Source organism: Colossoma macropomum, unplaced genomic scaffold (assembly GCF_904425465.1).
Source record: "Colossoma macropomum unplaced genomic scaffold, Colossoma_macropomum, whole genome shotgun sequence".
NCBI classification, from domain to species: domain Eukaryota; kingdom Metazoa; phylum Chordata; class Actinopteri; order Characiformes; family Serrasalmidae; genus Colossoma; species Colossoma macropomum.
The window spans coordinates 32120137-32181084 of record NW_023494799.1 but is presented as its reverse complement, the minus strand read 5'-3'; the positions used below and the strand labels follow the sequence as shown (position 1 = coordinate 32181084).

General features: G+C 39.0%; 2 protein-coding genes and 1 non-coding gene across 3 annotated transcripts; 1 reads left to right on the top strand and 2 right to left on the bottom strand.

Moving 5' to 3' along the window:
* Positions 1-8788: 8788 nt before the first annotated feature.
* trnar-ccg lies at positions 8789-8861 on the bottom strand. The gene has a single exon. It is a non-coding gene; the product is annotated as a tRNA-Arg (tRNA).
* Positions 8862-11617: 2756 nt separating this feature from the next.
* On the bottom strand, positions 11618-18706 carry ralbb (v-ral simian leukemia viral oncogene homolog Bb (ras related)). The gene is made up of 5 exons (XM_036586523.1): positions 18582-18706; positions 17395-17559; positions 15804-16012; positions 14400-14577; positions 11618-13204 (listed from the first exon to the last, which is right to left on the bottom strand). Exons 2-5 carry the CDS (start codon positions 17506-17508, stop codon positions 13088-13090), a joined length of 618 nt encoding a protein of 205 aa, XP_036442416.1. The 5' UTR covers positions 17509-17559; positions 18582-18706; the 3' UTR covers positions 11618-13087.
* A 4252-nt stretch (positions 18707-22958) lies between these two features.
* On the top strand, positions 22959-36203 carry LOC118819023 (inhibin beta B chain-like). The gene is made up of 2 exons (XM_036586619.1): positions 22959-24095; positions 34691-36203. Exons 1-2 carry the CDS (start codon positions 23705-23707, stop codon positions 35467-35469), a joined length of 1170 nt encoding a protein of 389 aa, XP_036442512.1. The 5' UTR covers positions 22959-23704; the 3' UTR covers positions 35470-36203.
* The last annotated feature ends 24745 nt before the right edge of the window (positions 36204-60948 follow it).

Sequence of the window (60948 nt, the reverse complement as noted above, 5' to 3'; positions counted from 1 at the left end):
GACCACTGATTCAGAAACTATTTTTTTGAGAAATGAAATATTTTTTTCCCCTAAACAGAAAAACACATTTTCTTACAGTGGTATGTATTCATGACAGGGTACAGCAGTAGATGCATTTGCTTTCTAATGGTTAGAGATCAGGCATCCCTCACAGTACTTCTCAAATTAATTATTTGTAATGAGTGTAAAGCTTTTACTCTCTGCAGCAGTTCTTATATTACCTATTACATTGGATGATCCCGAATTAGAAACACTGATGGCTCCCAAAGAGACCTGCTACTTCGATTTAGCTTTAATACTAATGGGTTTATTAATGGGTCTTAATGGAACCAAACAGAACTGCATAAAAATCATTTCCACATGCCAGTCCACTCTCTTTCACTGACCGCCACTGGAGCATGCCAAATTTAGTGTAACTTGATTCCAAGACAAGCTTGAGAAAAACAGTGCAGTATTCAGTGTATTCTCTTTCTAATTAGGTTAATCTTGTTCTTGCAGGCAAACAGTGAACATGTACTAAGCATAGCCTTTGAATAACGTTCCGATACAGAGCCCTGCTGGTGACGGCCCATTTAAATAAAAATAATGTGTGGCCACGACTTAGTAAGGCATGAGAACGAGATCATTAAGTCACGGCCACAACTTAGTAAGGCAGGGAAACGAGATCGCAATGCAAAGCCACGGCTTAGTAAGGTGTGGGAAAGAGATCATGTCTTATTAAGCTGTGGTCATGGCCATGACTTAATTATTTCATTCCCATGCGTTACTAAGTCGTGGCCACACATTAGAATCTTGTTCCCATGCCTTACTAAGTTGTGGCCAAGACTTAATTATCCCATTCCCACACCTTACTCAGTCATGGCCATGCATTATTTTTATTTATACGGGATGTCATCAGCGGGGCTCTGTAGGGTCCAATGATCAACAAATGATCAATATATTTCACCATATTTCTTTCCTCTCGACGTAAACTGGGCAGTCCTACTCTTGGGTAAAGCCATAGCCGGTTTATGAGGACCCTGGCCACTTCCTATTCCCCCGTTATATCAAAAACAGGACTGCTGAACAGCAGAGGGCGCCCGCGAGTGAGTCCTCAATGAATGGGAGTAAAAGGAGCTCAATGGCTAAAAACGAAAAGTTAAAATAGTTTCTAATCACACGCCCAGAACGTTTCTTTAATTTTAGAAAGTAGAAGGATGTATTTCACTAAAAGAGCAAAGAAAACTCACCTATATGTTTCCTTTTTTCTACAGCAAATGGGTTTTGGGCAGCAGAAGGCAGGATTACTGCTAGAGAGGGATGATTGATTAGCAAGTGGAGCAGCTCATTGGCTGTTCGCACTCACTGACTTCATAGACATACATGAGGTGCAGTTTTAAACTCCTATAACTCGAGTTTAAAATCTCTAAAAAATATAACAGCGGTGTTAAAACGTTTTATGATATTCTGTGTTCAGGAAATGATTGTATTCTTTTACATTAAAAATGTTTAAGCATTTATAGACTATGATTTTGCTCAAATGCTCCATATCAACGCATTCATTTTGGGCTCGCTCGGGAGTGCCCTCTAGTGTTTGAGAAAACCGGAAGACATTGGAGAGTGATAATTCTCCCCTCTACAAGTTCTCTGGTAAAGCTTCCATGAGCATTCCTCTGACCAATCACAAGGCTGGTGTCTCTTGCCCCGCCCACACAAGACAGTTTCAGAGTCCGAGAAACTAAGCTAACGCAGCACAACCAGACCAGCTGTCTGTAGCTACGCGTTCATTCGTTTATCCGTACACGAACACTGTTATTTCATTCACGTGTTGCTTCGTCCGTTCATCTGCACATTTGTTCTTCCGTGACTTTATTCGTCCAGTTAAGGTCACATAAAACTGAATAATGATTTTAGTTCTCTATCAGTGAGCAGGCTAGGAGTGTTGGGCGAAGAGCTGTCAATCAAGCTGCTCATTAGCCAATAATGTTGGGCTTGTCTCCATTGTACAGACTAATGTTAATAACGAAGTATAATACAAAGTGCAATTAAGTATTTTCCACTAATATGTCACCCCCATTATAATCGACTGTCCGCACTGTCAGATTATCCTAGCTTGTTGAACACATTTAGTTCCCTACATAAAACCATAGTATATGTTAGCCTAAATGACTGTATCAGAAAATGCTACGAACATTAAAACTATGTTGATGCTCTAAATCAGAGTAATAACTATAAGCTGAGTTTGTATAATACACCTGAAGTAAGGTGTAACACAAAAAATACGTTAAAACGTTAGAAAAACTACTTTACTATGTTAGACTAACTATCTGCGCATGCTCTTTCCACGGAGACCAAGCGCTGTAAACAAGCTTGAATTCAAACTCTGGAGTCTCACTGTGACGCAGTGAAATGGAACACTAGACGCTCCATCATCGCTCTAAACAGGTGGAAAAGAACGTTGATCTTCAGTCGTTCATCGACACCACAACAGACGAGCTGATTTATCCTGAGCTCCGACATCGATCTTCATCCGGACTAATGCAGCGTTTCGCTTTTTGCAGCCGTCTTCCATCTACCATCAGGTGGCGCCCCCTGCTGTGTGTAGCCGGGGCTGCCGCCGCCGCGGCGACCATTTATTATTTTTCCAGACGGAGAAATCGGCAGAGGAGCAGAGAGGAGGCAGAAGAGCTGACCGTCATCGAAGGTACACACAGACACAAAAACAGCCTAAAATAGTTACTAATAAACAGTGTTTACATCAACAGAACCGCTCAAATAGCAGAATTATTCCAGCTAGACACCTAATATTTGAGTTATTAGCATAAGTAGCTAGGTTAAATAGCTAACTTAGCTAGTTGAGCGCTAAAGTTGTTAATTTCCTATATTCTCAAGTTAGATATGAGTCTGAAATATAGACTTGTTTTAATATTCAATTTCTTCATTTTTATGGTCTGGAACCGGAGCTAGATAAACGTTAACTCTGAAATTCGCTAGATACTCGGTTAACTAGATGCTAACCTAACCTAGGTTAACTTACTGAAGGAAAGTCAGCCTCTGTTTACGTTCTAAACTGAGGTTAAAGGGAAATTCCATTGTTTTGTTTTTTTTCTAAATTTCTGCACACCTACATCATTTAAATGTAAACAAAATTCACTCTCAGTGTTTTGATATGAAATGCGCCATTGTAGAGAAACTTGCCGAGTCAGAATTGGTCACAACAGTAGTGATAGGAACCAAACGTCTTAAGTCTTTAAAGGGCTCACATCATAACAACGAATTTGAAGTAATACGTAAGCACTGTTAACAAAACGGCCCGTTTTTGAAGTATTCTGTCTGTGTGGTCACGAGAACATACTGATTTGCATATATCCACTAATTCAGCCAACAGCAGTTTAGCCCCGCCCATTCACACTGAAGTTCTAAGAAGAGTCAGTACTTTTGAATGAAGCACAGCGTAACCAATCAGAACAGAGCTCACATATCGTAAGGCATCAATCTTAAAGGCACAAAGACAGGGTAAAAATGGTCTTGTAAAATGATCATTTTTGGTACATAAAGCCACCCAAATATTTTAAGCAGACACAAAGGGAAAATATTATCATTTTGGATAACAAATAAAATAGCTATATTTGAGTTGCAGAAATTGTGATCCCTGGTTCCTATCACCACCATTGTAAAGAAATCATCACATGCTCTGAATTACTTTGTTTACGTCTGAGTCATTAAATTGTGTAGAAATTGTGGAATTCCCCTTTAAAAATTAATTGGAGGTGATGTCCATTACAGGTTGTACAGGTTGTCACTGTTATATTAAGTATATCTAATACTATGTAAACAAATTCAAATTATAGCAAATTACAGAAACACAATTTTACTCAGTGTCACATGTGATGTCATAGTCACACATTTCATGAAAAGGTGCTGGCATTTTGTTTAATTGTATTTCAATCCTTTTATTGCATTCATAGCTACTGCGCCTCAACATGAGCCTAGTGCGGCTCACCAGAGTCCTCTGATGCTACCTTCTCCATCTGAACTGCCTCCTAGTATTCCATCAAACCTAGCCTCCTCCAGTCATTGTGCTCCTGAGGTAAGACTATGTACACAGCTTTTATTAATTCTAATGACATTTTCAAAGTTTTATTTACCAGTAATAAATACTGCATATTTGGTATCATAGGCAACAGCAGATGCTGAATCTTCTCAGTCCCAGCCATCAGCACCTTCCCCACCAGTGCCATTGCCCGAGCCTCAACCTGATGAAGAGTCTTCTAGTACTCCTAAGGTAAGAATATACAGTTTACTTTTAGCAATTATAACTGTGATTTTTCAGTGTTTGGCATCATTAGATTCACGCTGTCATGTATCTGCACTCTCTGTAGTCCTGTGTAATGAGGTACTGTTGTGTGTTGCACCATGGGGCCTGAAGAGCAACATTTTGTTCTAATATACAACAGTTATATTGAGGAATGGCAATAAAGACCACTTCACTTGACTTGATTATAGGCATCTGGAGATGATGCAGCCTCTCAGAGCGAATCACCAGTGCCACTGCCTGAGCCTCAACCTGACCAGGAGTTTTCAAGCTCGAGTGCTCCTGAGGTAAGGCTATACCGATCTCGCAGTTCCAACTTTCAAAGTTTTATCAATCAGTAATAAGTACTGTACATTTGGCATTATAGGCAACTGGTGATTCATTTCCTGAGAGCCAGCCTGCATCACCTTCACAGGCTCCACCAGTGGCATCTTCTACATCTCAGCCACCACCTGAGCCTGAAGCAGACCCAGCATTTTCAGGCCAGAGTACGTCTGAGGTAACACTATGCACACTGGTCTTATCAACTGATCTTTTTTAAATGAACAATGATTTTGCTACTTAAATAGCATAAAATAATGGCTTTGATATTCATATCTTACAACCTATATGTCTTACATAAACCACCACACTATCCCATTTTATTATTACTGACACTACTGCATAATTGGTGTAATAGGCATCTGGAGGTTTGGCATCTCCTCAGAGCCGACCAACATCACCTCCCCAGGCTCCCTCGCTTGCACCCTTTCCACCGCAGCCAGCACTCAAGCTGCCTTCCTCCACCCAGAGTGCTTCTGGGGTAAGCCTACACACATTGCTCTTATCAGTTCTGACTACATTTTCAGCAGTTGCATTTATCAGGTAGTAAGAATTTCATATATGATGTTATAGGCAGCTGCAGATCTCACTGTGCCTCCTGAAGCTTATCAGGTGCCCGCTTTATAGTAAGTGTTCTAGTTTTAATCATTTTGCTCTGTTGGCTATGTGTATTTTATATTTGCAAAATGTCCACATATATGAAATTTGTTCTGTCGCTGCAGTAACTACTTTGGCATAAGGAGTTCCAACTTTCCTCTCAGGCTCTCAGCATTGCGCCAGGCGTTCAATGTAAGTCTATCAGATGAAATTCTTTCTCAATACTCAGTAACTCTGTATTTATCAATGCCTCTTCAGTTGATCTTTTCTGACAGCCATTTTCTTGGTTTCATTCTACAGCTTGTTCTGAGCAACAGCCATCATGCAAAATACATCAGCATAGCAGGCAGAGTCCTTCTTGGTGGACTGGCTGCCCGAAATGCCAGGGTAACAAAACACTGTCATCTAAACCAAATCTGAACTGTGTAATCTGAATGATCTCATCAATAAACAACAAACGTATCTCTTTCTTCTGCAGGACCGTACAACCTTCCAGGAGGCATATGCTACCCTGGTGGCCTTTGCTCAGGATGCTTCACATCGTGAAGCTGTTTGCACTGAGCTGGCACAGGTTGGGGTGAGTTCATGCTCTCTTGGCCTCAGTTCTCAACATGATCACTGTTTTACTACAGTGAGTAAGACTGTAACACTAATGTTTCTTATCCTGTTAGATTCAGCACTTCAACTTCCTAGATGTTGTCTATGAGTTGGTGCTTTTGGGAGTGCTGCAGGGAGCGAGGCCTCCAATCTATCCAGTAAGAGACCTTGCTCACAGTCAAGTGTGATATTGTGTTGTGTACTATTATGAAGCATCTCAGAGCTGTAATGACCAGCTCTCCATAAAGATGCAGTCAGTTCAGTGTAAAATGTGCTACTTGGTCTTTGATAAAGACTCTTATTCTGGTACTTTTATCATATACTTATGATTAGAATGACAGCAAAATTATCTACTCACATTTTTCTTTTCTGTTCCAGACACCAGAAGGTTTCCTTGGGCACCTGATGGATATGCTTTTATGTATCTGTCCTGTCAGCACGCAGAGGAGACCCAGGGCTGAACAGTACTTGTTCCTGCTGCAGGTAAGTAGCACATCAACCGCATTAATAGCACAAGTGAGCATCAGTAGAATTCTTTTCTTACTGTTTGAATTAACCATAATATTGTTTTCTTTTGCATGTTTTATTTCTCTCATTGGAAACCTTGTTCCTTCTCTCAGGATGAGGCAATGCTCCTGCTGGAGGAGATCTTTGGCAGAGAGGAGCATGTTTATATGGACCCTGGATCCCTGGCCCTCACTCTGTGGGACTCTCTGCAGACACATGTCAAGCAGCTGTTGGCAAGACTGCAGGGCGTTTAACATCTCTGCCTTCCTTCAATCACACACCACTTCTGATTTAATTTTACATTTTTTTTGATTGCAGCAGTTTCATATTTGTCATTTTAATTATAGCATTGAGTGCACTGTATACTGAGTTGCCAGCTATTAGGTTCATCTACTTTGAATCTACACTTGTTGGCCAGTTTGTTGTGTATGCCTACACACAAAAGGTGGTTCCTCAAGGGTTCTTTAGTAAAGCAAATGGTTCTATATAGAACCATACATACTCAAAGAACCCTTTGCAGGATTAAAAGGTTCTTTGCATCATGAAAAGGATCTTCACATTGACGGAAAATGTGCTGTAGATGGTTCTATGTAGAAGCTTTTTGAAAAGGGTTCTATATAGCACCAAAAAGTGGTCTTTTATTGTTACCAGCTTGAAATTGTACCAATAAAAGAACACTTTTTGGTGCGATATAGAACGATTTTCTAAAAGGTTCTGTATAGAACCATCTACAGCACATTCTCCATCAATCTGAAGATCCCTTTCATGATGCAAAGAACCTTTTAATCCTGCAAAGGGAGTATTCATGGCTCTATATAGAACCATTTTCTTCATTAAAGAAACCTGGAGAAGCCATCATTTTTAAGAGTGTACAGTATAGGTTCAATTTATAGGTATACAGTTAAAGACTAAAGGCTGTCTGTTGTTGTGCAAGTCAGCTGCCCTCTACTCTGTCCAGGGACCTCCATAGAACCACCTTGGAACAGATATTATTTGAGTGGGGGACCATTCTCTGTATAGCTGTGACACCAGCCTGGTAGTGGCATTAAATTATTGTGAGGTGTTGGTTGAAGTGTATTAGACATAGTGGCGTTAAACACTGTACACTTACTCGCCAATTTATTAGACACACATTCATGTAGGCATACATTTAGAGACTATAGTATTTTTTATGCATAATTTGTGTTACACATCCTCTGACTCATCTTCAACCCTGAGGACCCTCTGCCCTCTACATTTAAAGTATTACCTTTCACAACACACACTGCCATGTCAGTGGCTCTGCTTTGCTCATAATGGTCCACTCCCTGAATAATATCTGGTCAGAGGTGGTCCTATAGTGGTTCCTTTCCACTGATTGATGGGGAAGCAGGGCAGCTGATAAATTATTCAGCAACAGACATGATATACTTTGTAATTCTGTATCTACTTCCAAGTGTGTTTATATGTTAATAAACTGGCAACTTAGTGTATAGTGTGCTTAAATGTACTCAGTGTATACTCTTGCCATATTTTCTATTAATTTTCTTAATATTTGGTTATTAAAGCTGCACTCCAGCCAAAATGAAAAATATAGCCATTGTTATATCTGTTGTAAACATGTCTACTTGCATGTTTCAACTGTGCCCCAATAGTTATTAGAGGGAGTTTTCCCCCTTTCTGCTAACTGGCATAGGCCAAAGGAAGCTAGATAGCTGACATTACTGCAAAAAAACTGAATACCAAGTTTGTATTTTTTAGCTTCTACATCCCTGCATTCATTTATTACCTGGGTGGGAGGTGAGGAGGGGTTCTTGATGGTTATGTAATATTACATAACATGACAAATAACATAGTAAATGATAGTTTTGGGCCGATGTGTCCCTTTCAGGCAACATAAGGTAAAAATATACAGTGGGTCATTTTAGCCTTGTTATTAAATAGTACACAATTGTATAGTCGATATTAGATATATTTTTATTATTAAAGTCTCTATTATAGTCTCTCTTTCGCTCGCACTCTCTCTCCCCCTCTCTCTCTCTTTTTCTCTCTCACTCTCCCTCTTGCCTTTCTTCTTTTTCCTTCTCTACAGGCAATCTTAATGGAACTTTCTGGTCCTGGTATTTCTGTGTCTTTGTGGTCCCACTTTAGTCGTTCAGTCCATCATGAAGGACATTGTGAAGACTCCAATACAGGTAACAAAAAGTCACTGTAAACAATGGAATATGTTGTTCATTGTTCTTTTTTGGTCTGCATGTTGTCTGATTGGAATAAAACTATCTGTAATGTTTGCCTGTTCTTTTAGGTGTAAAGTGAAATGCTACATGAATTGGTGGATCATCAGAGTGTGGCCCAAGAGCCTCTGTGCACAGTTGTCCTGCCCAGTCAGTAACAGAGGCTACAGCATTTTGCAGATTTATCTTATTATTACAACATAAACAGCCAGTTTTTCTTTTACTTGCCAAATAACATTTCGTTGTTTTGGAAATGTAACGACCCAGATGGGACTCGAACCCACAATCCCCAGCTCCGGAGGCTGATGCCTTATCCATTAGGCCACTGGGCCACGAAAGATGATGTAGACTGCTCTCAACATGGCCAGCTAAATCAGCATGTGAATGCACATTTGGTGGGTGGTTTTGTACAAGCAGTAACGCTACTGCTAGCTCACTAAGAGTACTGTATAATTCTGCTGTTTAAATGAGATAACTTGATTACTTGGACAATAAAAAAATAAGCACAACTGATTTAATGTATAGGCCTCAACATGTATTTTCAGCTGAAATAAACAGGCAAATAAATGGTTAAATAATTAACTAAATAGAATAAATCAAAAAACTCATGTTAATGTACATAAACATTAGAGGTAAAAAAAAACAAAAAAAACAAAATTGATGTGATGAAAAACAGGAAATCAGAAATTAGCACATAGTGTTGTTAACATGTTTGGCAGTGTGGTTTATGCACTGTGTGAATTAGGTCACATTTCTGCAATATGGACCTCACTAAAATTCTGATACAGGTTACAGCCCTGTCTGTAAACATTATGCCTCATTCACCAACCGTTCTTAAGAAGAAATTTCTTCTTAAAACCCACTTACACAGTTCAGTTCACAAGATCCTGACATTCAGTGTTTTCTTACTTGGGACTTGTTCTTAGGTAAGAACAGAATCTACACACACTCAGGAGCACAAAGGTGCAAACAGTTCTGGGGTTTAAGAACACGTCATGAATCTGACGTAGACTTTTTCTTAGAACCTTTCTCAAGAACAAAGTTAAGAAAAAACTTAGGAAGAAATTGCTAAATGAGGCCCATTAAGCCTAACTACCTAGGTAAAACTTTATTTCATGTTAGGATCTTGCAGTGCGTGCGCCATGAAGTGCTCTATACAGTAAATTAATGGAATCCCTGCTGGAGAAGTATTTGTATAGAATACATGCGTAAAATTTGTGAAACCCAAAGTGGGTAGTGACTAATTCTGTCTACTCGGTTATACATGTTTAAGTAACATATAAACGAATTTGTACTTCTAAGTAGTTTCAAAAGATAATACTTTTATTTCTACTTGGATATATTAGTTGATTAAGGAATCTGCTTTTTACTTGGTTACATTATCATCACTAACATTTAGTTACTATATCCTTTTTTGTGTTTAATTTCATTATGTCACATTGCAGACAGCATCTGAAACATAGCAGTTAGAATTCTTTTTTAAAGGGCTCAGTTTTGTCATTACCGTTATAGCGGTATACAAATAAATGCAGATAAGGCGACGTATAAACAGTGCAAAACATGGTGATTCCCTCACTTCTTGTGTGGTAAGCTTCAGCCTGAGGTAAGTTAGTTCAGTCTATTGTCAAAGAAGCAGACATCAGAGGAAAAGCCAGTCTCTTGGGGTTAGCTGTTAGCCATTAGCCTAGCATGGAGACTAGCTGGCTTCTTCAGCGCTCCTCACTCAGCCAGCTGCTTTAGGTGATGCCGTTGTCTCTGCCTACAAGCTGCGATTCTAGACAGCTTCTCAGCTACTCATAGTGTGAACGGCTCATAGTGTGAACTCATAGTGTGAACTATGCCAGCAGCGTCGACTGCTTGTAGACTAAAGCTCAAGTGTAAGAGACGCATATATGACTGTTTTTACAAGGCTGATTTGGCTTCTTACTCACCTTAAATAGTGCAGTGGTGACATTCTGGTGCATCAACAAAAAGCTGGCACAAAAAAAGCTGAATCTGGCATCGTACCGTTCAGAGAAGCCGCTGTGGGCTTTACATGAACTCGCCTTTATCTTGTTAGGGTTAGAAAGCAGTATTGATGTCTGTCTATATATTGTTCATTTCTGTTTTTACTATTTTGCCCAATAAAAATATTTTAGGTTTACTTCAGTCGTTAAACACGGTTCTTATTAAAAGTAAAGGAACATCCAGAATAATACATCATTGTTAATCTACAAATGAGGTTTACTTAAGCATCCAATATTGTTTCAGGAAAAATATATACATAAAAAACACTATACTGTGATACATACTGAATATGTCAGTAATCTTAATCATACTGTATTTATTTATGCCCATACCGCCCACTACTATTCTTACTATTGAGTTTCCTACTTTCATACTTAGTTTAAATGAAAAATGTATCCAAAAGAGAAAAGTACCACTAAAAAAGCTTTACCCCTTTGCTTATAGATGCTTTGTGTACTAAGACGTTGTGCTGCAGTTCTATCAAGTATTCAGTACTATAGTTTTCTTCACCTGGTGTTTTTGTTGGTTAAGCTTGTGCACAAGCAGGACAAAGTCTTTCACAGTGTTAAATGTGCACTGGAGGCTTCTTGCAGTTCATGTTGTAGTAGATGCCTTTGATTTATAACAGCCTTCTTTCAAGGAACAAGAGCTCAAGTCAGAACTATCAAGCATAAATATGTCTGACCTGATCTAAAACAGTTCAGGGTACTGAGACTTTTGAACAATTAAGCAACCAATGATCTAATCCTTTGATTTGCTCTAAAGCCAAATGAAACCGAGTAGACATTTAATGCCCTAAGTAAATAGTTCCTAATTCCTAAGTAAATAGTTAGGGCTGATATACTCGGAAGATGACCGTTTTGAATTGCTTGTTTTTTTACCCTTGAGCTGTAGACACAACCACCTGTGTTATGTCTAAGACTACGACTTGTTGAGATCGAGTCTAAAGGAGAGAGAGCTGGACCAGAGTACTTTGCCCGTAATAGCTGTTCTGAGAACTTAAACCTTCTAAATGAAAATACCTTCAAAAAATGTACATCTAAACTGAACTAAATGGCTGTACACATCGCAGACTTTGACCTTAAGTATAGATACACTTTATTTGGTCTGTCATCAACAGGTATTCATACAAAAAGTGGTTTCATTACAAAAATATGGTTACCACAATTTTATGACTCGTGGTTTATACTAAAAGCAGTACATTTGGTGGACTTGCATAGTGACATCTGTGAAAACACTACTACAGGATTGGGCAGGTTCACACCAAAACAGACGTTCTCAGTTAGCTGGATAACTTCATTCAACATCATCTAATTGGAATGTGTGTAAATTCTTAATATACTGGACATCCTTGATATTTTTGTCATCAAGATAATTGAGAAGCCCCTCCCTCCCCCCAGCCAGCACTCCAGATAGAATCCTAGTGTTAAGAGTGTGTTCAGTGCTGCTCTTTCTACCACAACAACTTGATGTTTGTGCTATGAGACTGAGACACAGTATGTCCAAAAGCATCCAGACAGCCTGTCTAATTAGTATATTCAGCTAACGTAATGTGAGCCCTTTGCCGATACCGGTGCTCTATTGAGCACACATACCTAGTATTACCTTGTATAAACTACTGCCAGCTCAACTGGGCTGTGGAGCAGTGGTACTGCATCAGCTCCATCCTGTATCTCTGGGGTGAGTTGGAGTGACATTTGTGATCCAGAACTAATCATCAAACATCAGTACATGACCTCACTAATGCTCTTGTGGCTGAATGCAATCAAATCCTCACAGCAAATGTTCCCACACCAAGTGTAAAGCCATCCCAGAAGAATAGAGGCAGTCACTGCAGCAAACAGGGGAATCTCCCTATTAATACCCTTGATCTCAGAAGACAGGTGTCTGTAAACTTTTGGACATAGTCTGAAGCCTCTGATTGTTTCTCTAAAGGTTCTGTAGCACTCATCAAGATCACTGTCTAATCAAAACACCTTTAACATAATATGGCTCATTGCTAAACTATGTATGGCTCATTTATAGAAAATGTAAGATTTATCTTAATGGTGGTATGGACTCCAAAAACAGAGAGCTCATACAAAATATGAAATAAAAACCACAGTGGTGGTACATATTAATGCACTGCTGACAAACTACAAAGTACTGAAGGACAGTCATCGCAGCATAAGGAGTATTTTCTCATGTGTATATGTGTACATGCCAGCACTGGAAGCTGTCATCCATTTCTAAACCTGATAGTGGAATGCAAGTCATTAGGATATAACCCCTCTGGGTCAAATGCCCCAATGACAGTTGCCCTGCTAGTTTTCTACGATGGCACCCATTTGATGGCAGAAAAAAAAAAACATGGATAAAGTATCAAAAGCACTTGAGAAATTCTTAAACTGTTTAACAGACGCGAGTTCCATGCTGAATACAGCAAAGAGGGCATCTATCCACAGCCGGTTCACAGTTTTCATGTATGACCGAGTTTGGCGAAGCTAACCACAGCAGTGGAAGCACAGCTTTCAGGTTTTCTGTGTCCATCAGAAAGGCTCCATCTAGTGGCTCAGAGTAGCGTGCAGCGCTCTTTCAGGCTTTTCTTCTTCTTGCCACTTTTCCCATTTTTGTCTTTGTTCTCGGCCATCTTTTTAGCTCGCACCTCCCTCATTAAGTCAAAGAAGACCTGGAAACAGCATTGACATCTCAGCAGGTACATCATGATGTCATGGTTATACTTAACAAGATTAGCTCTGATGAAAACCACTTATTAACATGTGAAGAGTTACAGATTATAGTAATTGTTGAAATCTTATGTTGAAATTTTAGTAAGTGCTGAATAATAAATCATTTGCACTACTACAATAACCGCTGCTGCATACTACATACATAGTGTACTATTCAAAAGTTTGGAATTAATGTTTTTGAATAATATACTGTCGCTGTCCAAAGAAAAACAAAATAGTATGTTTACAGGAGAGAGCAAAAACGCTCTGACCTTTACATTAGTAGTATTATGCAAAAGCCATATACTTAATGTAAAGAGGTTTTATTTCAAGTAATTTTGGAGCTGGTGTGTTGAAATCATGCAGAAAAATAAAAATGGACAAAAATGGGAATACATGGTTTTCTTTGGACAGTGACGATATAACCAATATGGGCGCACATAATATAAAATGATTTTCATATGTTAGTACTGTGCAACTTCACTGGTTCGAAATTATAAATTTAAATGCAGGAATTTTAGAGAAAGCTGTATAAAATCAAGAATGAAGTTAGAATAAAATTAACATCCAGAACGTCACATATTTCATATGCAAGTTGTTAAAATGATTGTGAATCGATAATTACAGTACATTGTTTATCCTTTATGTCATTTTGTTCACAGAATAATCAGAATATTGCACAGAACAACTAAAATCAACATAATATCTTAAGTTAGTAAGTTAGTATTGTGCTGTACGTGCAAAAGTCAGTTTAAAGTCAAAATAGCCATTTAGTATATGTTATTAATTTTTAGCATCAGGGGAAAACAAAACAGTTGTTAGGAGTCTTATTTTATCTATATCTATTTTATTTTTTGGATTTCCAGTTTTGGGCATTCCTGTTTTCACTTATTTCCCTTTGACTTCCTCCTTCCTAATGCAAGTGGATTATCTCATATCTAGTCTTAGAAATTTCTTAGAAATAACAGGAATAACTTGCACTTAATGGCTGTTTTGACTGGAAGTTAAATAAATGCTGGGTGGTCTCTGACTTTTGCACAATACTACTAATACATATATAAAAAAGTAATATTTATTAATATGACAACTGATTCCAAACTTCTGAAGAGTACTGTAGAAGCACAGTTACTATATGGAGATGTCACAGTATGGTACCTTATCGACGTTGGCGCGTGTTTTGGCCGAAGTTTCCACGTACTGAACTCCCCACTCCTCAGCCTTTTCCCGAGCTCCAGCCACAGGCACCTGCCTCCTGTCCTCCAAATCAGACTTGTTCCCAACCAGCAACAGGGGAATCTTATCCTCCTCTGACTTCACACGCAGAATCTGCTCTCTGTCTCACACACACACGCACATACATACACCCACACACACACACACAAGCCCAACATATAATGGCAGCATTTTTATGGTCAGTTTTTGTAGGTCTGCAACCTACTTTATACGTCAACTGCACAAGACAGGGCAAGTATTGGTTCAGTCTTGACACTAAGCCGTCCTGTTTGTACGGCTTTCTGTGGTTATGATACCATGTTTTTGATCTAACCAACTTGATGAGTCAAAGCTTCAGGACTGAGGAACAAACACAACCCAAGGAAGTGTCTACCAGGAGTGTGTTTCCACTGTAAATTCACTAGTTTAGCAAACAGAGCAAAAGATCTTTTCAACAAATGTTCCATTCAGTCCAGAAATCTCTGATTTTCATCAAAGCTGCTTTTACTGCTGAGAACTATTTCATATTGTTTCTGAAACTGTAGCATTTTTATCACCTTCAAAAATCTTTGTTTTGAAAATTCACAAAAATAAGAAAGTCAGGTTTATTGTTGTGGTATCAAGATAACATTAGCATTGTGGTCAATTTGTCATTGTCAGTGAACCATTTTAAACATGCCTAGTTTTGATTAGCAACAACAACACAGTCCAGCTCGGTATCATAGCATTTTAAACTAGCGGTGGGCAAAATGGCAAAAATACAACACAGTATTTTCACGACATATTACTTGCGTTATAATATTATTTTTTTTAGGTTGAAACAGACAGAAAAGCCCTAATAGAGCCACATTTGAAAAATACTAAAAACTATAAACGCCATAATTTTTACTCACCATTTCATATACTGTGCTACTGTAAACGCAGTTAAATAGGACTAAGTATGCTCTCTTTATAAGTTCTGTAACTACTCAGAAATGCAGAAATGCTCAGAAATGCATAGTGTGACATAATTTATCATGATAAACTGGACATTTATCATTATTCTTATTATGTTGAATGGGATTTTTGCCAACTTTTGTAAAGCTTACTTAACCTAGCAACAGCTGCTATGAAGAACACATTTGTGGGATAGATCAATTTATTTGTTCTGCATTATGTGCAGATAGACAAATTAAAATTTGAGCCTTAGAGCAACAATGTGTTTCTATTCCAGTTATGATAAAAGATTTTTATGGGGGGTGAGGTTGTTGGTTTAAAGCTAGGAAGGCTTTTTATTCTGTGTACGTTTCTGAGTGATGCACTGGGTATATATTTTCTACGAAATGCATTCCAGGCAAAGACACATGCCTGAACTCTGAAGTGGCGCTGAAAGACTCTTGCTCTGTGATGGAGAACACCAGTAAAAAGCCCTCTCCACTGCGAAAGTAGTTATCCCTGATGGCAGCATAGTCCTCCTGCCCTGCTGTGTCCAGAATGTCGATTTGGACCTCATCTCCATCCAAAACCACCTTCTTCCTGTAGCTGTCTGCTTTTGTGGGCTCATAGTCCTCTACAAACTGGAGAAGAAACAGACGGGACAAAGATTTTCACATTTTATCACCGCTCTAGGCCTAGTTTCATACTTACATTCTTTGGAACAGCAGAGAGGAACCACGTTTGGTTGCCTGAATAACCTTTCAATGGAAGGTTCTTTAAAGAACTGTTTTAGTACATCAAATGTGTGGGTAAATGAAATGAGTGAGGGACCGTTTTTTAAAATGTAAAAGTTTTTGTTATGTTTTTAAAGTTTTTAATATGGCATTAGGGCATTATAACAATATATATTGTTATCATGATAAATTATGTCACAATACAATAGAACATTTTATGCATATTGTTCATACTTGTAGAACACTGACATCATAAATAGAGCAAAATTTATTATAAAAAGAGCAAAATCAGTCCCATTCGACTGGATTAAGTGCAAGACAGTATGCCAAATACTGAATAAAAATCAATGCATTCACAGTTTTTAGTAGTATTTTTAAAATGTAACACTACTTTTTCTGTTCCAACTGATCAGATGTTTGAAAAAAATACATATCGTGGATCGTGAAAATTTCTTTAAGTATCGCAATAGTATATTTTTGCCTTATTGCTCATCTCTAGTTTTTAAGTTTAAAGAACCTCCAATGTATAGGTTCCAGACTAATTAAAGTTTTTCTCCTACAATTATACATCCAAGAACCATTTAGGAAGCTTTAACATAAGTGTACGAAACACTGTAGCAAGATGTTTTTCTAAACTGAGTTACATAAGTGCTGACACCATCAAGATGTCGCAAGTTTGGTTCCTAGCGCCACCTGTGGCTGAGAGCCCATGATAGCATAACTGTCCTTGCTTTATTGGATTGGTGCAATGCCAGCCCATGCAGGCATCTGTTGGCTAACATAATATAGTTGGTAGTTCTGGCAGTTAGTTTGAAAAGATGTGGTGGCTGGCTTCGCATGCCTCAGAGGAAGCATGTACTAGCCTTCACCCTCCTGGCCTGGAAGCCTTGTGTGATTGGGGAAGAACCTAGCTAGTGGGTGGAACTGGAAAAAGACTAAATTGGCGAGAAAATTAGGTAAAACAACAAAACTGAGCTAAAGACGTGATGCTGTGAATTTTACATGCATTTCTGTATCCAGTTACTACATCTTGCTCCAAAAGACTCACAGAGCGAGTAACTGTAATGAAGACAGCCAATCAAACCCCAAGAGTTGTGGCCAACTTAACATGCAGTAGATATCAGCTGGTCTGCACCTGAGTAAGAGGGTGAGACTATAATGTATATTACAAGGCTGAGATCTACAAAGTGGAATTTCCTTCATTTAAAACCTATATGGAATGAATAAAGTTGTCATGTGCTATTCTCCTCTCTGCTTCTGTAAAGACGCTGAGTCACTGTGAGTCTCACCTCGTCATACATGAACTGCAGTGTGAGGGCTGATTTTCCCACTCCTCCGCTGCCCACCATGATGACCTTGTGCAGAGCCAGAGAGCTCTGACCCTTAGTCTTATTGGCTGCCATGTCCGTACTGCTCCTGTGCAGTTCGGCTCAACCTGCTTCCTCCTGGAAAGACTGCACCCAACAACATAAAGCATATGTCAAACGTACACATATTAATGAGGGTTCACAAAAAAGAAACGCACAGAGGGTTCCTCGCTCTAATATGCCTACATTTGCATATGGAAGTCTTCATAACTGACTGATAAGTTGAAAGGTTGGAAAAGAGTGACAGCTCCTCTGGCACCAGCTCTGGGTATTTTTGCTTGTGTTAATCAACAGTTTGAGTTACTGTAACATGACTCACTGGCTTCACTGTGCTGAGGTTAGCACTTTGTCATGATCAAATATCAGATATAACCACAGATACAGCACAGATGTCTTTTATGCTCAAACAAAATGACTGTTACATTCCAGTGGGCTTCAGCTAATATGTTTGTTACTACTACATTAAACAGCCACTTGGTCAACCTCATTTCCCACTAACGGTTTGGTTTCTGAAGTTAAACCATAGTTCATGTCTAACTCTAGTCTGTTTTCGCCCAAATGTCTACACTTGTTAGGTTTTTGTGTTCCATACAGTAGGAGTACACAAACCGCTGCGAAGTACTAAAAGCGAAAAGTGAAACTAATAACCGATGTAAAATGAACATTTCATCGCCGTTCACCGAATATGTAGCGAGTAAACTATGCTAAAAGACTCTCAAAGAATAAGGTACAAGATAACGAGCGTGAATTAACTTCCCACAGCAAAGGAACTGAGACAGCACTGCCTGCATTTATATCAGGATTATTTTTAAAACTACTTTGTTTTCTTTTCGCTATTCTCAGAAAAAAAGACACCACCCCTTCCTTATTGTGCTCAGAAGACCCGCCTTCGCCTGCTTCTGATTGGCTGAGCGCGTCCTCCAAACAGCCCGCCCTCCTGCATTTCCCCTCTCACAGGACTACAAGAGTGTCAATCAAATGTTTTCCACAAAGAGAGAAGTAACGCCTGAACTAGGCGGTTTAAAAAGATCACATGATTAAGTAGAATTAGCCAAAGCATAAAAAGGGAAATCAGAAACACAGAAATACAGTCATCGAAGTTTTCTCACCGTGAGCGGGTCTTTAACAGGCTACACTTCCAGCTACAGAATCAGTTAAACTGGGCTGTAACTGTACAGTGGGCCGACTCCCTGCTCCCAAACTGCTGCTCTTCTGTAGTCCCGCCCACCGGAAAGTCAAATAGTGGGGATGTGATGTCACAGACAGGCAAGATGTGTCTTGCCGTAACAATGCGGTTGTTAGAAATGATCTTTGTGATGTGACGTTTCCCGCTGCAGGATTTTTGGCCATCTTTATGTGATGACATACACTGGGAAAAAGGGGAGCTCCACCGATTTTTCAAAATTTCCGTGTAATTCAGTCACGGAGATGTAAAGAGTAGTCTAATGTGAAGTGGTTCATTGTAGAGAAACTTACAGACTCTTTACAGGTTTCTTTACAGTGGTAGTGACAGGAACCAGGGGTTACAAGTATAGTCATTTTATTTACTATCCAAACCCACCATTGAACCTACATATGTCCCCTGAGTTTTATATGTAATGTTGATGACGATAAAACAACAGAACGATAATTATTTATATTATATCATAATTATTATAATAATTATAACAATATTTTTTCTTTGGGGACTGTGTTGCCTTACAACGCCCTTTGTGTACCCCACCATCATGAATGGATTGAAATAAATGGATTAACAAGACGTTTATATAAAACAACGTCTATCCTAAAACAGTGTCTCAGAAATCAGGCAGCGTATTCATAACCATTTCATGTAATAATTTTCTGTGAGGGAGCTTTTAGAGGTTGATGTCTGGTTCCTATCATCACCACTGTCAACAATTCTGACTTGGCAGCTTTCTCTAGAATGGAGCAAAATGGGTGAAGTTACCCTTTAAATGGTTCTTTGCATGCTGAAATGGTTCTTCGGATTGATGGAGAATGTGTTGAATCTGGCTTTTTGAAAATATACCAAAAAGTGTATATAGAACCATATACAACATCAGACTGGAGAACTGTTTCACCATGCAAAGAACCATTTAAACATGCTATCATTTAATATAGAACTGTGTTTTTAAGAGTGTATTAATAATAAGGTAAAAAAAAAAATTATAAATTATTTATAAATTGCAGATTATTAAATTATAGATGATACCTGTAATTTTCATCACACACACACACACACACACACATATATATATATATATATATATATATATATATATATATATATACACACACACACACACACATATATATATATATATATATATGTGTGTGAGAAATGTTATTGTTTTTGGAAAAATATATGCCCATTTTGAATTTGATGCCAGCAAAACATTCCAAAAAAGTTGGGACAGGGACAACAAAAGACTGGTAAAGTTGTGAAAAAAAAAACACCTGGTGGTTGACTGGCAACAGGTCAATAACATGATTGGGTATAAAAGAACATCTCAGAGAGGCTGAGTCTTTCAGAAGTAAAGATGAGGAGGGTTCACCACTCTGTGAAAGACTGCAAGAATAACATTTCTCAACGCGAAGAGGAAACAGGAAGAAGAAGTGTCCTGTCGTCCGAAGAATCAACATTTGAAACTCTTTTTGGAAATCATGGACACTGTGTCCTCTGGGCTAAAGACCACTCAGCTTGTTATCAGCGTACAGTTCAAAAGCCAGTGTTCATGATGGTATAGGGGTAAATTGGTGCACATGGCATAGTAGTTATATAGTGTTGCTAAAAGACGAGGTGATGAAACACAGTGGTAAATATGCTCCCGTCCCAACTTTTTTGGAACGTGTTGTTGGCATCAAATTCAAAATGTTTGTTCAAAACGAACATATATTTCACAAAAAGCAATAAAATTTCTCAGTTTAAACATTTGATATGTTGTCTTTGTAGTATTCTGGTTTACATGATTTGCATATCATTGGATTTTTTTTCAAATTCTGCACAGCATCCCAACTTTTTTGGAAACGAGGTATATATATATATATATATATATATATATATATATACACACACACACACACACACACACACATATGGACAAAAGTATTGGGACACATACAGTAGTCTTTATAACATCCCATTCTAAATCAATAGGCATTAATATGGAGCTTTCTATAAAATTTTGGAATATGTCTGTGGGCTTTTTGTCCATTCATCCAGAAAAGCATTTGTGAGGTCGGACACTGATGTTGGACGAGAGGTCCTTGCTCGCAATCTCCATTCTAGTTCATCCCAAAGGTGTTGGATAGGGTTGAGGTCAGGGTTCTGTGCAGGCCAGTCAACTTCGACTCCACCCTCCGCGTTTGCGTGGTCTACTGCTTTGTGGTGAAGCTGTTTTTGCTCTGAGGAGCTTCAATTTTACAGCAATAGCACTTACAGTTTACCGGGGCAGATCTAGCAGGACAAAAATTTCACAAACTGACTTGTGGCAGAGATGGTGCCATGTTTAAAGTCACTGAGCTTTTCAGTATGACTCATTTTACTGCAATTGTTTGTCTTCAGAGACTGTAAGACTATGTGCTTCATTTTATACACCTGTTAGCAATGGGTGTGGCTGAACTTATAATAAACATGTGTCATCGTTATACAATACAATGATATTACTTTTTTTCTATGAACCCCTGGCAATAAATGTGTCTATATGTTCACTTCTTGTATGTTGTTTACCTCTTGTCAGTTTTTTGGTGGTGATAAAAAATCGTCAGAACTGTAGTAGCCCTGTAGCACCCCCAAAAAGTATTTGGACACTTTAACCATTTAACTGCTGTTACATTTTGAAAAAGATCTTTATTTATTTTATATTTTAGTTTAATATAAAGGTCATTATTTTATATAAGATTCAACAAAACGATATTTGTACCAGAGAAAAACATTTTACCATAACATTAAACTAATGGTAGACTTTTTGTGTGGAGAAAACCTGGACACGAATTCCAACCATACTGCACTGAGGGTGTACAGTCTTCACTCTAGATGCAAACCTGCAAAGAAACTGCTCTAACGATAATGATCTGAAAAACACCAGCCGCCTTTTGACAGAACACATTGCTAAAAAGAAATTGGCAGTCTTGGAATGGCCTGTTTAAAATAAATGCCTTCTGTGTTGTTTTGACATTTGGCCTGGAGACGAGACGGGGTGTGTGGAGTCAATACAACTTAGAAAATATCATTTCAATGGATTCTGGTACCATTATGTTCCTTGACTAAAGGTACTGAGATGTACCCTTGAGGGACCCACCCCAGTGACAAGAGCGGTACTGCCCCAGTAACAGGTTTGTTCCTTTATTTCTGAGAGTGTAGCCATGCTAGTCAGCTCTGTAAATGCGTTTAGTGAGGCCATGAGCTGCACATACAAAATCAAGGCAATCAAATAAGAATTATTCATACACAGCCAAAGTCAAAGTGATGTTAATGTATATTTAACTAATATAACTAATATTGCATTTGTTTTTAAGAAGAGAACACATATATTACTTTTTACAGTAACATTTTCATAATTTCCAATACTTTCATCCACAAAAATAGCTTTAGCACAGATTTACTGCAATAAATTGATCATCCTTACATTTATTTTAGACCAAAAGTATAAAAAAAAAACCCCAGCCAAACACCAGGACAGTAGAAGAATAACAGCTGGATGTACTAAGAAGTTCTGCACTCCAGTGAAAACCGTTATTTTACTACTAAAGTTCTTTATTGGAGAAATAAATGTCCTGAATAGAGTCTGAGCTCTTTAAGTTTCATGTGTGGTTTGGAACAAATAGCAGGTTTAGGCCACGTTCATCTCGAATGCACGAGCACTGCTTCGCCGACAGGTGGCGCTGCGTGACAACTCTAATGAGCGAACCGCTCTCATCACGCCGGGAGTCGCTGTGTGAATCCGCAGGCTGGGATGTTGAGCTGCTGCAGCGGCCTCTTCCAGAGTGCTAAGCCAACCTCTTACTCAGCCATGAAGTGACTTAGAGGACCAGATTTGATCCCGGCCTGTCCAGTTTAGTCGGGTCAGTTCCTTCACTCTCAGGAACGTCTAATAGAGCAGCATCAAGTGAGGGTTTGGTTTGCTACGCGGTTTCAGTGGAGTTCAGCCCCGTGTATGGAAATAAGCACTGTTGGGCTGATTAAATCAAACTTTTAATTAGGAATTAATGAAGAACCTTCATGTCTTTTATCATGTATTATAGGCTGCTGAGGAAAGTATGTGGGGCCAGCTAGATAAGCGTTACGGTAATGAGTGGACTAAGGCTCTTGAATCAGCTCGTCATGTCTAGGTTTGGCTGTGAGCCCCTTCAGAGACCATCAGGGAGTTCCTCTGCGTTTATAATCCGCTCCAGTGGACTCCAGTTGGCCACTCGTCCCACGTGGTTTCTACTCCTGTATAAAAACTTTCTGTCCAAAGCAGCACAATGTCGCGCTCGCAAAGCAGCAGCGTGGATGAGCGCAGCATCCCCGCGGCCCTAAAGCTATGAAGAACGACTTGGGAAACGCACACTGGAAGTCAATATATCAGACAAAGGAGGGCAGGACTTAAAAAAAAACAAGACTGGCGAATGTCAGATCGGAAATACCGCTGGGGGGATTTTCTGAATGCTTGCTTTTTTTCAGTATGGATATTTTTAACTGACAAGAGAGCCGAGCGGCTGAAAGGTCAGTCTCCATCAGCAGGGCGCCCATCATTTGGTGGCTGACTCTTTAATAATGCTGCGGAAGAGCTCGTAGCCATGCCATGACGCGCCAGGCTTCGCGCTGAAGTGCCACTCACGGCCGATTTGGAGGTTTCCAGTCCGCGTCCCAGTCTTTGTTAAGTAGCACCGGAGGACAATAAGTCAACTTGTGCAATCTTGTGCAGTCTTGGCGCACTGCTCTTTTGTCCAGTTTGCATCGCGCGCATCACTGCGTGACCAAAGACTGAGCATTAAAAAAAACAGGAGTCTAAAAAAAATTCATTTTCTTCATTTGATCGCATCCAGTCAGCCTAAATCATCGGATGGAAGAGCCAAGTGCCGCATCACCACACGGACAGTGGATGTTCCAGTCTTTATTTTCTTTACTCTGTTAGTGCGTTTTCGTTGGGAGACGCGCGTGCGGTACGAACTTGAGGGTCCTTCTGCTCCACTCGCCAAGACGCACGGACTGTTTTTTGGGGAGGGGGAGATCTGCGCGTAAAAGAAAATGAGAACGCTCGTCGTGAAGGTGCTCTGCTTTGCTGCCTGCGTTCTCTCCAGCCGCTGCACTCCGGCGCCGGACACCGAAGCCCAGACGGTGTCTCCTCGGGACACTTGCGCGTCTTGTGGCCTCGGCCAGCCGGACGAGTCGAGGCGGATGGACGGGGACTTCTTGGAGGCTGTGAAAAGGCACATCCTGAGCAGACTGCAGATGAGGAACAGACCCAACATCACCCACCCCATACCAAAGGCGGCGATGGTGACCGCGCTGCGGAAGCTGCACGCCGGGAAAGTGCGCGAGGACGGCAGGGTGGAGATCCCCAACCTGGACGGGCACGCCAGTTACACCAATGAAGTGGAGGAGGAAACTTCGGAGATCATCAGCTTCGCGGAGACAGGTGTGTATTCGCATCTCATCCGCGCGCTCGCGCTCGCTCACACAGCTGGACCCTCCAGATGTCCGTTCCTATTAGTGTCAGAGATTTCTCCAGCTGTAGCCTATGACTTATTTTTAGGCGGGTAATTGTATGGCAGTGGTCAGTGGTGTAACCAAACTGTCCAGTTCATCGTGCATGGGTACTTGTCATTGTCTAGACGACCGGTGTTTAGTTTATTGCGGATTCGGTATGGAGCAAACATTCCCATGGGTGTGTGTGTTGGCACGAGGTAGCTATAAACAGTGTGGTGTGTGTGTGTGAGCGCGTGAGTGTGTGAGTGTGTGAATGATTCGCCTCCCTCAACCACTGTAAACAGCGCACTGCAATGGAACGTAGGGAGAATAGTGGGAAATTACACAACAAAGACCACCAGAGCCACCGTGAACAACACTAAGCTTGTCTTCAGCCAATGCTGAGATCATTTGTGTCCGTACGTTTCCAAAGAAGAGACCTGGACCGCGGTTTCCCAGCGTGGCCACAGAGTTACTCAAATGACAGGTTGTGCCAAGAGACAGGATGGAAGTCCAATATGCTCTGTAAACATGTGATAGGGATTGTTACTGGAAAGCTCTAGATTATTATTCATATTACTCCACCACTTAAAGCATTATGTCACCTTCTAAAAGATCTAAATCAGGGATGAATTAATGGACATTTAATCGTCCAGGATGTAAATAAAGGAACATACAGAAATCACAGAGCATACAGTCCATATTTTTGCATATTAATTTTTTACATTTTTACACCATGTAAAGATACCAGCTGCTCCTTACACTGTAAACACTTCATATTCAATAGACCACTAAAAATAACCCTACATTACTTGGATTATGTTACATTAAAGTCTCACTAATCATTATAAAGGCTTATTATTCAGTAATTACATAGAAATCAGTGCAGTTATTCTTGGAGGGGAATTTTCATAATAAGTAAACAAAGTCATTCTGAGTGGTTTGGTGTGAAGTGCTCTGTTCTAGAGATATCACCATGTCAGAATAGTTCACAGTGGTGGTGATAGGAACCAAACGTCCGAAGAGTTTAATGTCTCTAAAAGCTCCCATATATAAAGTTATTACATGAAATGTTTATAAATATGCTGCCTGATGGCTGAGACACTGTTTTACAGTTGTGTTGGCCTAAACTGTATGTTTTTAAAATGCACATGGTACATGAAGGGTGTTGTAAGGCTGCAAAGAAACCTTATTTGTACAGATTTACCATCAACATTACATATAAACTCAGAAGGCACATGTGGGTCATTTTGGGTAATGAATAAAAGGGCTACATTCATGCTGTGGACAAAACTTACATCAAATCACTCTGAATGGCTTTGTTTACCTCTGCAGACATTTTGAAAAATTGGTGGCTTTCCTCTTCAAGCTATAGGCGTAAGGAATGGAAGGAATGGAGGCAGGTCCTGGTATTTTATCACCTTTTCTGGGATGCGATGTTTTGTAGCGACAAGATACACTCAGCTAAGTTACACAGCACTGCATATGTGTAAAATCATGCCCCATTCCTCACGTGATGCCGTCTAGTCTGTAATTTCCTCATTCTGTTTTGTAGCCCTGGCTGTCTCCCCGCAATGCCTGTGGGCCTTTCGCTCTCGGCCCACTCATGACGCTCAGCCTGGGCTGCCAAGCTGGACATGGTGCAGTCTAAAGCTCCAGGATGCCAAAACGCCTCATGAAGGAGACTTGAAATGATCAGTGGTGCCACATGTCTGGCAGGAGGAATGTTCAGGTCTTGCCCAACAGGAAGGCTGGATACTCAGTTAATCTCTTAGATTTAGGCATCTTTCCTATAGGGGCTAACCTATTGGTCAGCTTTCTCTGTGTCAGACACACCCTGAGCTTTAATGTGAGTGTTGTCCTTTTATAAACTGAAGGCTGTAGTGTAGTCATGATGTAGGGAAAAAGCACCGAAGAGCAGGTTTGAGCTGTGAACTCATTGGCACATCAGCTTGGCTGGGTCTCATTAGGCAGGGTGACCCAGGGACACGGAGAACTGGACAAGTTCCAGAATCTTCCAGAGGATTTCACTTGAGAAGGGCCCTGCACTGGGCTTGAGCGCCCCTCGAAAAATGATGGCTAAGTGGGTTACTCCTGTTGTTCTGACGTCTTAATTGTCTTTGAAGTCACAGGTGAGGAATACTGGTGGCTGCTTGCATGAAACATCTGAAGTTTTTACTTCATAACAAAGTAATAAATATAAAGATGTGCATTTCAATTTTGCAACTGTAAAAACAAAATGTAAACACAGGGTCTAAAACTGAATTTATCACTTACAATATATATTTTTCTAGATTTTTTTCACTTTCCATGATGAGATTTTACAAAGCTCATTTAAGATAAGTCCAAAATTCACTGTTTCATGCAAGTTATCATGGCCCTGTAAGTGCTTTAAAGGGGAATTCCACCAATTTTTCCAAATGTCTGCAGGATTCAGTGGTTGAAATGTAAACAATATTCAGAGTGGTTTGATGCGAAATCGTTTGTAGAGAAACTTACTGACTGATTTATTTACAGTGGTGGTGATAGGAACCAGAGATCCTGATGTCCACAACACAAATATAGCTATTTTGTTTAATATCCAAAACCACCAATGTTCACAAGTGTTCTGAGGTTTTTATATGTACTGCTGATGATGGTAAAATAGTGGTAAATCTGAAAAAAAAATTAAAAAGGAGGTTTTCTTTGGGACTATTTTGCCTTAGAACACCCTTAATGTATCCCTCCACCACAAACAGATTAGAATAAATTGATTAAAATACGTTTTAGGCCAAAACTTACCTAAAAATAAGTGTAAAACAATGTCTCAGTCATCAGGCTGAGCATTCATAACCATTTAATGTAATAACTGTGAGGGAGCTTTCAGAGGCCTTAAACTCTTCAGACGTCTGGTTCCTATCACCAGGTTTCTCTAGAATTAAGCTTTTTGCACCAAACTACTCTGACTTTGTTTACATCTTAACCATTTAATTATACAGATTTTTTGAAAATCGGTGGTGTTCCCCTTTAAACACAATTATTTAGAACAATATCAGCCTAATATGAAGTATTTGCCCAACTGCGTTCTGTTACAGTCAACACGTCACAGGTGCAGAGAAACTTGTCAAAGTTTGAAGTATCCCTTTAATGTATATGACTTGACCTGAACTGAAGCATATTGCTGTCCCATCAGTCATACCGTGGTTTTTATAGCTTATACGTTTAGTTTTGCTCCACCGCGGGCAGTCATATCGATGACAAACACCGTCCACCGCATTTTTTTCACTTTACAATGGACTTACTATTTGTTTCCCTGCTTCAATCCCAGCTGCTTTATCTGCCCAGCGTTACTGTTAGCAAATCTACCACTGTGCAGCAGGGATTAGCACACAGTACATTAGCAGCCTTGTTTTGTTCATGTGGCCAAACTGTCAGTCATGGTGTCCAGGTGGCGGTGGTCCTTTGCGTACGGAGACGTTGAGTAATGACATGGAGATTTACTCCCTCAGTGTTGTGCGAGGCCGTGCAGGTGGAGGCATGCTGAGCCGTGTGTATTGTTGCTGGCGGAGGGGCCCACCCAGGTATTGTCCTGCCCTGCATGTAGCAGCTAGGCTTAACTTCTGGGGCTTTTGACCTTACACATTTGTCTTTCTCCTCGAACTCTCTAATTTGCATCCACTGACAGCTGTCTTTCAGACTTTGTACTGTGACCCCTGCAGAAATTCAGTGGGAGGGGCTGAAGATACATGATAAATTTAGGGAGCAACACATATTTCATGCACACACTCTTAAAAATAAAGCTTGGTTTGGACATACAGCATTTAATCGGTACAGAACCTTTACCTTATGTCTGTTAAAAGGTTCTTTACACCCTCGTGTCTTGTTTCCAAAGTGGTTCTTTAAAGAACCAACCAAATGAAAGGTTATTTGGGGAAACAAAATATATCTTATTAGACATGAAGACAATGTGAGAAATATTAGACATATTGACTAGATTTAAGATGATTTCACTTGCCAAGATATCATTTTTGCAGTGTTGCATCTTTACCCAAATAAAGGAGCCAAAAAAGGGGTTGATACCACATTTGGTTCCCTTTAGAGCCTGAGAAATATTTGGTGTATTGACTAGATTTAAGATTATTTCACATGCCAAGGTGTCATTGCAGTGTAGAAATATTTTATGTTACCACATGGAAAGACTGAGTACATTGGAACTCCACAAACAGTATTGCATTGATGTTCCACAATAAACAGTACTGTGTTAATTTATTTAGTTTCCAGTCAAAATAGCCAATAAGGACATTACTGATTTTCCAGTGTCAGAAGAAAGTAGAAAATATTTCACATAAAATTACACAAAAGCCTCAAAAATTAAATATAATATCATTTTTCCAGATTTAGTGTGTAAAAGATTTGCCTATATTACAGCTTCCATTCTTTTCAGGAGACTTGCTTTCAGCTTTTCAAAGAAATCTGCAGGGATATTTTTCCACACCTCCGAAGTTCAAAGTCTTAGAAGTTGGTTGCATCTTGGCAGCTACACATCCTTTCAGACCAATAGCGCTGAGTTGTCTTCTCACAGTGGAAGGATGGACAGAAACACTTGTGGATGTTTTCAGATCTGAAGCAGCTTGATTTTCTCCTCTCTCTCAAAGATGAAAGCTTTAAGTGCTGTTTATCTGATGGGGACAGTTTTGGTGTCTACCAGGTGTTGCACAGTTGTTAGGAGCCCCATTTTCTCTGTATTTTTTAAACTCCAGTTTTGTAAACTCTGTTTTTTCACTTATTTTTCTTTGACTTTACTCTTCTGTTTGTTGGAACCCCCACTGTGCTGAAGCGCTGTTCAGGCCGTGAGAAGTGAAGCAGATTGAAAGTCTGAATTAAGAAGACTTAGTGTAGTGATGATGTAATGATGTACGGTGCCCCAGACAAAACTTACGAGGACAATTTAATAAGAGTATCAATTTAGCAACCAGCCCATCCTGATTTTACTGCTATGAGAAACCATAGTGGTTTGTCCACTTATACACTCTTAAAATTAGGTGCCAAAAAGGGTTCTTTGCTGCGATGCCACAGAACCACCACTTTTTAAATAGATCTTTTTTGTAAATAAGATGTGTGAGTACATAGATCTTTTCTAAATTTTAAAGTATAAATGTATAGAATGTATATAATGTAATATACCAAAGAACCATTTAAGAACCTTTGTTGTGATGTGTAAAATGGTTCTATACACTTCTATGAATTAAGGTGTCATTTTTGTACAGCAGCAAAGAAGAACCACATTTAGAGATTTATTTAGAGAACAGTTTTTGTAAATGATATGTGTGAGTGTGAAGAACTTTTACAGAATATAATGGTTTGAGGAAGAACCCTTAAATTGGCTTAGAACCTATATATTATGTGGAGGCTTTATCTCTTTTTCAAACATGGTTCTTTGGGGAACCCAAAGTGGTTCTTTTATGGCATCGTTCAAAGAACCTTTTATGGCACCTATTTTATGAGTGTATAACCAAAAAACACTTCAATGACAACAATAGCAGCTTTGGTGCTATTTGGAAATTTTTATTTTGGAAAAGTTCTTTTAAGAATCCTACAGAGCAGGTTTTCTGTCATAGAGAAGAACCAATTAACCATGCAGAGAAACATTTATGGTTCTTTGAGTGTTCATGTTTTTTTGTAAAATCATTTACTTTACTTTCAATTAAATGGTCAGACATTCTTCTCTCTTAAGTTTTTTGTAAAGAAAGCACATCCATATGCATATAATGACCGTTCTGCACATTTAGTACTGTGCAAAAGTCTTAGACATCTAAGAAAATGACATGTAAAACGATGTATGTGAGCAGATGGCATTTCTTAATTCAAAAATAAATTATTATAAATAAATAAATAAGTAATTGTGAATTTTATGCCTGCCAATGCATTAGAGTAACTATTTCCAAAGCTCTCCTCAAGGAAGCCCAGTACTTACATTTACCATCCGATACCTAGTTTATCTAACTAATCCTTCAATAAATTAAATCAGGTGATGGAATTTTATCAATCCTTGCAATGGCTGATGTGCAGTGAAAAGTCAGGATCCTCACATGTTCTTCTAACTGTATTTTTCTAAGCAACATATTAAGAACACAAGGGTTCTTTCAAATGATGGCCACAGAAGAGCCATTTTTTGGTTCCTTAACCCCTTAAATAGTCCATAAAACGTTTTATTACACACTTCTATAAACTAAGAATAGCCCAGTTTGCACTGAAGTCCCTGTAGTAACTGAATAGTAAGCCTTAGTCTGTAATACGCCTGGGATTTTAGGAGGTTAAAACAGTGATTCTCAAACTGGCCCTTAGGGACCCCCAGACCACATTTGTGCTCTGTCTTTATGTGTTGCAAGTAGGATTGAAGCAAAAATAGGGAATGTCTGGGGGTCCCTAAGGGCCAGTTTGAGAACCACTGCTATAGGGAACCAAAAATCAGCTCAGGTGATTCAATGGATGAACGTGCAAGCTTTAAAAGAACCTCTAGGTATAAAGGTTCCAAACTAATCAAAAGTTTTTCCCAGGACTGTATGTCCAAGCCAAGAACCATTTAGGAACCTTTATTTTTAGGAGTGTACTTGGAGAGTTTCTGTGGCAACTGCGAGAAAGTATGGCATCATGTAAACAGTTTCCTCTCTCTCTCTTTCTCTCTCTCTCTCTCTCTCTCTCTTTTTACTCAATCATGTTCTCACTGTAAGGCCATGTGTTGAAGGTCTGGCTGTCCCGTGCGCTTCTTTTGAAATCACAGGGCTCATTGTGCCCTCTCTGAGGCGCTGTAAGCTCTACGTCTCAGCAGCTTTCATTCAGAAGTCTTTGAACCTTTGTGCCGTGCCCTCATAAGCTTCCTCTCCTCATCTCCGCCCTCACTCTGAGCCAACTGGGCCCGACCCCAGAACAGCGCTGTCATAGCCCGTGCTGTCATGTGACTCACAGATGAGAGAAGCTTGGAGAAATGTGGCCTGGCCCCCTTTAACCAAAAGGGAACTGCCAGAATTCACACTTCTCCCGAGCTTCACTGAGCCGCAAACTCAAAGGAGCGGTACAGAGATGTTAATATCTCTGAACTGGAGGAGGACAGAATGAGAGGGAGTTCAGGAGGGTCGGAGTTAGCCGGTGAAAGAGAGCGAGAGAGACAGAAAGAAAGAGAGAGAGAAAACAGAGGGAGAAAAGAGAGAGAAGTGACAGCGGAACAGACCCTGACAGCTCCTCCCACCCACGTTGTCATTTAACACGAAACACTAACACCATTTGATCCCTTTAGGTTGAAGTGTTCCCAGTTAGGGAGCCTATTCATGGCAATGTGAGCGATCTACTGCCCTCTCAGCATGTTAATGTCCCTCAGCTCTGTGTCCGGACCAAGGCATTATTCTATACTGACACAAAGGAGACTTAATAAACAGATCTGCATTTTCCTTCTACGTTACTTGTCAGTGTATCTAATACACGAGAAACTGAATCTGATGTCTCTGCCATTTTGGCACATTTGCTATTTACAGAAGGCTCATGATTCTATAGGCTGTAAGGATTTGCTGCATCACATCGAGTGAACATCCCACCTCACTCATATACCACACCCACTCCCTCAGCCTTCAGACTTCAACCAGAGACCCTGAGGGGGAGATGGCAATCATTGGTGTAAATGAGCAAGAAAACCAGGGACTCTACTGAGTGAATGAGAGTAAACTAAGGAGACAGCTGAATAGCCTTAACACACTGCTGTTTTGTGGACGTAGGGCATTAAATAATAAGCGGACTGTCCTGCTGTCGCTCTTCAACATATTTTCTATCACTTCTAATTTGTATCGAGGGACGATATGTCTAAAGTCCTATTTGAGCTGGATTAGTTTTAACTAGGGAGGTGCTGCAATTTTAGTGATTACCAATTAGATCCATGGTTTTAATCCAGTATAAAGTCTGGAGCAAATTAACTTAGATAATTCTCCTAACTCAGAGCTCCCTCAGCAATAGTAGTCCTGTTTGCATCAGCATCGCAGTAAGCTTGATTTGACTCAGCTCCTTATTTCTCAAGTTCTTGACAAGACTACTGAAGTCCACAACATTTTTGGAGATGAATTACAATTATAAAATATCATATCATTTGCCATTTAGCCGCACAATGTATTGTTATTGTTCGTAAGTGTGGTCCTGTCACATAATACTGGCGTAAATGTCCGTGCAATTATGTTTCAATCCGGTCTGTATGAGGTAACTGGGGGAAATTACACAAATCCTTTATCCCAAATTAATTGGCCAGTCAAATCATGCACAAATTATATTAACAGAGCTCCACTGGTAAAACGAATCCAGCTCGAATAGGGCTTAAAACAAAATACAAGTGAGTCAAGTAATGCAAGTGATTCGGGGATGTTGCAACAGTTAGGAATAACTTACAGCTCTCCATGTGTCTTGGAAAGCTTGTTTTCTTACGTCACCAACTGGAGACAGTACGATGAACATAAGATTAAATAACGTGGAAAAGCACTAATTAATATATATAACCGACAGTTACATACTGTTTTTAAAAAAGCTAAAAATGATATTTGGAGTGCCTTTTCTCAGATGTTAGCTAATCATAATAGTGACCTTAACGGCAATCTACAACCAACAAATCTCTGAGATTTAATTAGCTAGCTAATGTGTGCTTCCTCTTATCCAACAGATAGCAATTTAATGTTTTATACCAAAGAAATGGGCTGAAGCTGGACAAAGTATCACATATTTAGCCTGACTGTCAGACTAGCAGACACAGGCATCCAAACTGTGCTATTTTCCTGCTCATTTGATTTTATTTTACAATCTTCAGATGATAACCCTACTAGAAAAAAACAGCATAGACCAGCATGGCTGGTCACCAGCAAAACCAGCATATTGCTGTTGTCGCTGGTCAGCAGCAATTGAGGTTGATATGCTGATCACTACCAAAACCAGAACATGTTGTGTCTTGATGCTGGTATGCTAGTCAACTAGCATGACTATGCTGGGGTGACCAGCTAAACCAGAACCAAACCAGAACCAGACCAGCATAAACCAACATAGACTAGCATAGAGTAGCTTAGACCAACATGAAATGATTACTGGTCTGGGCTTTTTGCAAACAGTAGCAGTACCTAGAAAAGAATCTCTAACAGTGGCTCTCTCTAATGTTAAGATTAGCTATAGAAGTGGTACAAACATTTCTTTGTATTGCAACTATACTAAATGACTAGAACTAAACTGCTGTAGTTTGTAACAATCAGTATTTCAGTTTATTATAATAGAGATAGTAATGATTTTTTTAGTTTCTTTAGCCAGTGCTAATGTCAGTGACTCTGTGTTTGCTACGCTTGTGACATCTTTGATGTTGCTGAAGAGAATTCGCATTAAACATAGAGAGATTCACTAATGTCAAGGTCTGAGATGATTAACTTATAACTTACAAGCTCTGATTTGATTGGCCGAGCCAGACATTGCACTTGTCCCCAATGCTAAATAGCAGAGGACTGCCATCTCCTCGCATGGTGGGAAATCTCTGCTTTACCATTGCAGCTCATATGAAGTTTCACAGATTCACACATGAACATCTCTGATGAATAAGACAATGTAAAACAGTGATATGATGTCACACATGGACAATATTTAATTTCTGTGTTAGTGACAGACTCTTTTTCATTTATGATAACAGGCTCTTTGTGGGCTGACTGGGCTGTATTCTGTCCTCACTGAAGTAAGTTGGGCATTTAGCTAAGCTAACAGGCTCCAACAACATTCAGAGACAGGTCATGAGTTGAAATCTTTACTAAAGGAGTCAATATCCAAACTATCATATCCAAAGAAAAGAATATGTTACTTGAATGTCTGTTACAAGCTTCACATGACTGCATTTAATCTGGAGAATCGCTATGAAATGCAAATATTAGCCACCATTAGCTTGATGCTAACATAACATTGAAACAAAAACTACATACAAAGTGAATTACTGCATTAAACACTGCTTGGCTGACAAATTTTGTGACTGTCTGGTTCTCAGCGTAAACAAGCTTATAAAGTTGAACATATACAGTCTCTGTGCACCTCTGCAGCCAATGTTGTTCTTCCCAACAGGGTGCAATGACCACACTCCTTACCACACGTCCTCCACTAAATTGGCCAATGAAAGTAGTGGTTATTTGCATACAAAATCAACACCCTGAAATGACCTTTTCATCACAAATGAGCACGAGGAAATATATTTAACTGAAAAAAGAGCAAAATATGTCTTGACATATTGACATATTTTGACATGACATATGACAGATAGGTGCGAAGAAATGTTCTTTGAAGCACTAGTAGAAGAACCACTTTTGGTTCCCTGAAGAACCTTTCCATATAAGGCTCTTTAAAGAACAGCTTTGTGTGAATATGAATAACCTTTATAAAATTTACAGAATTCACATAATATAAATAATATATGTGTATAATATTTTTTTCTGCACATCCAAGCCAAGAGCAAGATCTGTGCTGGGTGCAGCTATGATTGATGACTAATCTTTCATATCTCTCACCTTTCTCTCGCAGACGAACTGCTGTCATCCAAGTCCAGCCTTTTCTTTGTGATCTCCAACGAGGGCAACCAGAACCTCTACGTGTCCCAGGCCAACCTGTGGCTCTACTTCAAGCTGCTGCCTATCTCATCAGAGAAGGGCTCTCGCAGAAAGGTCACGGTTAAGGTGTACTACCAGGAGCCAGGCGTGGGTAGCAAATGGAACCTGGTGGAGAAGCGAGTGGACCTCAAACGCAGCGGCTGGCACACGTTCCCGCTGACGGACGCTGTGCAGCTGGTGTTCTCCAAAGGCGAGAGGAGGCAGAACCTGGACATTCGCTGCGAGGGGTGCGAGGCTGCAGGTGTTCTACCGGCGCTGGTCAACTCGGCCGACGAGGCGCACCGGCCGTTCCTGGTGGTCCGAGCACGGGCAGTGGAGGACAGCAAGCACCGCATTCGCAAGCGCGGCCTGGAGTGCGACGGCAGCAGCAGCCTGTGCTGCCGACAGCAGTTCTACATCGACTTTCGCCTCATCGGCTGGAACGACTGGATCATTGCCCCCTCGGGATACTTCGGTAACTACTGCGAGGGCAACTGTCCGGCATACATGGCCGGGGTGCCTGGGTCAGCTTCCTCCTTCCACACGGCTGTGGTCAACCAGTACCGCATGCGGGGCATGAGCCCGGGCTCCATGAACTCCTGCTGCATCCCCACCAAGCTAAGCACCATGTCCATGCTGTACTTTGACGATGAGTACAACATTGTCAAACGGGACGTGCCCAACATGATCGTGGAGGAGTGCGGTTGTGCTTGAGCTGGGGACTTTTAGAGGAATAGTGTGTGGAAAAAATCTAATTTACACTTTTTTTTTTTTAATTACGACAATTTCCTTGCCTCAAATGTAGGTAATCAGTCAAAACATTTGTTGTCCAAAATTTGCTTCTGTAGTTTTGCTGGAGCTACGAGGTTAATGTAGCTAATAAGTAAAGGATGCTAATACCCAACATTTAGCATTATACAAACTGCACACATTTGTTTCAAACCGTGCTGAGCTGTTGAGTAATCTAAAAAAGACCTGCTTATGTAGTTTATGACACTGAAATACGAAGTGTTGTCTATAAAAATGGACAAAATCAGATACATGAATGGTAGTACTGCTCATACCGTATATCAAACTGTGTCTGAAACCTCATAAACAAGTCTGACAGGGCAAACAGACAAGTCAAGTTTGTGACAGGTATATAGTTTAAACAATGCTAACTAGCAGGCTATTAGCTGCCATTACTTGCTAGCTACATTAGCCTCTTAGCTTCAGTGTAAAACTAAAGAGGAGGCTAATGATGCTAATAAATAATGGATGCTAGTACCCAACAATTTACATTATATAAACTGCACACATTTGTTTCAACCATGCTGAGCTGTTAAGTCATCTCAAAAAGACTTGCTTAGTAGTTTCCCACACCAAAATACAAAGTACAGTATTTATTTTTACTTAATACTGTACGTCAAACAGTGCCTGAAACGTCATAAACCAGTCTGTTTGACACAGCAAACAGACAAGGCAAGTTTGAACAGTGCTAACTAGCAGGCTATAAGCTGCCATTACTTGTTAGCTACATAAGCCTCTTAGCATCAGTGCAAAGAAGAGGCTATGTAGCTAATAAGTAATGGATGCTAATACCTAAAAATTAGCACTATACAAACTGCACACATTTGTTTAAAACCATGCTGAGCTGTTAAGTCATCTCTAAAAGACTTGCTTTTGTGGTTTCTGACACTGACATACAAAGTATTGCCTGTAAAAATGGACAAATTCAGACACACGAATGCTACGACTGTTTTCTGCTACTTTTGTCTCTATTTTTATTGCTAATCATGTGTCAAACAGTGTCTGAAACGTCATAAAGAAGCCTTTTTGGCACAGCAAACAGACAAGGCAAGTTTGAACAATGCTAACTAGTATGCTAGAAAATTCCATTACATTAGCCTCTTAGCTTCAGTACAAAACTAAAAAAGAAAACGTCAGACACAAAAACATGCCTTGACTGAGGACTCAGTGGGGGGAGAGGGGGATTGTATCAATTAGATTTTCCACTGAACTATTGCTGTAAAACAGGGACTGGTGACTTTCAGTGACATCTGAAAGGAAAACAGAAGATTTACAGTAAGAAAGTGATATTTATGAACATCTGCAAACATATCCGTGTACACGTCTGCATTTACGTGCGCACCTACACCTACGCTTCCATGCATGCACAAACTTTTGTACATATATTTATATTCGTTAATATCCTTCTGGTAGAAGCATTTATCAGTTCGGCTATCATGTGATTCAGTCTTATTTTACGAGCGCAGGTTTGTATAATAGTTCTCGAGGTCAAAGGGACGACACTGTTTTGGTACAGGTTTTGTTTTGTTTCGTTCGCCATTTCTTTTCTTCTCTCCTCTAAGCGGACTATACTGGGGAATGGAGAAGAGAAGAGCCTTAGGAAACGACTGACCAGAGGTTTTCTTGGACCTTTATGTCTGCGTCCATCTGTGTTTCTTTCTGTATAACTGCCCACAATTGTATACAAAAGCACTGGCTAGGACTCCACTTACTCCATTCAACAGCAGCACTTGCCATAACCAGTCCTTTATATCACCAAGGTGAAGACCAGGGTTTTCCAACGCAATATTCGTCTGGGTTCTTCTTTATCAAAAGGAGATAAAGGAGGAGATCACAAAATGCTTCCCAAACGGCACCTAAGTGGCCCTCATCGTCTCAGATATGCTGCATTTTTTAAACATTCTTCACTACAGTGGAACATGAGCAGACATTCCACCACTTCCAGGCACCGGGGCCATTTATAAAGCATGAGGCATGGCTTTAGTTTTGGGTTTTTTTTGTTATGCTTCAAACCTATCTTGGGGCGGGGTTTGCTTATTCATGTGACAAGCTGTAAACAGTGCGCGGGGAATGATTTCCTCTGCAGAACACTAGAACAGTGCCCTTGGAAAAAGGAAAACACTTCCAAAAGTACTTAAAACAACTGAAGCGTATTATATCTTCACTTCTCTCAAGTTGCCATATTGTTCAGTTGGCTACGGGTGCAGCATCGCACTTGCAAAAGACAAAAAGAAAGAGAAAAAAATCCTAAATGCACATTTTATAGCACTTGCTGATTGAAATGCCTTTAAAGGGTATCCAGTGGCGCACCTGTGCTTGCTCACAATCCTTTTCAAATAAGTGCCGCATGAACTATGCAATGTATAGTACCGACCCACACCGGACAGACTGAACCTTAGCTACTAGTCGTAAACTCTTTTTCAATACTTGAAACGTCTTTCGCTTCCTTCTCCAAGCGAATGGTTGTTACAATGTTTGCACTGAAAAAAAAGTCGCATTATTAGTAAAAGAAAGAAAAAAAACTGCCATTGAAATAAAAAAAGTTATTTTTATAAAAGCAAAACTGAATTCTGTTCAAATGTATTATACGGAATCATGGAACCAAAGAGGCCAAGATTTTTAGCTATTATAAGATGGCAAGACCATCACGTTATTATGTAAAATAATTTTTGATCGCGTGAGAGGCCTAAACACTGTATCAGGGTACAATATTACGGATTCCATTTTCAGCTCGATTTTCGTTCTTTTTTTCTTTTTTTTTCTTATTTTGTACAGTAGACAAATGAAATATTTCATATTTTTTCATCAACTTTAATATTTTCAGTTTTCTATTTAATACTTCTAGTTCCTATTCCAGAATCATTTAGAATGAATCAAATACATGCCATCTCTGTACAGCCTATGTAAGATAAAGAATGCTTTTAAATATTTTGTTCTTTGTAACTGTTATGAAATAAATTTCTTATTCTGCATTCAGACTCGGTTATCACTGCTTTCTCTTGGAAACCCTGGTCAAATGACAAGTTTTGTTGATTTATGACAAGAAGTTATCATCATATTCTTCTACAAAGAACACACAAATATTTTTCTACAAATTTCTACAATTTTTTTTATGGGTACTTTTAAGTGCATTGTTTATATTTTTATTGAAATAAATTGTTTTTATAGCAAGATAAGAAATACTTTTGGTTCCATTAAGAATCTTTCAATTGATCGTTCCTTAAAGAACCACTTTGGCAAATGAGATATGCGAGTGTGAAGGACCTTTTAAACATTCTGGCCCCATATCATGGTATGTTTGAAAAAATGTTTCACATTTCAAAACCATAACCATAATAGTGATTCACTATTTTCACACTTGGTTTGAGGTAGCAAACTGTACTGTCTGTTATACATGGATGCTGACATAACTTAGAAAGCTCAGAGACAGGAAAAGCCCTTATTCACAGAAAATATGTAAATTATGGTTGAAAACAAAAGGTTTTGAATTGCATTGCATTAAGCTTGCATTGCTAGCTATATAGCTCACTGAGGCTAACCTAATGTACTACGAGTGGCCACTTGTGTAACGTAGGTGTGACGTACTTACAAGTGGCAAGTCAAGGTTGGCATGGACATGTTAAAAAAGTATTGAACCAGGGCCTTGGAGTTAAGTTATACAAGTCTGTAGATGTTTGGACCTGCCGGCAGGTCCTGTCCATTTAATAGAAACTGAGCATACTGTAAAAATTCTATACCAATTAAGGGTTTTTCATATAACTCTACACCCAAATCAAGAACCTTTTAGCACCATGCATAAAAGACACTGAGATTTGGCTAATTACCGTTAAGTGAGTTTGGATCAGGACTCAGAGGTCAAGAAGCTGCCCTGAGGTTACACACTCTCCATGATTGGGAAAGCAGAGCCCAGAGCAGCAGCCTGTAGAGCATTAGTGCTAATATCGGCTCAGGTTACACCGTTGACTTGATTAGACTCAGACTGTGTTTATGTTTTTATGACAGGAGCCTGAACTTACAAGCTAAAACAGTTAAGACTCTCCTTGTTAGCAAGTTGTGTTTTTTTAATGAAACTGAGCAGAAACTGTGGAGCTACCCAGTGTGAATGATGAACGTAAGCTGGAATGAAAAATTTTCAATACTGTAAATCCGAGCTTGATAGTGTTCCAAAGCCAAATCAGTTCTAGGCCTCACAGGCTTGCTTTAAAGGAGAGTTCTACCGATTTCAACAAATTTCCTCATAATTAAATAGTATGGTTTAAATAATTAAATAAATGGTTTGATTCAAAATGCTTACTGAGTCAGATGTGTTCACAGTGGTGGTGATAAGAACCAGACACCCAAAGCATTAAATGCCTCTACAAGCTACCTTACATAAGCAACTACTTAAGATGAATACACTGCCTGATGTGTGAGACATTGGCGGTTTTGCGATAACATTTTGGTATCTTTGGATTAATGGATTAATATCTTTAATCCATTCATATTAGAGGGGTACATGCAGGGTGTTGTGAGGCAAAATAGCCCCCAATTATTTTTTTTTTTTTCATTTAACACTATTTTGTTATCAGTAGTACATTTAAAAAACAGAAGTCACGTGTCGGTTCAGGATAGCAAATAAAATGGTTATATTTGTGTTTTTGTGTGAAATATTGTGTGTGAAGACATTGTGACCTCTGGTTCTTGTCACTCCCACTGTAAAGAAACCTGATCAACCGTTGAAATTTGGAAATATTGGTTGAATTCCTTTTTTAGTCATTTTAAAGCCTACAATATCCCCTCTCCATCACCAGAGCAATTACAACATGCGTGTTTGTTGTGTGTATAGACGCACTGAAGCTTTACATGAAATGACATGTTTTGGATGGGCCCCCTTGGATAGCCCCTCCATCAGATGAACAAGAGGGAGGGAGGGAGAGAGAGTAAAAAAGAGAGAGAGAGAGAGAGAGAGAGAGAGAGAGAGAGAGAGATAGAGGGGGGAGAGAAAGTAAGAGAGACAGAGAGAGAGAGAGGGAGAGAGAATAAGAGAGTGGCAGAGAGCGAGAATAGAAGAGAAAGGGAGGGGGAGAGAGAGATAGAGGAGGAGAGAGAAAGTAAGAGAGAGAGTAGGAGAGAGAGAGACAGATAGAGTGGGAGAGAGAGGGGGGAGAGAGTAGGAGACAGAAAGAGAGAGGGAGAGAGAGTAGGAGAGAGAGATAGAGATAGAGGAGGGAGAGAAAGTAAAAGGGAAAGAGAGAGAAAGAGAGAGAGAGAGTTACAAACTCCCGGAGAACTTTATGATGTCAAATTCCCCCTTTTAAAAAAACCTCTGGATTAGTGCTGTTATGTCACCTAAGACATCTACTATCAGCGTTTTCATTGCATTTGAATACTAAGTAGCCTTTCGTATATATAAATGTACCACAAGAACACTTAGTCACTGGTTTGTCACAAGCTGTTTATTTTCATTTCAGCCAGTAACTCAAATGGGTTCTAATACTAACAATGGTGGGGAAAAATAACCTAAACACATATTTTACAGAGTACTGTTGTAAGTGTCTTTCTAAAAAACAATTTGAGTAGAAGTGCAAAAGCTCAAAAAACTACTTAAGCACTGAATAACATGTAGAACTGCAGTGGAGCTTTGTAGTACATCCAACATCTGTCAGAAAGGAGCTGAAGTTGTTTAGGCTCTGTTCTTCTCTGTTTGATGCTCTTTCAGTCTAAAATAAAATGATAAACCTCAAATGTGAATTAAACACTAAATATTAATGACTAAAATGTAACTGAGTAAAAAGTACTTTCCTCACAAACACAAAATTTGACTTGAGAACATGGAGTAAATGTATCTAGTTGGTGATTGAAAAACGAACTATTGCTATGTAGCATTAGAATCACTCTAAAAATATGAAATATCAATGAAAGGCCTCTTTATGAGCCTTTATACCTTTTTGAAGGTATAAAAACAGTCCATAACCACCACTGCACCATCGCCCCATTAGTTACTGTTGCTAAGTTCGTCAAACTTTCAGCTGAGGCCTGCTGTTAGCCTCTGTAGCGCTTGTCTTAACAAACTAAACCTTCAATATGAGCGTAGCAAACAAGCATTCTGGGAATGATGTTCATTAATCAAACCAGGGAAATCTTTTTAACCATCGGGTGATAAACAAGTCTGTGTTTATGTCTAAGGAGAAGGAGGTTTGAGTGATAAAAGTTAGATGAGCTAATGCTAAAGCTAACAGTAGCAGCATTCTATGCTGAGGATTGGTCGTTTTGTACACAAGATCTTTTAGCAAATGTTAATGAAAAATACGAGTGATTAGCTGCCTTTATGGAAAAGAGCTGTATTTATCAAATACATTTGAAAATGTTGGCTTTTTTTTGATTAATGCACTTTAGCATTTGGAATACATGTTGGAATGTATATGAAATGTACTGCGCATATAAAAAGCTACATGCCCATGTATTTCTTTTCTGTACGGCTGCATACAAGAGCATTAATATTATCTTTATGCATAATGATTGCAACTGTGAGCGCCGTCTAGTCGGACTGATTCATCAAGTTAACTGTAAGCAGCTAAGATATGAAATGCTAGATTACATCGTAACACAGAAATCACTTTAACCCTTTAGATTCCCAACATAATTCTAGAACAATCTCGTGGATTGACCATTTCCAGAGTTTGAGGCCCGTTGATCACTGTTTTAAATGAAATGTTTGACCATAATACCAGGAAAAAATCACAATTACAGGTTCATTTCAAAGATGAGTCCCACCTCTTTTATATGCAAACAAACCAAAGGACAGAAATAAACACGGAGCTGTGAGGCCACAACTAAAGGGGGATGGGCACTGAAATTGTATAATATTGAAAATACATATCAAAACCTTTTGTTACAAATAAAAAACATGAATACTTTCATTTAAAAACTAATTATCTAACAATCTAAAATGTAATTTGTGTCAAAGATTACTGTAATTGTCATGTTTTCAACAGAGCACCCCTCATTAAGTCACGGCCGTCCATGGCCATTAAAGTGAAATGCAGAGCGGTTGGCAGAGGCCACTGTGGAGTCTAGAGGGTGTTAGCAAAAACAGTAACCCACACAAAGTTTAGTTTACTTTAGAGCCAGCTGTGAGTGTGGCCTTCCAAACTTTTCCAGCTTCAGGAATGAAACAGAAACTTCTGCACCTCTCTTAATTTAATAATGCAGACTATTTTAATGACTCCGCCATTCTCACAGCAGGTTTGTTCTGTCATAGATTTTCCATTACTTGGTGGAGGGAGAAGCGCATAGAGACAGATGTGATTGGCTGAGACGGGTGTCAGTCACTATTTTGCAAATTTACACAACAGAAAATCTGTTGACTCAATACAAATGTATAATAGAAGTCAAGGGGCAAAAACTACACAGATGTGGCGGATTAGACTGAAAAATGCTGAAGCATTCCTACCCACTGAAGGTTCTGTAAGGAACCAAATGTGGTTGTTGTATGACATCGCTTTAAAGAATCCTTTGGATACCTTTATTTGTAAGATTGTGGTCTCCCAATCTGATTTATGACCTACATTTAAATGGTTGTATAATTATTCTGTGATTCCTATGCCACTGGTGCATTGTTTGGCGCCCATTACACAAAATGATCAATTTTTTGCTTTTACTTTTAATAGCGTCCAGTAATGAAATCTTTGACCTTTTGTCAAATCTGCTTAATTGATAAAGAAAGAATTCTCCCTCAGCTATATAGCAGTATTTAAAGGGATTTTCTGCCCATAACTCCACTGGAATGTGCCCATACAATCATGGCCTTGATTCCTTTGTCCAGGCTCTCTTTTGTTTTTACAATGAACGTAAAAGCCCCCTTTTTTCATTGTGTTCCATCCGTCTCAAGTCTTCTTAGCAGCATCATTCCCACAACCGGCTCCAGACGGTTTCAGTTGTTCAAACGTAAGGATGTTTTTTCATTTTAAAATGCACAGAGATTGTATTGTGCCCTCGATATTTAGGCACTTTTCTGCCAGACCACTCAAGCAAAAAGAGGATATAAGACTTTGGAGGCTCTAATGTATGGATTTGAATTTGTGGGAAACTCCTGTGGGAAAAAAAGAGCTCCATTAGAAATGCTGGAGAAGAAGTCTTGCATTATCGTGGTTTGGTATGCTGGTTTATGCATGGCATAAAATACCAAAGAAGAGCCAAAGATCACTGATCTAGACTGACAGTGACTGTTATAGCAGGTCAGCGATAAAATGTCATATATGATATATATATATGTTTTTTATATAGAAAGTTATGTTAAACTCAGCTGAAGAATAGAAATTGTACATTAAAATTTGCATATAACTTTAGAGGATGTGTTAAGGGTGGCAAATGAATAAAATAATTGTAATGAATCGCATTTGTCTTAATTTCTTTAATTTGATATTTTTCCATTTATAAAGCAGTGCATTTGTTACAGCAAAAAGAGCAGACAAAATAAGCCCCATCAGAATGAATTTATTACAATCAATAATTCGACTGAACCTGAAAGTAATAGCACATTTTAATGCACAATAACAGTTTTTCGGCTAAATTTCGGCTAAAAAAAATTAAACCTAAAATGTTGCCATTGGAAACGTTTAGGCACATTTTCTAGTTTATTACCTTTATTACCAAAACTTTATTGATGAATCTCACTAAAATAATAAGAAATAATAACATTAAAAAAAAAATAAATAAAAATTTGCATTTGCTGATCTGTCGGCAGATGGATAGCACTTCTCTTTACAGTTACCATTGTGTTTTTTGTAACAATGAATACTTTTAATACAAAAAAAGTCATTTTGTCACAGACAAAAGCGCCTCTAGAAGTGCCTCCAGAATCCTGGGGGGTCCTGGTTTGAGGACCACAAGCACTACACACAGTTAGTCATGTTTGACACGTGGCACCTGGACGTTCTGAAGGCCATTACAGAACGGAGACAGTTCGAGGTTTGGCTGTAAAAGGTTTGGCTGGTTTCGGAAGGACATTTTTTACAGTCTTTGCTCTTGAGAGTTTATGGAGGGGAATGACTGGAATGTTCCACTTCAGTTATCAAAATATGTACATCTCAGGATATTTTTACCCACTGCATCAACACCGCAACTAATACTCAAAAAGGACTGATTCCAATCGTCCTGCGCTGGAGTGACTCAGTTTCATTTGCTTTAAAAACGTCACCTATCTTAGCGCTGCAGCGGATGAAGGCTGTGTCCTCATTCTCAAAAGGAGACAGAGATCTTGGGTGCAACTGTATGTCTACCTATTATAAGTTGACTGAACTACAAATATCAACATTGCTTTTGCCCTTTTAGTCATATCTGTGTTCTTAGACTAACTCCAAGTTGTTTCCCATGAGGAAATTTATAAAGCATTAATGACTTAATAGGTAGGTGTTTAAAATCACTCACCCACATAAACACAGGGTTTCCCACAGAACAAAAAGCCGCATCAATTTTAATGACAGGAAAAACACGGTATTTGACCCTCTGCTCTCAGTTGAATATGGTCTAAAGCAATGCGTCAGACATGAGAGAAAGCCCCACAGTTGGCCCACGGCAAGAGGCATTACACTGAGTAAAGGGGGATTCCCTTTACTGCCCCACTTTAGTGGTTTTTGCTTCTGGTTCATCTCATCCACTTACATCAGTTTCTGTTCTTGTGTGTCTATACAGCAAAAATATTTACCCAAAGCACGTATACAATGTTACATAAATTAAATACATTTCTATAATGTCTTTTTTAAAAATTATTCTGTTTTATAGCTACACTATATAAATTTTGGGGATTTGGAGACCTCTCTGGTGGAAATGTGTAATTGCATGCAACATGCAGAAGAACAATTTGTATTGTGGCATATGAATCTAATGATTTGAATTCAATTATATTTAAAGATATTCACAGAGAACTCAGTCAAAACTTGGTGAAGGATGTGTCTTCAGAGGATCTAAGTGAACGATCTACTTTTGTCATCATATCTTCATCAGTATGATGTTGATTTTGCATTTGAGACCTAAACATCAAGGCGTACCTTTTTTCTGAGCCAGTGCATAATGTAACAGTAACGCTCATTAAAAAACTGATAATCACCGTTACTTGACAGTGATGGCACTAACATCAATAGCACATGACTGAAATTCTGCCCATTTGTCCAGAAAACCAAAATATTCAATGTTCACTAAGAGAAATTCTGATGCAAGTTAGTTCCAATCACACAATTATCAGTTATAACAGCACTTACAGTAACACCGTCATACCATTCCCTTGACTACCAGTTGCTAAGTAACCACAACACTCACTCTGATCTACGCTCCTGCTAACCATAATCATATCATCATAATCATCAGCTTATGTACCAGTGACATTTGTTTCTATCTTATTATTAGAATGCAACACTGCCTTTGCACAGCAATAAAGCCACTCGTGGTACTGTTACTTTTTTGCCTTATGAAATTCCCAATATTAAAAACTAACATTTTATCCAATTTTAAGATCTTTGCTTTACTTTGTCTTTGTATTCTTCAAAACTGTTGTAAAAGCAATGCAAAGCTCAATATTGTGTGCTATTGCTAATAACATTACAAACATATATCTTCTTTTTTTCATGCTTGAAGATGAATTGAAAGCTAATCCTCAATTAGCAGATATCACACAGAAGGTACCCACCAGGATAATAGTTCTTTGTGTCATCTAATGCTCATTGTATGTCAGGAGCATCGCTGGCAGACCTGCCAAGCACACATCTCAACGCTTTATCTCACAAGACAGAATAAAGGCGGAATTGTTCATGACTGACAGTGTTTCATAAAAGAGCACAAAGGATGAACTTTGGCATATCATTCCATATAATCCCATTGAAGAGGGCTCCCTTCACACGCTATTCACACCATGACACCACAGTTATGAGATGCTATCAAAATGAACAGGTGGATATCCTATGGAGCTTAAGCTAGGGCCCCCCATTGTCATAACTGGAGGGAAGGCCCCACTGCAGTATCCATATGGCTGCGATTCCAGCTGGTGTATACATAAACATATGTATCCTGTAAGGAAAAAAAAGAAAAGGAAAAAAGTGTAAGCTGACTAATTTAAGTATATCACATTAAATAATAAAGTATGCAGGAATTAAAAATTATGCATACAACCATGAAATCTCCATAAAGAAACGCTGGCAGTAGAACGGGATGAAGATTGAAGAGCTCAGTGACTTTAAATGTAGCATTGTCAAAGAATGCCACCTTTCAAGTGTGTAATTTTGTCAAATTTCTGCCCTGCTAGAGCTGCCCTGATCAACTGTAAGTGCTGGTATTGTAAATTGGAAATGTCAAGCAAACAACAGCTAAGCTGTGAAGTGGTGGGCCACACAAACCTATGGAACAGAACCACCTAGTGCTGAAGGTCATAACACAGACAAGCAAGTTACCAAACTGTGATAGCAGCAAAGGAACTGTTCATCTGGAATTTCATAAAATGGGTTTCAATGACCGACATGGCCTACTAACACCATGTTCAAGAGATGTTTGGAATACTGTAAAGAAGACTGGGGCCATGGAAATGCATTCTCTGGAGTGTTGAATCATACCTTTCCATCAGGCAGTCTGACAGATGAATCTGGGTTTGAGAGATGCCAGGAGACTGCTACCTGCCTGAATGCATAGTGCCAAAGTATAAAGTTTGGCAGAGGAGGAATAATGGGCTGTTTTTCATGGTTTAAGCCCCTTCGTTCCAGTAGGATAAACCTTAGTACTATAGCATTCATGACATGCTGAAGAAGTGTGCGATTTTAATTCTCTAGAAGCAGTTTGGGGAAGACCTTCTCCTGTTTCAGCATGATCATGCCCCAAAGTTAGGTCCACAAAGAAATATTTTGCTGAGTTTGGTGTAGATGACCTTAACTGGCCTGCACAGAGCCCTAAACTCCACCCCATTCAACACCTTTGGGATGAACTGGAACACCAACTGCCTCCTAATCACCCAACATCAGTGACTACAAATGCATGTAAAGAATGTAGCGTTACACCTCTAATCAACTTATGCTCACATATAAATATGAGAAACTGCAGCAAAAGTCATGAATGTTTATGTGACAAGATGAAGACATTAGGACACAAAACAACCCCACTTTGTTTGGTCAGCGAGTCGCTCAATTTGAAACACAAAACACCTGCCTGAGGTGTTAATTGAACCCAGTAGCTGTAATTTGCTTCATTTGGAGCAAATCTGACAGCATACACCTGGTCCTTTCACATGCATGTGAAGAGAAGTGCTGCTAGTACCGCTGTGCCTCCTTCCTAATACTGCACTGCGTCTCTCCTCCAACTTGCCACTCTGTCCCAGTGGCAGCATCACCCTCTTGCCCTGCCAGCTGCTTTTAGTATTTTGCTAACAGAGAGATTAGACAGACATGATGGAGGGATGAGCATCAGGTCTCTGAAAATAACTTGCTGGGGCTTAGGCCCCAGGGTGCTATACTGGCATGTTGACATGCAGTCTCATGCCATATAGCTAGAACTGTGAAGTACACACCATACAGCAGTCAAGGCCCTGGCTAATTCAGGACTATGTTATAGGGTCACTCTGACCATACTGAATAATTTAACCATTGCTACATGGTTGTAAACATGCTTAGTCACATCCTACAGCAGTGTCACAATAGTCCTGAGAGCGAGATTTTCCAGTTTAAAGACCAGGAAATTGTCTTTCTGATGATGTAGTTTGAAGGTTGGAGGAATTTTTGAAAAACTACAAGCATTTTGGTGCAGATACATGAGGGTGGGCTGTTTGAAATGTTTGCTTTTCCTTGCTAGCTATCTAATGCAGAAGCAAGGTGGATAGCTAACTGTACTGCTAGCTTTAAGCCAAATACAACTGTATTTATAGCCTCTACACCAATAATTATCAATGGATTTCTTTATCACTGTGGGGTTTCCCAGTGGTTCTAAGGTGCATTTGTATATGGGGTATTGTAATGAGTGAACACTGATAAACAAATTCCAATGACGCTGGGGGATGAAATGATGTGCTATAGAATATTAATACTACCTTACATATATTATATAACATGACAATTGATATATAAACAGCTAGTTTTAGGCTAGAATGCTCTTCAAATTATAGATCTTGCACTAATACAACAAAAACTCAACACAGCTGGTTAACCCTTACAAGCCCAGTTTAGTTCTGTTGCTTGGCTATAGTATTTGAATGTTATGTAATAAATCTGTACATATAGTCGCATGCAAACGTTTGGGTGCCAGTAGTCAAATGGCATATTGTGTTGATTTTCTAAGTGAAAATAAGTTCTACAGGGAACACAAATCTGCATATTTAATGCACAGTCACTGTTTACTTGCTGAAATTGACACATTGGGGAAAACATACAGAAAATATGGCCTGTGCAAAAGTTATATCACATTTTTTTATATTTTATAATTTTTTTCAATATGGTTAACCCAGCAAATAAATAGAAATCATGCACTAAAAATAGCAGAAACATGTCATATTTACGTTCGCTCCCTGTTGAGGATGTGCAAACTTATTTTCACTTATTTTCAGTCACCAGGGGTGCTCAACCTTTTGCACATGACTGTAATAAATTACATTTGCAGGTGACTTACATTCTGTCTCAACAGGTTTGAGTCTACTTTTCTCTATTTTGATGCCAAAAATTAAGGCAAATCCAATTTATTTTACTTTGGAAACTTTAGAATCTACATTTGCCACCGAATTTCTCCAACTGCTTCACTAAGCTCAAAGTAATGAGTATAAAATGAGTATAAAATGACAGCGCTTTTGTTATGGCCATCCATAATTGTGCTTAGTGTTCCAAAAACCTACCAGTTGCTACCAACACAAATCCATCACTGTAACAACCATTGTTATTCTCCATTGTCCTGCAGCACATACGCTTCTCCAGCCATTCACATGTACAGAGTCATGCGTGTAAGACCACATTATAATGCAAATGAACATACATTCATACATGCATTCCATACATGGCACGCTGTAGGCATATACAGTAATGACGAGCGTATGCAGTGAGGCTACCAAGGTCACAGTCATAATCGCATTTGCATTCATAATGATGGATCTTCTACTAAGATGTACACTTGATCTGATAAATCGGATGAACCTTTGGCCGTGCAGCTCAGTATTAGTGTTCTATGAAGCTAATAAAAGGCTTTGCCATTCAAAAAGTTCGACTGGCACATGCTTCATATCAATGACTGTATTTTTGGGAAGGAGATTATTTTGAAGGAAACTGTATAGCTTTCAGGACCTTCATGAGTCTTTTATCAGCTTCTTTTAATGGTTCTTGGCTTGGATTTACAGGAATGTGCAAAAGTCAGAGACCACCTTTCATTTATGTGATTTCCAGTCAAAATGGCCATTATGTACAAGTGATTAATCTTTCAGTATGAAAAAAAAAACACGAAGCTTTAACAGGTAAATGTTATATCTAATTTTTCAGTATTTAGTTTTTCTATCCTTTATCTTTATTACAGCTTCTATTCTCTTCAGTAGACTTGCTTTTATTTTTCAAAGAAATCTGCAGGGATATTTTTTCACACCAGCCTTATTTCAGTTTTAGAAGTTTGTTGAATTTTGTCCTTTTCACAATCCAAGTAGTCCAAGCACATTCAATGATGTTAAAGTGGCCAGTTTGTTGTTCTGTGAACACCAGCAGCTTTTTGGTTTGATTTGCAGTCTTTTTTCTTGTTTTAGCTATTTTCTCTTCTCATTAAGTGGATGGACAGAAACACCTGTGGATTTTTCAGATGTGAAGTAAAAGTGGAGCTTGATTTTCTCCTCCCTCTCAAAGATAAAAGCTTTAAGTGCTGTTTATCTGATGGAGACAGTTTTGATGGTCTACCAGGTCTTGCAGCAGGTGGTTGTTAGGAGTCCTATTTTTTCTGTATCTTCTTATTGTTTTTTGAAGTCTAGTTTTGGAAACTCCTGTTTTTTTTCACTTTTTTTTACTTATTTTACTTTGACTTTGAGAAATATCTCCTGAAAAAAGTTATTACTTGTACTTACTGGCCGTTTTGACTGGGAATTAAATGAGTTAAGGGTGGTCTCTGACATTTACATTTACACTGTAACAGATATAAATGTTCTCACACCATCTTGAACTGAACTGCACCAATATTTATAGGAACAGGAGGTCAGAGTTGACAATTAGGGCCATTTAGTCTGAAGACTTGCGTGAAGGCTTTCGCTTTCATAACATGCCGCGTGCTATATTATGCCACCAAAAGCTCCAGATGGTTGGGTTGCCGCTGCTGAGGCTCCAGGAGCGGCCCAGGCGATGGCTTTCCGTTGCTGTACAAAAGCAGCCCTTCTCCTTCATGCATATTCATGCAGGGAAGACGCTTGTTAGGGAGTGACGACTACCTCTCTTCATTTGAATATTCATATTGAGCCGGGCCCGGGAAAAGGGGTGACGTCTGCGCGTCTCATGAATATTCATAAGAAACTGCCCAAAGGTTTAGGACGCACAGTAAACGAATTTCATGGTGCATCTGGGAAGGACACACCTCCTGAAGTAAAAATAATGAGGATGATTCACAGAGATTGGGGTTTCTTTCTGGATGAGCGCAGCAGATGCTGCTCTTTTGTGGAGTCCTCCAGCATGTGGATATGCTTGACCAAGAGGATTATGACTAGTTATAATGAAGTGCTTATTAGGCATTCATAAAACAATAGTGATTTAAAAGCATCATGCCATGCCTGATTAGAAAGCTTTTAAAGGGTTAAATAGGAGGAAAAATACGCACTACAGTGATAATAACCCTTTGTTTTACTGCCCATTAAACAATGATAAAGAGAAACATATAAACCCAGTGAACCTTTGGAGACTAAACGCTAATAAGGTCAATTTGTTGATCTGTTACAACAAAACTGTGGGTTTGAAAACACCAAGCAAAGCAAATAAAAAAAAATAAATAAATAAAAGTGACTATTATGGGGGAAAACTAAATGTATGAATGAATAATACAAACCTCAATTCCAAAAATTTGGGACGCTGTGTAAAATGTAAATTAATGTAAATAAAAACAAAAGGCAATGATCTGCAAATATCATAGATCCATATTTTATTCACAATAGAACATAGCACACATATCAGATGTTGAAAGTGAGACATTTTACCATTTCATGAAAAATACTAACTGAACTCATTTTGTCTCAGTCCAATTTAAATGAGCTTTGGCCCAGAGAAGACGGTGGCGTTTCTGGATCATGTTGACATATGGCTTCTTCTTTGCATGATACAGCTTTAACTTGCATTTGTGGATTGCACAGCGAATTGTGTTCACAGACATTGATTTCTGGAAGTGTTCTTGAGCCCATTCAGTGCTTTCCATTAAAGAATCATACCTGTTTTCAGTGCAGTGCCGCCTGAGGGCCCGAAGATCATGAGCATCCAATATTGACCGTCGGTCTTGTCCCTTGCGTACAGGGATTTCTCCAGATTCTCTGAATCTTTTGATGATATTCTGCACTGTACATGGTGGGATATCCACAGTCTTTGCAATTTTATGTTGAGGAACATTTTTCTGAAATTGTTACACAATTTTTAGACACAGTTTTTTGCAGATTGGTGAACTTCTGCCCATCTTTGCTTCTGAGAGACTCTGCCTTTCTAAAATGCTTTTTTTTATACCAGTCATGTGAGTTTGTTGCAAATTGCTCCTCGACCTGTTTTTTTATTAGTACCAGTTACTTTTCCAGCCTTTTGCTGCCCCTGTCCCAACTTTTTTGAAATGCGTTGCTGCCATCAGGTTCTAAATGAGTTCATGTTTTTCATGAAATGGTAAAATATCTCACTTTCAGCATCTGATATGTGTTCTATGTTCTATTGTGAATAAAATATGGGTGTATGAGATTTGCCAATCGTTGCATTCTGTTTTTATTTACATTTATTTACATTTTACGCAGCATCCCAACTTTTTTTGAAATTGGGGTTGTAAAAACAGAACAAAGTGATCTGTAAATCCACTTAGGGCTATATTGAAACAAAAATAGGACAAAGAGAAAATACCTGTAATTTACTTTACTTAATCAACTTCATTGTTTTTGTAAATATACGCTCATTCTGGTACTGATGTCTGCAACAACACAAAAAACCTGGGACAGGGACAGTTTAAAGGCTTGGATATAAAAGAAGCATCCAGGAAAGGCCTAGTTCTTTATGATCAAGGGTGGGTCGGGGCTCACCAAAAAATACATCAGCGAATAATCCAAGGTTATTTAAGAACAGCAACATCTGAAATGAACTGAAGCTCAGTGGTCTGACAGGTCAGCCTTTTAGCTTATGCAAATAGTGGATGTTGTGTTCTTCAGGACTATCCAGATTGTTACAGGCATAAAGTTCAGATGCCAGGGTCTGTCATTGTATGGGCCTGTATTAGTGCACTTGGTGTGGGTAACTTTCAGATGTGTGAAAGCACCATTAACACTAAAATATATATACACATTTTGGAGAGACATATATTGCCTTCTAGATGACATCTTTTTCAGAAATGTCCATGCTTATCTCAACATGACAATGCCAAGCCACATTCAGAATGTGTTACAACAGCATGGTTACATAATCAGAGAGTCCGGGTGCTAGACCAGCCTATCTGCAGTCAAGACCTGCCTTCCAGTGAAAATGGGTGCCATAGTATGAAGTGCAAAATAGAACAACAAAGGCCTTGTATGGTTGTGCAGCTGAAGACTTAAAGGAAGAACAGCAAACAATTCTGCTTTCAAAGCTGCATCAGTTGGCATCTTCAATCCCCAAATGTTGTGCTGTTAAAAGGAAAGGTGGTATGACACAGTGGTAAACATGCTCCTGTCCCAACTTTTTTGGAACATGTTGCAGGCATCCAATTTGGAATGAACATGTATGTACAAAAAGGTTTACATCAAATTTTGTCCTGTTTTCTATTCAATACAGATCAACCAGAATTGACTAATCACAGCTTTCTGTTTTAATTATAATGCATTTTTTTATTTCTAAAAAAAATTAAAAATGCAACATGGGAATATGTCACAAAAACACAGGCAAATAAATAAACAGAACAACAAAGTAACAACAGCAAACATGCTGCTTGACAGTGAAAAACAATAACACTCACTAATATAATATCAAATGTCAGAGTAAAGCATTGGTGAAAATGAGGTCCTTGAAAATTAGGTCACAAAAACAAAGGATTAATTCAAAATCATTCAGCCCCAGGAGAATTTGTGGTATGCCTCTGATCTTAACATAAGCACATTTTGGGATGCCAGCATTATCATATTTTGGCAAGGCACACATTACAAATTCGGGGTCTAATTCAGGTCCTAATATGTGCCAAATAAATGACAAAAAACTGGAGGTACAAAAAATAGGTCACAAACAGGCTTCGGATGGGTTAAACTAATGATTTATTATGTGGCTTCTAAAACATGTACAGTAGTGCTCCCTTTGGTGTTGATGTTGGATTTCTGTGGGAATCTGTGCTAAATGCAGGGTCCAGGTGATTTAAGACGCTTCAGGAGGCACAAATCCCAGCATGCCAGAGCTCATGCCTTTTGGGAAGTTGCACTTGGGAAGGGTTACCGCTGCCACAAAGTGCACAGCAGGCATTTTTACCTCATTTTTCTAGGGTGCTCTGTCATTGTAATGGCTTGTTTACCTTGAGGACATGGTTTCAAAGCTCTTTGAGTCTTCACTGAACCAGTACTCCCACAACAACACTGTACAGAAAACCATTGCATGGGAGGGGTTAAAATAGTTCACAATCTTAGCCCAATAACCTTAAAAAATGCTTAAATGACCTCAGGAGACCAGATTTCTGGGCTCATTCTTGAAACTGGCTGCCAACTTGATCTCAGAAAGAATTTCTAAGAATTCCAACAAGCAAAAGGAGTTTTGCTGGATTCTGTATGAATGAAGTCAGAAGAAAATCTATGACTCTTGTACTTGATGGTGATGACAAAGAAGAACCACTTTTGGTTCCCAGAGGATCTTTCAGTGGATGGTTCTTTAAAGAAGTATTTTGTAAATAAGATGAGCGAGCATAATAACCTTATGTTATTAATTTTTGCTCAGTTTTTAAAGGCAAATTACATGTTTTGTTGATTTTCTAAGTGAAAATAATTTAACACATCCTCTACAGAGACCACATTTCTGCACATTTCAATGCACAGTCACTGTTTATTTGCTGAACTTAACATATTGGAAAAAATATGGTATAACATTTGACCTGTGCAACAGCAGATTTTATATTTTATGTTGTTTATTTCCAGTATTAGTCAGCAAATGAATAGAATTTTGCATCACAATTTGCAGAAAAAACAGCATATTTCAATGCATTCTCTGTAGAGCATATGTTTACTTATTTTCACTTAAAAAATTAACGCAATGTCATATTACTGGGGATGTTCAAACAGTTGTAATTCTCCCCATTACATGGCTCTACCAAGCTGGGAGGGTGAAGGCTACCACATGCTTTCTCAGAGTAACATAAAATGCCATCACATCAACTGGACAGCTGAGCATGCTTGGAGTAGAACACTACACACATTTACACTGTTCATATTAGCAGGCAACAGAGCAACAGTTGACCAGCCACTTCCAATGGAAGTTGGCCATATGTAGCTGCAAGGGTCATCCAACATAGCGACAGGGTGTCAAGTGAAAAATCAACTTGACTATTTCATAAATTTAAGCAAATTAATTGCAGTGAAGTGACAATCTAATTGGTTCCAACAAATTTCTCAGACTAACTGGGAGATCCCCAGCCTCCATGCTCTGAACCTTTTGGTCCTACCAGCATTATGTTCCTATTGCCAATAGTATTATTAAAAAAATGATAAACTAATTAACTTTAACCAGTGTTCAGATTTCACATTAACAGCGATACATATGCCGTGGATGTTTTTTTACCTTTTTTTGCACGTACCTGGAAAGTGTGCATGCCCACACCTGACAAGTGCCTTGGATACACCCATCATTAACAACTTGTCACCCCCTAATGTGAATGAACAGTTAGATGGGTGTGCCTGTCATGAACCATGGAGAACCTCTTTTAGAGCTCCACATAATGTAGACTCTAATTTACAATTAATGTTTTTCCAAGAACCATACATTCAAGACAAGAACTTTTTATGAACCTTTATTTTTTAGGACCTTAATTGCTTAGAAATTAGATGTGTGTGTCTACAACCAGAGTCTCTATTCAGGCCACCTTGGACTGCATGAGGTTGTAATTGGTTCTAATTGACAGCCCACCAGTATGTCAGAGTGATGGAATTTTCAACAACACCTAAAGATTACCTAGGGGTCAATGACTAAGGTGCAACCTTAATGCACTGTGGTTTCTTCTTCATTCTTAAAAATACATGTGCCAAAAATGGCTCTTTGGAGCAACACCATAGAAAAAATACTTTTGGCAGTGGTAAACCATGACTATTAGAGCTCGGCCTCTAGGTCAAAAAGTAGAAAACACCTCTATAATAATGCTTATTTTTGCACCACCTCTATGGGATTCTAGTAGTATGTTAGCCCAAACTAAGTGGCAATTCAACTGAATATTTTTTTGTAGTCTAAACATGGATAAAATACATGTTTATTTGACACCTTTAACAAACATCTAATTAGCAGTTTTACAATTACATTGACTCCTTATACTGTATTCCATTTCTAATAACCGACTAAAACCTTGTATTCACAGTCAGAAGGCCTAGAAAGATGTTATCTCTCAACATAGGCCCCTCTCATTCTAAATGAAAACATGACTGACTCCACTGTCAGTTCATGTCTGTGTTGGTGATTAAACAGACATGTTAGGCCTTCAGTACAGCTCCTGAAGTCCTAACCAATGGGAGAGCTCAGTGAGGTGTGTCTACCTAGATACCAAAGAGAAAAAAACCCTGACTGCACCATTTTCCATTGAATTTCCTCAAGAATTTTAACAATGAAATGAGAGTTTTACTACTACTTTAACAGTTGACATAAAATAAACATGAATATTATATTAAATGAAAAATTACAGATATTACAGACATACTTTATAATTTGACAGAAATCATTGGTCCTTCTCTGAAGACACTGAGAGTTCCCCATTGAGCTTTGATTCCCTAAAGATCCTTTCAATTGTTAGTTCTTTAATTAACATTTTTCTAAATAAATGCTATTTTTAAAGTTTAAAGAACCTCCACAAAATGCAAAGATGCGATACAAAAAAATCACTGGGATCAGTTGAGTGGGATCATTTGGCTGAGATGTATTGGTGGGACTCAAATACCAGCAGAATAAAAGAAACACTGTAACTGATCTCAGATAAAAGGGCAGAAAAGGTCAACAAGCTCCATGTTCGCTCCCCCAAATGCTGAGGTGTTGTTGGAGGAAGTCATGTCTGCTGGCCTTTATTGACTTCAGTCAGTTCTAAAACAGAACCAGTCCCTAACAGGGCAACTATTTTGGGGTCAAGACCGCACAGCTCGCTAATCTGCTGGTATGAGTGACTTCATCAGTCAAGAAGGTGGTGGCGCAAAAGAGTGTCGAACACATATCATTAAGCAGGCTTAAATAAACCCATGGTGGGAATATGAAATGCCCTTAGCCTCTTACAGGGATTTATGGAGCACTGTGTAAATGTTTTCTTTTCAAGAAGTCACGCTCAGAGGCTAAGTGTTTTCAGTGTGGAGCAAAATTGCTAAACCACAAAAGAAGATACTTGAGATTTAATTTTTAAAAATGGGCTGGCTTATATTATCGTAACAATATCAAGATTGGACAGATTATAAGAACAAAAAGAAAGAAGAAGAAAGTTCAGCGTTCAGCCAAGATAATGACATGAAAGGCATTTTTTATGTATTTTGTATAGCAATCATTCTCACTCCAAGATCTGTTCTGGAGCTGTTTGTTCAATGTAATTTCGAGTTAATTGGTTTCTGATGAACACAATGGGGCACAGTGTTCCCCTATGGCCAACTCCATTCACCGTACGTTAAGTCCACCCAGCTACTGGCAAGAATCTATTTTATTTATCTTATATGTATTTGCATAACTGATTGCTCAGTGGTGGCCAGAAATGGTTCGGCCAACATTTCGTGTAGTGATTTAACCTCCCTTGTTTTAGAGCTGTTGACTGTCGACTGACCCACTAATTGCACGTGCTAACACATGTTGGAATTAAAAAGGCCTACAGAACATTCTCCAACACGCATGGCAGCGGTTCAAGAAGCAGGAGATTAATGTGTCCATCACTTCAAGGTCGTCTGTTATTGGAAGGAGCCTCTGTGTTGTTCATAACATAATTTACAGCTTGTGCTTGCATTAAATTATTCTGAAAAAGAGAAAGAAAGAAAGAAAGAAAGAAAGAAAGAAAGAAAGAAAGAAAGAAAAAGAAAGAAAGAAAGAAAGAAAGAAACCATCTGGTTTGAACACCCACAGCCAAATTACATATTTTGTTGATTTTCTTTGAGAAAAGAAGTAAACATATCTTCTACAGGAAACTTAAATATGTCATATTTTGTGGAAATTTTGGTGCACAATTTCTATTATTCCGCTGAGTTCAACATATTGGAAAAAAAATAAAAAATAAAATATAAAATGTGCCAAAACTTTGGCACAGGCCACATTTTATGTTTTAATTTCTATCCCAATTTGTTATCAAATTACATGTAGTGTAATTATACAGGCAATGCGAATGGTCAGCCATGCAGCAGTAGGTATAGTGCTGGCATTCTCCCATAGCACTAAACTGTCCTCTATAATTGCATGCTTTCACTGTTTTCAACGTGTTTGTCAACGCTGGAGTAAGATACAAAGCTGGGGGCTCGGGGTCTGACGCATATTGATGGACACAATCAAGAGATGCGCTGAGGGGCCTCTGAGGCCCCCATGCTGGGCTGAAACAGTGGGGCCACAGTTTGTGTGTACTGCGTGAGCAGGCACCAGCACACTGGCCCAGTGTCTCTCTCAGCGGCTGGGTTCATCTCCGAGTGTTTGGAGAGGCTTAACGCTGTCCATCAGGCCTTAAAGTCCAGCCCAGCAGGCAGGACAAGGACCATTCAGAGCATACACTGACCGACCAATCCGTCCTCACGACCAGCGCCTCAATGGAGCGTCTCTCAATGACTGCAGTGGACGACTGCCAAGATGTAGGCTTTCAGTGTGACAAAAATGATCTTATCAAGGATCAACAGCTTCGTTAATGTTGTTAGCGCAATATCAGAGGAGGCTAATTATGCACTTAGAATTCTATCAAGGATTATTGACTTTTTCTGTTTTGATTTTAAAAATTTTTCACCAGGATAATGTGCAAATATAAGGCTAGATTAGGACAGTTAGCCCCTTACATGGTCAGGGCCTGCAGATGGGCCAATAGTTTTATTACACACTTCCTTGACCTATAAATAGCTCAGCTAGTTTGCACTGAAGTGCAAAAGGAAGGATACCTTAGTATCCTTAGTAATCCTTACTTACTGAAGCCTTAGTATATAATAAGCCTGGTATTTTTAGGTGTTGAGCTCAAAATACGTGAATTTTTGGTTAAGGAACTGAAATGCATACTACAAATTACACACTCTTCAAAATAAATGGTGCCAAAACTCGTTCTTTGAAGCAATGCTATAGAATAGGGTCTAATTTCTTTTAGTTTTGGGGGGTAAAAGTGAAATGTTTGTAGTTGGCTAGGGCCGAAACATAAGGTCGGTAGATAAAACTGTATAATAATATAATATTACACTATATTTCCTCATTAAATTATAAAAAAAATGCAATTTAATAACATAAAATAGGAGATAGGATTTGTCTAACTTTCTGGCAGGCCTAATCAAACAGGTCACCTTTGGCCTGCAGGCCACACTTTGGGCAGCCGTGCTATAGAAGAACCACTTTTGGCTCCATTAAGAACTTTTCAGTGTTTGGTTCTTTGGGGAACTACATTTGTAAATGAGATGTAAGAGGAAAAATAAAGTTTAAAGAACCTTCACAAAGTCGTGGTTTGGTGTAAAATGCTCCATTCTAAAGAAACTTACTGTCGCAGAATTGTTCACAGTGGTGGTGATAGGAACCAAGCGTCTGATTGGCTTAATGTCTCTAAAACCTCCCTCTACATAGTTATTACATTAAGCTGCTACAAATACTTTGCTTGTTGCCTGAGACATTGTTTCATGTTTGCTTTGAGAAAAGTCTTCAGCCTAAAACATAACATTTAAAATTCGTTCTTGGAGGAGAACTTTTTTCTTCAGATTAACCTCTATATTTCCATAATCAACATTACATGTAGATACTTGTAGCTTCACAGCCTTTACTATTTGGATAATAAATAAAGTGTCTGTATCTGTGTTATAGACATTGTGACGCCTGGTTCCTATCGCCACCACTGTAAAGAAATCTGAATCAGTAAGCTTTGCATCAAACCACTCTGAATGACTTTGTTTACATCTCAAGGAACCATATGTTTAAGCCAAGAACCATTTAGAAAAATTTTAAGGCCCATATAGAACCTTTACATCATATGGAGGTTCTTTAAGCTTTAGAAATGGTTCACAGCTCATTTACAAAGATGGTTCTTTAAAGAACGGACCATTGAAAGGCCCTTCAGTGTTGCCAGGAGCCTTTTTTGACACATCTGTTTTCAAGAGTGTGATGTGAAGCATGTTATCACTGTGATTTAATCTGAAATATTTCTTGATCCACAAGCACTTTAGATGTGTTTGTATGTCCTCTTAGATGCAGAGTTGTTTTCTCGGTCTTTTGACCAGGCTAGAGCTTGCTTAACGAGTTCATGATAAGAACCACTCCAGACAAGTGCCACGTAAAGAAAATAAATCATGTTTGCGAAGCCTCGCTTCCAATCACTTCGCGAGAAAAGTGTTTTTCTTTCTCTCAGCCCTCTAATCAGAGCGGGGCAGGACAGGCCGCAGCTGGGACGGTGATATGAAAGGGATCATTTCATGCAAAAAGCAGGTGAGAACCATCTCCCCACTCTTTCATGACAAAGGTCAACTACGAAAAACAAGCTCCTTTCTTATTTTCCTCGACCATGGATGAAATACTGCTACCAGATATTTGCTGTATAACTCATGTGCAGTGAGTGAACATGACACACACTCACCTCTTAATATATGGATGCCAGATGACAGCAGACACAGGAACTCAGGTGTTTCATTTTGGTTTTGATGGCGTTTATTGGTAAGTCTGCAGTGCTTTAGGGGGGCTTATTCTTCAGTTCTTTTGCTTTTTATTTACTTTTGCTGCCTGTAAACAGTAAAAAGGTGTTTACATAAGGATCTGTGAGTTATTCGCTTTAGAGGTACAAGGGTGTGTGTATGTACATCTACAATCTATCTATCTATCTATCTATCTATCTATCTAGATGTGCTTATATGTTTTTTGGTAACATATTACTTGAACTCTGCTT

Bases quoted from the DNA above. Each gene is read 5' to 3' on its own strand.
- ralbb (XM_036586523.1), bottom strand. From the start codon at position 17,508: ATGGCAGCCAATAAGACTAAGGGTCAGAGCTCTCTGGCTCTGCACAAG. The intron at 16,013-17,394 runs GTGAGACTCACA...TTTCTTCTCCAG, and splicing joins TGCAGTTCATGTATGACGAG to TTTGTAGAGGACTATGAGCC. The intron at 14,578-15,803 runs GCATGTGTCTTT...TGTGTGAGACAG, and splicing joins AGCGCCACTTCAGAGTTCAG to AGAGCAGATTCTGCGTGTGA.
- LOC118819023 (XM_036586619.1), top strand. From the start codon at position 23,705: ATGAGAACGCTCGTCGTGAAGGTGCTCTGCTTTGCTGCCTGCGTTCTC. The intron at 24,096-34,690 runs GTGTGTATTCGC...TTTCTCTCGCAG, and splicing joins CATCAGCTTCGCGGAGACAG to ACGAACTGCTGTCATCCAAG.